The sequence below is a fragment of the Dendropsophus ebraccatus genome, chromosome 1 (assembly GCF_027789765.1).
Source record: "Dendropsophus ebraccatus isolate aDenEbr1 chromosome 1, aDenEbr1.pat, whole genome shotgun sequence".
In the NCBI taxonomy this organism is placed as follows: Eukaryota; Metazoa; Chordata; class Amphibia; order Anura; family Hylidae; genus Dendropsophus; species Dendropsophus ebraccatus.
Genome location: NC_091454.1, coordinates 42758491 through 42826567, shown reverse-complemented (window position 1 = coordinate 42826567; position 68077 = coordinate 42758491). Strand labels below are relative to the sequence as shown.

At 46.6% G+C, this 68077-nt stretch overlaps 2 protein-coding genes across 2 annotated transcripts; one reads left to right on the top strand and one right to left on the bottom strand.

The window, feature by feature from the left end:
- The first annotated feature begins 7896 nt into the window (after window positions 1-7896).
- Window positions 7897-9565, top strand: LOC138773779 (uncharacterized). Its single transcript, XM_069954159.1, has 3 exons — window positions 7897-7995; window positions 8226-8372; window positions 8514-9565. Exons 2-3 carry the CDS (start codon window positions 8263-8265, stop codon window positions 9400-9402), a joined length of 999 nt encoding a protein of 332 aa, XP_069810260.1. The 5' UTR covers window positions 7897-7995; window positions 8226-8262; the 3' UTR covers window positions 9403-9565.
- A 6644-nt stretch (window positions 9566-16209) lies between these two features.
- Window positions 16210-20888, bottom strand: LOC138782252 (uncharacterized). Its single transcript, XM_069956809.1, has 5 exons — window positions 20792-20888; window positions 18893-19034; window positions 18624-18762; window positions 17193-17502; window positions 16210-16236 (listed from the first exon to the last, which is right to left on the bottom strand). Exons 1-5 carry the CDS (start codon window positions 20879-20881, stop codon window positions 16210-16212), a joined length of 708 nt encoding a protein of 235 aa, XP_069812910.1. The 5' UTR covers window positions 20882-20888.
- Between the last annotated feature and the right edge of the window lie 47189 nt (window positions 20889-68077).

Genomic DNA, 68077 nt, shown 5'->3' with positions numbered 1-68077 from the left:
CAGGCTGTCATCCTCTCCTCCATCGTCCCGACAGCTCCACACCAGAGGAGGAAGTCACGTGCAGTAAGAGGAGCTGGAGGGAGGGGGAGGGGGAGCTACACACACACGGAGCAGACACCGAGCAGCGTCCGGCAGCCTCTGCGTGACCCCTGATAGCAGCAGCCAGGGATCACTGCCAGACGCTGCAGGACGCTCTCCTACTGGAACTGCGGGAGGGGGCCCCTGGGCATTTGCCCTGCTTGCCCCCCCCTAACGCCGGCCCTGGCGGCAGGGCAGGCCAGCACCTGGCGTAAAGCGCCAGTTCGGGACACATATCCTGCTTTGAAACCCAGTAGTTGTAGGTAGCGGAGTGATCGGGAAGGACATTGGTATGGTCAGCAAGGTACTCCTTTACCATCTTCCTGAAGGCTTCCCCCCTACTCGGGGGACGGTTGACATAGTCTTTCTGGGCTGCCATGAAACTGTCCAAGGCCTTGGAGAGTGTTCCCCTGCCCCTTGACAAGCTGCCTGCTCCACCGCTCCTCTCCCCCGCTCTTTGGCCTACCTCTGGTGCTAGTGGTGTCAGATGGGAAGTACATTTTCAGCTTCTGCACCAGGGCCTGTTGATTCACTCTCATACTGTGTTCCTTGGCAGGAATGAAAGTGGAAAAGTTCTGTTTGTACCGAGGGCCCAGTAATCTGTTTTGTGAAAAAAAAAATTAACCAGAGGGTCACGGGAAAGACAGCCTAACATAAAGTCAGCCATGTGCGCCAGGGTCCCAACACGCAAGAACTCCCTCTCACTAGCTTCAATTTCCTCCTCCTCTTCAGGCCATACATGCTCAACAACTTAGGATTGAGCATGGGTACCTCTTCAGTGGCGGCAGCAGTCTGCTCCTCTTCCTCCTCTTCTTTATCCTTCTCATCCTCTACTCCGTGGTGAGAAACTGTCATCAGGGACAGGGCAGGGCTATCTAGCAGCGGCTGTTCTTTACCCGCCTCCTGAGACGAAGGCAAAGTGTCAGACTTCAGGCTGAGCAGGGAGGATTTAAGCAAACACAGCAGCGGGATGGTGAGGCTAATGATGGCGGCATCGCCGCTGACCATCTGTGTTGACTCCTCAAAGGGTCCCAGTACCAGACAGATAGAAGACATCCACGTCCACTCCTCATTGTAGATTTGAGGTAGCTGACTGACCTGACTACCGCTTCGCACAGAGGTTGACATCTGGCATTCTACAATGGCTCTGCGTTGCTGGTAAACCCTGGCTACCATCTGGAAGGTGGAATTCCACCTCGTAGGCACGTCGCACAGCAGTCTGTGAGCCGGCAGTTGCAATCGCCTTTGCACTGCCCTAAGGGTGGCAGCATCCGTGGTTGACTTGCGGAAATGCACACAGATGTGCCGCACCTTGGTAAGCAAGTCAGCCAAATTGGGGTAGGTCTTAAGGGACTGCTGCACCACTAGGTTGAACGCATGGGCCAGGCATGGTACATGTGTGAGGCTGCCGAGTTGCAGAGCCGCCACCAGGTTTCACCCGTTGTCACACACAACCATGCCTGGTTTGAGGCTCCGTGGCGCGACTGACTGCGCCGTGATGCCCTGCAACAGCTCCTGGGCCGTGTGCCTCTTGTCGCCTAAGCTCAGCAGTTTCAACACCGCCTGTTGGCACTTACCCACAGCACTGCTGATGCTACGAAATGGAGGCAACGTCCTTGTGGAGGGAAATAGAGAGGAGGAGGAGGAAGAGGAGGAGAAAGAGGTGTACAACTCATGAGAGACCGCGACCGAGGTAGGCCCCGCAATTTTCGGTGTGGGCAGCACATGAGCGAAACCAGGGTCAGACTCTGTCCCAGCCTCCACCAAGTTGACCCAATGTCCCGTCAGGGAGATATAGTGTCCCTGCCCGCCAGCACTTGTCCACATGTCCGTAGTTAGGTGGACCTTGTCGCTGACCGCGTTGGTCATGGCACGGATGATGTTATCCGACACGTGCTGGTGTAGGGCTGGGACGGCACACAGTGAAAAGTAGTAGCGGCTGGGGACAGAGTACCGAGGGACAGCCACCACCATGAGGTTCCTAAAAGCCTCTGTCTCTGCCAGCTGATAGGGCAGCATCTCCAAGCTCAGCAGTTAGCCTATGTGCACATTTAGGGCTTGTGCATGGGGGTGAGTGGCAGTGTATTTGCGCTTCCGTTCAAAGGTCTGCTGCAGGGACAGTTGAACGCTGCGCTTGGACACCTTGCTGGAGGGTGTGGAGCGTAAGGAGATAAAGGGGTGCGTGTAAGGCGGGAGGCCCTCGTGCCTGGGGCCTGGGCGGGGGGACTGACAGAGCCAGCATCTGACACAGGGGAAGGAGCAGGTGTGCGACTTGCAGTCACTGAATGGCCTTGGTTCCACTGAGTGGGGTGTTTAGCACTCATATGCCTGCGCATGCTGGTAGTGGTTAGGATGGTAGTGGTGGCTCCCCTGCTGTTCCTGGCATGGCACACGTTGCACACTACAGTCCGTCGGTCATCCGCACTTTCTTTAAAAAACCTCCAGACTTGGGAACATCTAGCCCTGGCCAGGGGAGTTTGACTCCGTGAAACAGTTGCTGATCTACTTGCTCTGCCCCTGCTTCTCCCTCTGCCCACCCCTCTTCCTCTTCCAACTGGTCCTGCGGGTGAACTTGCCTCCCCCTGAGAAGCATGGTCTTCACTAGGCTTATCCACCCAGCTAGGGTCTGTCACCTCGTCCTCATCCACCAGCTCTTCCTCCATTTCCTCACTCTCCTCCTCACTTTGAGTTACATCCATGACAACAACCTCACTGTCTGACAACCGTGTCTCATCGTCATCATCAGACACCTCTTTCAACTCCGCTTGCGAGTCCCCACTCTCATCACCCACTGACTGCGTGACCTGCATAGTTTGGGCATCGGGACAGATCGACTGCTCTATTGCTCTGACTCCAGAAAAGAGTTCCTGGGAGCATGGAGGTAGATTTGAATCCCTTCTTTCCCTGGAGGGGCCAGGCTGTGGGGAAGGAGGCTGAGCTAATGGAGCAAGGGTTCCACTCCCTAGGGTAGCGTGACTGGACTGTGTGGAAGACTGGGTGGTGGATAAGTTACTGGACACATTATCCGCTATCCACGTGATCATCTGTTCACACTGCTGCGGTTTCAATATCGGTCTACCTTGAGACCCCGTAAGTTGGGCAAAGATGCTAGGGATTGGACGTCTGCGGTGTGCCACTGCTACTTCCTCAACAGGTGTTGCTGTGTCACCCTGCCCTGAACCACGGCCTCCGGCAACGGCATCACTTGGAACCCCACGCCCTCGACCCCTACCCCTGGGGTTCAACATTTTATGGACCGTGCACAGTATGGAACTTAGATAGGCCTTGCGTATGAAATACATAAATCAGGAAAAATACTTGTAGTACCCACTGGTTTTGTGGGGCTGTTCGGTACAATCTGGTAGTTGCTGGACCTAGACACACTCTCTGACACACCCTTTACTCTGTTAGGGCGGGTTCACACTACAGAATTCTCGCGAACAATGTCCGCAGAATTCCGTCAGCTGTCCGCCCGCACATCTGGACGTCTTTCTGCCGGCCCCATAGACACCATTCTATGGCCCGGCGTGTTCTGCTATACGCTGAAAGAAGTGTCATGTCACTTCTTTCAGCAGATCGCGGAATATGCCGGCCCATAGAATGGTATCTATGGGGCCGGCGGAAAAGCGCGTGCCCATGCGGGCGGACAGCTGACGGAATTCCGCTGACATTGTCCGCGAGAATTCCGTAGTGTGAACCCGCACTTAAAGCTGTTGTGATGTGATTGAAATTGGATAGGCCATGCATATGAAATACAGAAATCAGGGAAAATACTTGTGCTCCCACAAGTTTTGTGGGGGCTGTCTGGTACAAAATGGTAGTGGCTAGACCTAGACACACGCAGGGATACCCCCTTACAATGAGCAGTGACGTTTTATGCAGGTGTACTACAAATCCCAGCAATACAGTGTAGTACACACTAGTTTAGGGAGGACTGTACGGTACAATCTGGTAGTGGCTGGACCTAGACACACGCTGGGATACCCCCTTACAATGAGCAGTGAAGTTTTATGCAGGTGTACTACAAATCCCAGCAATACAGTGTAGTACCCACTAGTTTAGGGGGGCTGTACGGTACAATCTGGTAGTGGCTTTACCTAGATACACACTCTGTGATACCCCCTTACAATGAGCAGTGAAGTTTTATGCAGGTGTACAACAAATCCCATTAATACAGTGTAGTACACATTAGTTTAGGGGGGGCTGTACGGTACAATGTTGTAGTGGCTGGACCTAGATACACACTCTGTGATACCCCCTTACAATGAGCAGTGAAGTGTTATGCAGGTGTACTACAAATCCCAGCAGTACTGTGTAGTACCCACTAGTTTAGGGGGGGCTCTACGGTACAATCTGGTAGTGGCTGGACCTAGACACACTCTCTGACCTCCCCCCCCCCCCCCCCCCCCCCCCCCCCGTCCAATCAGCAGTGAAGTTCTATACAGGTGTACTACAAATCCCAGTAATCCAATGTAGTACAGCAGCACCACCAGCCCCAAAATTAAAAAAGACAGTACACTGAGCACTTCTTAGGGGTCTGTATGCAACACCTAATGTCCCCTTTATGCCAGCAGACGATCACCACAGTGTGCTGGTTAAATTGTGGTAGCAGTACTGCAAGTCCCAGCCAGCAGTCTGTAGTAATACTATTAAAAAACGATTTGAAGCCCTGAAAAGGGGCTGTTTGTATTGCAAGTATTCCCTGCCTACTGGAACGCTAAATCCTACACTGACACTCTCCCTGAGAAGCAGCAGCTCTGTCCCTAATCTCTCACAGCATGCGTCTAAAGTGAGCACTGCCAGCTGCGCGTTTTATATGGCAGGGTCATCTGATCTGGCCAACCAATCGCTGCTATCGACATATATGGGTCCCACGTGATCGCAAGATGTACCAAACAGTCTCCTGCATGTTTATTGGCTGATAAATAGCGCCCAAACTTATAGGAAACGGATGATGAGATTTTCTTGGAGTATCGCGAGATGCTCATCCGAGTAATGAGTACCATCGAGTACCCTAAATACTCGATCGAGTACCAAGCTCGGACGAGCATGCTCACTCATCACTAGTAAAAACCTTTCTGTTTTGGAGGCTATATTTTCACATGGGTTAAACTAAAGTTACCATTGATGTTTGAAATTCTATTCCCCTTTCAATCATTTTTTAACCTATTCTCCTATCCTCAAAATCAGGGACATCCTGCCCCCTACTGATCCCCCACAGAAAAATACTTAGGTCTCATTCAGACGTCCGCAATACAGTCCATGATCACGGACTAATGACAGCAGTTTGTGCCTCCGTAGTGGTCTGCAATTCATGGACCACTACATTCTAGACAGTGGCCCATTCCGCAATTGCTGATCCGCACTATAGCATGTCCTATTTTTTGCGGCTTATTCATAGATCTGCAAAAATTGTGCATGTGAAAAATAGGTACATTGAAATCAATCAGTTTTAAATTCGTCCATAATTGCAGATCCGTGCAAGCTGTACTTCTGAAAGGTCTCATAGTACACTTCAGCTGCTGCAGAACCATATAATACACATCTCAGCTGCCGCAGAAGCTCACAATGCACACTTTGGCCACTGCAGGACACCATAACACATAGTAACATAGCTAAAGGAATAGTCTGGCCAAGTATTTTTATTTGGGGTGGACACATAAAAACTCTCTCCCTCTGCCTCTTCAGTGCCGGATCGCTGCTCGGAGATCTCAACCAGAGCAGATGCCACAACCCAGTTGACTGGCTTCTCAGCTTGACGCTGCTGAAGTCACTGATTGGCTCTGAGCGGCCAGTCTATCAGCCAGGACACCACAGGAATGCCTTCTGGCGGGAGTCCCGGTGCTGCTTACACAGCGGATGGCAGGGATGGGGAGTGGTAAGTAAGGACTGGTTATTAAAAAGACAAGAGTCCATGAAGTTCAACCTACAGAAATCCTACTGCATTAATCCAAAGGTAGGCAAAAACCCTTATAAACGTGCCCTCACACATCGTTTTTGTTTGGCATTTTTCTTGCCCCCCCCCCCCCCCCAAAAAAAAAAAATAGCCAAAAAAGCCGCCAATGTGGCGCAAGGCGTTATTTTCATGCGGTTGCATTTTTTCCTGGTGTCTTAGACTTTAAAGTGAATGCACCAGTAGTACATTCCACAAGATTTTCACATGGATAGAACAGCGCTGACACAGGAAAGCTGGTGCCGCGGTTCTTTTTTTGAACCGTGGCCCAGTTTCCGCTGTTCTATTCCTGGGCATAGAACAGACGGGCCGGCCCACCCCCAGTGCGAGGAAACCTTTGCCTCTCTATGACGGAGCTCCATTAGAATCAGTGTTAGAATCAACACTTCTAACAGCAGCTGCCTAGTAGTACCAGGGTGGGGAGGGTCATTTTATAGGCCCTCCCCAGCCTAACAATACCAGTCTTTCACCACCCAGTCCAGGAACGCTAATTTTGATGCCCTCGGACAACTGGTACCCGGCTCTTCCCAGTACCCCTGGTGCGGTGGGTACTGGGGTAATAATGGGAGGGTTAGTGTTAGCCATTTTATACCAGCTAACACTAGGCCCCGACTTAGTAATGGGTGCCATCTATCAGACAGCTTCCACTACTAAGCCTGTAAAAAAAGAAACACAACACAATTGAGAAAGGTGTTTTATTAAAAAAAAAAAAAAAAACACCCTTCGTTGATCATTTTATAAAAAAAAAAAAATGTTCAAAAACCTTTTAGCTCAATATTGGTGTTCTCCTTCCTTTTCTCTCCCCATTTTTCTTCTCCTCTTTCTCTGCTCTTCTCCTTCATTTCTTTTCCTTTTTCCTTTTCCACGTGGGCCTCAGCTTTCTCTTGTTTACTGCACCTTTTGACATTACCTATTGCACCCGTACAGTGAGAAAAAATCCTTCCCGACTACAATAGCAATCCCTGGATCAATGTCCCATTACATGTTATCTAGTGCCCATAACTTGTAATATATTTTTCAAGAAAAGCATCTTGGCCTTCCTTGAACATATTTAAGGCACCGCATCCTCTGCCCCTTCATCTAAGTCCTTTGCGACGCTGCTCCTTCGCTGCCTGGCTACAACCATTCTGCGGTCTAGGGAGGAGGGAGATTTGCAGCTAGTGCTATTTACACTGAGGCCGGTTTCACACGTAGTAACAGTGCGGGCGTTAAAATTTCTGTCCCGTACATCTCCGGGTGGTCTGGCGGCTGTATTTGAAAACCACTTACGGTCTTATCGTAAGAGTCCGGCCGTAGTGTCATGATGTGTCTTGGCTTGTTTGGCCCCGCTCAAAAGCATGTATTTGATTCATGAATCTGCCCCCGGGCCAAATAAGCACACCCACATCCTTATAAAATCTCCGCCCACTCGCGAAGTACGCCCATATGCTTGTAGTGTTTTGAATGGCAAAAAAATAAAAAAAAAGATGTCTGATGGCGCTAATAATGCGCCCTATGGGCCAGCCCGGCGTATGAGGCTGCGCCGCAAGCACCAGCTCGTGGTGCTTTCGATCCTGTGGAAGATGCGTAATTATTACCAGCGTTTGTGTGTAAGTCTCTATATATTTTTTTTTTTTTTTTTTTTTTTTTTTTTTTTTTAAAGCTTTATGTAACTTATTTCAAACTAGCCTTACAAACTGTTTAGGCTTATAATCCGTAAAACATTGATTTAAATGTATTGTTTATGCAAGCTCCCTTAAGTACTGTTGACCAAAGGTCCTTAAATGCAACTGTGTAATAATTTTGTGACTAATTGAGATGTCTTAAAAATAATAAATTTAATTTTTCAAAAATTCTTCTCAGAGGCAAAAAGACGCAGAGCAGCGCCGTCTGCAGGAGGTGGGACGGCGATATTGGGTCCACCCCATCAATGTTCGGAGGGAGACCCGGGGCCACATTGGTTGCCTGTATGATGATTTGCGACGGTATGTCGATTTGAATACATCAAAGTCGGCAAATCTTTGAATGTAATATTGCAAATGTAAAGGTTACTGTCCCCAAATGTTTACCCCAAAGTCCATAATTTTATTATGTTTTTTGTTTATCCTTACAACGTTTGATGTTAATTTCAACATTTGTAAACCGTATGACATCTTCCTATGATGTGTGTTTGTGTGTAATATTAGTGATCAATATTTTTCTTAATTTGTTGCAGACATCCTGACAAGTTCCAGGACTTCGTGCGCCTGCCTATGGAGGCCTTTGATAATTTACTTTCCATTTTGACCCCACATCTCCAGAGACAGGACACCTACATGCGGAAATCCATCCCTCCTGTGGGACGTCTGCTCATAACGTTAAGGTGAAGATGCTTTATTTTAATGCGAACTATTTGTTCATGTAATTGTAGTGAAATCTAATATAGTGTTAAAATATGTAATAATTTAATATGTAGCTGAATGTGAAATAGAATCATAAAATACTATTTTTCATTTTTTCACAGATTCTTGGCGACAGGGGAGAGTTATGTATCGTTGCACCTCCAATTCAGGGTTGGTACGTCCACCATCTCTGGAATTGTGAGTTGCACGTGCGCCGTGATCTGGGAGCATTTGCAGCCCATCGTGATGCCCAGTCCGACCCGGGAGATTTGGTTGCAGTCAGCAGCAGGCTTTCAGTCTGTGGCCAATTTCCCCAACTGTATAGGGGCGGTTGATGGTAAGCACATACGTGTGAAGCAACCACCGCGATCAGGATCACAGTATTTCAATTATAAGAAATTTTTTTCTGTGGTCCTGATCGCGGTTGTTGATTCCACGTATCGTTTCCTTGCCATCGACGTCGGCTCCTATGGCAGTACTGGGGACTCCCGGGCGCTACTGAGATCAGAGTTTGGGCGGCGCATACTCTTAGATCACGTGACTCTACCTCCTCCCACTCCTCTTCCGGGTACCACGCATCCCGCTCCATTCGTCATGGTAGGGGATCAAGCCTTCCCTTTACTCAACAACCTGCTGCGCCCTTACCCACGGAGAGGGCTGGATGAACGGGGGAGACTATTTAACCGGAGGCTGAGCCGGGCACGTAACTTCGTGGAGTGCGCCTTCGGGATCATGACTAGTCAGTGGAGAGTGTTTACCACTGCCCTGCAGTTGAAATTGGCCACAGTTGACCTGGTCATTAAAGCTGCCTGTGTTCTCCACAACTACCTTCGGGACTATGCTCCCACCCCGGAGGTGAACGTGGAGACACTGCCAGCTTTTAGTGCCCCTATCAACTATGGCCAAGGGAGACAACTCAACCGCGGGATAGTGGTCAGGAACCTCTTTGCTGACTACTTCATGACTCCTGAAGGCGCCGTGCCCGTGCCCCTTTCACAGCCTCCCTTATGAGCCACGGCCACAGGACTGATGTTTTCCCGCATGTATGTCACCTGTCTCTGGGATGTGTTTTTTTATTTTCTTTTGTTGTTTGAACCCGATGTATTGGTTGATATTTAATTTTCATTCTCTTTTTACTAAAACAAAAAATATATTTTCTTATTCGACTAAACAATGTGTCTGCCTTTTCAATGTATGTAAAACATGTTGTGTGTTCCCACATAGTAGTGTTCGAAAATACACATTACCTCACTCGATATACTACTGGCCAGTAATTATCGAGCATGGTCACATCATGCTAATGTTAATTGTATAGTCCTTTGAACCTAGTGTGCTGAAAGATTGATGTGATCAAAACATGTGCATTTCCTATGGAGTGACCAGCAGGGTGCGCACTATATGTCTAACTTTCTAGTGTGGGATATGTAACAGGATCTGATATCTTCTAGTGCCACAGTCCATCTCACTTCTTAACAATCACTATTAACACACCACATATATCCCTCCACACATCACCCAGGTGCGCCAGCTGGATGTGGTCTACTTAGGTTGCGGTTCAAAAATATTATTTTATCATCCATTTTTTTTCTGTAAAACACAGAAGAGTGTATTCAAAGATTAGAAATCTCGCTCTTTACTTGATCACCTGTTCCTTGTCTACAGTCATCTCCTGGATTTCTTATCCAAAATCCATCACATCAATCTGCCAGTGTAAACGCTACATTATGTAGTTTATTGTGTGTACGTTTATATATCCTCCACTTTGTACATAATGACCACATGCTGGATGTCCTGCAGGAGGAGATTTCTACTACCATCGGACATAGAGCTCTATGTGGAAATGATAGTGTCATGATAATAACATTAATGTCCCAAAATATGTTAGTGCTCATCACAAGCCTCTCCTGCTCTGGCCACTTCCTGCCTTGGCTACAGATGTCAGCATAGAGCAGGCTCAGACCTCAAAAAGAAGGAATCGCAGCATTCACTACATCTTCGCTAGTGGCTTCACAATACGTGTATTTCACTCAGTATAGCTAACAAAAACAGCAGTGGATTCTAAACACCCAAAGGATCTCGACACAATGTTGTAATGTTGTGGATGTGCGCCATTAAAACACTAAATAAGGACATTTCCAAATAACATCCATTCTTTTAGAAAAAAACTTAGCAATATTTCACTTTAAATGGCGCACAGCCACTCTATTTCTACATTGTGTGAACACAGCCTTTGTGTTTTTAAGCCACTACTGGTTTTGTTAACAATACTGACCAAAATATACTGACTCAAATACACGTATTGTGAACCTACTACGAACATGTAGTGAATGTTGCGATTCCTTGTTTGTCATGTATGATAGTGCTCTCTGCTGCCATCTGTGGCCAAGGCAGGAAGTGGCCACAGCAGGAGAGTGTTGGCCTGATAAATGAAATACTTAACTACATTATAATATTTCCTATCATGACACATTCATTTTAACACATACAGCAATGTCTCACATATGATTAGAAATATTCTCCTGAAGGACATCCAGCATGTGTTCATTTTCTACTAACGTAAAGCATACAACAAAATTTTATAAGACACAATAGCAACATTCAATACAGCTTTCTATGCAAACAAAGTCCACTAAGTATTTTGAAGCGTATTTCGTAGTTCCTTAGTGGCAGTCAATAATCATTTTTTTTTTTAACCCTTAAACACTAAAACATAAACAAGTAAAAAATAAGATTTCGGGAAACAACAAGATATGTCGCAATGGATTTATTACATGTCAAAAAATAAAACATTCACATGATAGTGTGTGTGGGTGGATGTGGGCGAGGGTGTGTGGAGACTACTTTGGACCATGTTGACAGAAGTTAGAATAGTGTGCAGAGGCAATAGTGTGGGCAATATGTGAAGGACACAGCCAGCCTGACTGTATTCTGGCACCACAAAAATAAAAGGGACATCCCAATCCCCCCAAGCTGTTATTGTCATCCCTAGCTAATGTGATGCCAGAGCTTCTAAACAGTGTGTTATTGATGTGGTCCTGGTGCACACAAATGTTAGGAAATTATTAATGCTAGTAAGGCGCGGTTGGCACTAAGGCCCTACAGTGTAGCAGACAAGGGGTGGTGTTGGTGTAGCTGAGGAGAGGGAGTGCGGAACAAACACAAATGTTGTTGGACGGTCAAGGCACATGTCACTCTCTCTCGCCAGGCTCCACAGGACCCTCTTGACATCTTGGTGGTGGAGTCCTGGCCAACCCCTCTGCCAGATTAGGTGCTTCATTCTCTTCATCCGATGAGGCCTCTGCTGGTTGCTGAACTACTTGTGGTCTGAGGAGAAAACAACACTGGTCACTATCTAAGATGGCACTTTTGTTTAAGGACATATTTAGCCAGATAACTAAAATGGAGGCATCCAATGCAGGATTACACTCTGCCTGCTTTCACACTATTTTCTATGTACGAGGTGCCACACTAGAACTTTTTACAATATATTCACACACTGTTGACCCAAAATGTGGGTCTTCACAAGGCCACCCGAGTGGAACATTAGTTTACTCTATGGACACATTGCGTACATTGTTTAAACATTATGAAGACAGTCCACGCTATTGGCATAACTGCCATTTCATGTTCTGGATTAGATCCTGGAGGGATCAAAAGCTGTTCCCAAAGCGGTTAGGCCAGGCTGCATTTGTTAGTTATCTGGTGTCCAGCAGGGGGCGCCTCATCTTCCCGAAATCGAGATTACTCTAAAGTGTTCACTAAATATACTGCTCCCCCTGCTGGAGCCTCGATGTATACAATCTATATAAATCTAACACATGTCTATGTCTGCACACATAAGACACTGAGCTACTTCCATCATCATCTGCTACTACCATGGACACATGCAATTAACACACACACTTACCTGCGGCGTCTGGGGGAATTCAAAATGAAACGCAGCATTGGGGCAAAAGGCAAAGCGGCCAGTTCTTCTTGGGAGGCCCCACGCCTGATCAGCTGCCGTCGCTGCCTGATGAATCGGTCCCTCACACTGGACCACCTGGTCTCCACATAGTTAGCTTCAAGCAAAAGCATCCACACATTAGGAATATATCAGCGTCAGGTGACCATAACACTCGAGTTAATGGTTTGCCACAGTGGCTAAACAACTTACCAATTATCCATTGCTGTAATCTAGTATGCTGGTCCCAATCTGGGTATACAATCCGGGCAACCTCCCTCCATGCGGCACTCCGTGTTAGCCGGCTTCTGTACCCAGGCGCAGGGCCGTCCCATAGCACTGGCCGAGCATGGACCTGAAAATCCAAAATAATTACAGTAACGTCTTAGAAATTATTAGTCAATAAGGTCAGAGCTACTACACCCATGTCACATGCTACACGCCATGTTTGATTGTAAATAGTACGTCACTTATGTGGGTGGGGTCTCCAGCTTCACCTGCAGCCAACTCCCTCCCTCCATGATGTTTGCTGGCGCCACATATCATATACACAGTACACTACTACTCACATCATGTACTCATAGTATTTGCCCTAAATATATGTGCTTACTACTAGGGAATGGAAGGCCACAATCCGGCGCGGGGGTCTGGGATCGGATAGCGACACGGGGGGACACGCCTCCTCTCTGTAGTCTCGCCACCTCAGCACTGGGCGTAGCGGGGGTGGGGGGGGGTTAACTATTGCGTGTCGTGTGCTCGGCTAATTGCTATGTGACACCATGTAACGCTGCTCAGCTTACCCATTTCTGTCCGGCATTGTCACGTCCTAAGCCGCTGCACTACAAGTGCCATAATGGTCGGCCACGCCTCTTTGAACGTGGCTGCTGCGGATTGTGTGTGCTTCCGACGTTACAACGCCTGACAAAGTACAAAGCAGAGCAGCGCTAAAAGCCAAAATACTCATTAGCCGAGCAGTGAACAGAATTAGCACAGCACACCAAACACTCCGGCTAAACAACAACCCCGCTACGCACACTGATGACGTGCATGTACTACAGAGAGGGGGCGTGTCCACGCTGTGTCGCTAGCCTATAGCATCATCAGCCTGCGCCGGATCTTGTGCGTGATTTGCGTACTATTTAAGCGACCTCCTTATGATGACACTATCAGCACATTATATGGGAGGATTTCTACTATGTATGTGCCGCCAACAACCATCATGGAGGGAGGAGGGAGGAGGGAGGAGGGAGGAGGGAGGAGGGAGGAGGGAGGAGGGAGGAGGGAGGAGGGAGGAGGGAGGAGGGAGAAGGGAGAGAGTTCGCTGCACGGCCATCTCGCTAAGAGCAATCCTAAGTCACGCCCTGTTTGCCCAACAACATGTGCTATTACAAGGACAATTCCTCGACCAGCCATTACTTACAAATCTCGCCTAAAATACGATGTGCGTTACATGGTCCGAAAGAGCTAACACATTCACAGATTTGGAGGAGACACACACATCTGAAAAGACTCATGCAGTCATTGCTGGATTTCAAGCGCCCCCTGATGGCAAACACATAGGAATTACACACAATCGTACTTACATAAACTACTCGGAGCGATGTATCGTGCCACTAAATGACTATAGACAATCGTACACATAAAATAAATATTATCTAGCATCTATTGATCATTACATAATCGATTTGTTTTCACTAAATGATTTACCACTTAAACAGGATGCAATTACAGATGTGACTTTTGGACATCACAAAAAGCGATATAAAAGACAAGACTTGTAAATTACATGTATGTAAATGTGACTCACACAACAAATGACAGTCATACATTAAGTCACGGCCACACAACTATCTTCTCCGAGTCCAAAGGACGATCGAAATCTTTCTATCGATGATCTTATCTATGTATAAAGCACTCCCAACAGCTCCAGAAAATACTTACTTCACTGATCAGCTGGCCGACGGCTATAACAGACCGATCAGGATACATCTCGGGCTCCATGAATCACTCCGGCTTTGTTGTCCAAATCACTTCTTCTTCCAGCGACGGTTTTCAAAGTGCAGATTCTTACAATGCAGACACATCCTAAATAACCTTGGCTTCTACCCATAGGAACTCAAAATGATACATTTGTTATCTCCATCCAGTCACGGACACGGCCTAGGTGAAGCCTGGACACAAACAGTTGTTACATTCATCCCTGTATTTTGAGTTATATTTAAAAATATACAAGGACAATTACAAAATAAGACCGTGAGAAATGTGTGGCAAACAATATTTCTCTCATGGCTAAGCTTCAAATAAATAATTCCTTTCTTCTATCATCCTATGTCAAGGCCAAATGGCAATCCTGCTCTCATCACACAGGTGCAACTAGCCACAGTGCAGGGTGGCACTCAGATACATGCACTAACAATGCTATATAACATTTGGCCACTTCTCCAAGAAATGGACCACAAACACAACATTCCTTTCCCTTCCGGCCCAAAAGGCACCTGCAAAGGTCCAGGACACATGTCCACTCTCTGACAAGGCCGAGAGCACACCTGTACCAACGATACCTCATACCCAGCCCTCAGGCCAGGCACTCACTGGTCGTCAGTTAACTGCAAACTAAGGTGTAATCTCCAGAAGGAGAAAACTGGTGCTCAGCCATGAAATGACCACAGAACAACACGTTTGTTATTCCTAGATTCATTCCTTACACCCCTTTGTTTGCACCATGTCGTACCTGCTTGCCGCTTGGGCCCCACGATTTCTGTGATCCATTCTATATTGGAGCTACCGAACCGGTGGATCAGCCCAGCCACTATCTCCATATGTGAGCGAACACACTCATTTACATATGCAAATAACCAGCCCTTGGCGGCAAAGGCCACTGTTGACTAGAAATCAACGTTAGTTTTCACTTTGGTTACTGACAGGGTTACGAAATTTGGAATTACCATATGAAATAGAGGCTTTGTATTCAGACTGATAAAGTGTTGCCATCTGTATACATGGCTAAAATAGGCATGTCGCATTAATGCAAATCATTACGCGAAACAAAGTGCACAACCAGCTAAGCTTTTTCTGGGAGAGGTGAAAAAATGAGAGATTATATAAATACACAAGGAATTTTTTTCAAAAACATTCTCAGACTTGCCAAGCAATATGATGTCACAATAGTAAAGTCAAAGTTAGATTAGGACAGAGGGGGAAGGGCGCATGAAGCTGCAGCTTACTGCAGACAGATCATTGCATTCTGCTGCAGGCTCCCAAAGGCCGATCTCGTGGGCCAGTCTAGGAGCAGACTATCAGATATTCATCCAGCACACACTGAGTCAATGATTAGCGTAGTGACACAACATGTTAATAAAAGCCTGAGACTTGTGGGAAATGTTACATATATATCGTCAACACATCCATTAACTGCACTATGTGCAAAGGCCAAACCAATACAAACATAATAATGGTTAATTTTTAGCTTTTTAAACTGAAAACATGTGAATAGATCCTTGATGTATCCTTGGCAAGGCTTTAGGCCTCTCCATGTGTGAAAATGTGGATTTTATTCTAGGATACAGTACATTGTGTAAGCGCGCGGTACTTTAGTAACCTTGAGCCAAATCACTACATTACACCTCCCAATCGAGAGAGAACAACGCAGATGTGTGTGGAAGAATGTCAACTATTCGACTTACACACACACACAATGTAGCATTGTTTTCTCCAGGCCAAATGTAGTTTGGATTTTATTGTTGATCATTAAAATACTTATAATGTTGAATTAAATATTATATCTAAAATAATTTTACACCAAACTCTGCATGTTCTGTATGAAATATCACATTAAACCCATTATTGTGTATAAAGGTTAACAAAAAGGATACATTTCACAAATCAACCTTCTGTGCAAGATGCTGAGTCAAACATAGGCAACAAAAGTCAGTAATGGATGTAAAAACCGGACACATCAGACACTTGCATTTAGGAACTCATCTATTTGTATGACAGTCCTTTTTTTTCCTTATTGACGTTTAAATGTAGTGACATATTGGTTCTGCTAACAAGGGCCCCTACACACAAGAACCATTCGCCCTGGAGATAGCTAAAGGAAAGACATTATGATTTTACCTTTTTCTATAGATTCTTTTAAATGAGGATCTTAGCAAACTGTTTTTTCAAACAGAGTGTACCATGTCACCCCGGTAAGGTGTCCTCAGGGACATGGACCCTACTCTACCCTAACACAAAATGACCTCTCTGGGCCTGAAAAAGGAGACCACTTGCCATAAACCAAAAAAAAAAAAAAAAAAAAAAAAAAAAAAAAAAAAAAATAGAAAAATTAAACCAAAAAAATATAATAATATTATGATGTATTGCCTCATACATCACATAGTAGAAATCATAAACGTCGTGGGTAACGAGATGTCCGAGAGCGCCGTCCACGCCGTGGCTGGCGCCTAGGAACGGCCCTAGTACCCTCAGATGGAGGGGGCATGGCACCAGGTGGCTCTGGGGACAATGCTGGGGGGACAAGGGGGGAGAGAGGTGGGGGCACAGGTGGGGGCGCAGTGGTCTCGGGGAAAAGAAAGCCCTCCGGCGGGATATGTGGCCTCCGTGAGTGTAACCCATACACAGATTGTAGGAGGACGCCCACATAGCAAGGGTCGGGGAAAGTATCGGGGTCAATCTGCTCGTGACACGACAGCAGCACTTCTGTAACCATCCGCGCACTACGTGCCAGATTAGTAGGGAGATTCCGTAAACGGACTCCCAGATAGTAGCAGAAGAAATCATTCTGATCATCTCCTCCATCAAACCGCCTGACAAAGTTGACGACAGATTGATCCAACTCACTCAGTGCTGAATGAGCTTCTTCTTGCTCCCGACGCCTCCTGGTGGTGGTAGTAGTGGGCCTCGTGAGTGGCTGACGTGGCCGAGCTGCCAGGGGCACACCACTAGGACCTGCACCAGATGTTGATGGTGCTGCAGCCTCCTCCTCTTCGTGCATGGAAGTCGAGCCAGAAGGTCCTGGCATCGGCTCCGTGCCCTCAGAAAGAGTAGGACTGCCAGGCTCCTGTGATGGCGGTGGCGTGGCACTATCCCCCTCCTGCTGTGATGCTGCAACATCAGAACCAGCAGCATCCTGTCCTCCCGGTGGGTCTGCGAAATTGCCACTGGTTCTGTGGAGAGACAGAAAGGTTAGCTAATATGGACACATTCATAAAGGTACTTCATATATCGAATGTTTAAGTTTTGATAACATACAGTATGTCGAAATGTGTGTTTTGGTAACACGAAGACATTATGTAGTACTATGCGCATCCTATGTTAGGACATACAACTATTTATATTAACTCATTCACATTAGTGTTTTCTAATAAACTTAAACAAAAAAACATTAGCCAAAAATGTTCCCCGTTCTGAGTGTGGAAACAATGCTCTCATCTTCAGGGCATGTTGTGGGCATGGAACCATTCTGGTGACAACACAACAACAAGTGTTTTTTAATGTGGCCCAGCAGGGAGAGGAGCCTGAGTTAGTCATGTGACCAGATACACAAGCGGCCAGTAAGAGGCCTGTGTACCTGTCATAGATCCCCGCAGGCCACACTGAGACAGTGACAGAGCAGCAGGCCGCCCAGCATTGAGTATAAAGGAAGTGAATAGTGTGGGCCGGAGAACAGCTCTCGGACTGCTTAGTACTGTAGGACACTAAATATAAAACATTATCCGCTGCATAGAAACAGCCATTTCATTCACCATGCTTACTGGCTCTGCCACCTACAGCACACGCTAAACAACTGAGGGAGTGACCGTGATCTGCAAAAATCACGAGATGTTGTTCTAGCGCCATGACAGAAACTAACATATTTTAGAGAAATGACAGGATGTTGAAGCACGAGTCAGAGTGGTGTGTAAGCATTTGTTTGAGTGTGAGCAAAGGGGACTATTGTGATTGGTCAGGATACATTAACCCTCTCTGGACAGTCACATACACCAGCATGAAGGCTAACAAACATGACACAACTAGGGCCTTATAAAGAATGGCAATAGTGTATGTAGTCAAATTATCGGGATACATTAAAGATAATTGTCTGCACATTCCTATAAAACATATACATAAAGAGGCAGATTGGTGAAATCGGATGAGATTATCTGCTAGTGAGTATGGACCAGGTTCTGCTGAACAACCAAAGGCAGAATTAAAATTCCTTACTCCCATATAACATTTTATCTCATGTATTACATATTGTACACTATATGATACTATATACATTATGGAATAAGAAAAATATACTTACTGCCGTTGACTGCGGCTCGGGATAAAATCCAACAAAGGCGCATAGCGCATGGAGATCGGCTCCCCACCCCTCTCCTCCGTGCGTATCGCCCGTTGGTACTGGTCCCTGACACTAGACCAGCGTGTCTCCACTGCTCGGACTGACAAAAGCAAAGATTTATTAGAAATAGATAGATTTTAATAATTGATAGATATTTCGAGGTCTTGGTAGAAATATCGGACATTGTTCTCACAATTTTATGTCATACATTATTTGACAACACGACATACCCATCCGCAGCTGCTCGCTGTCCGTCACATCGCCCCACTGTGGGACTACCACAGCCGCTATCGTCTCCCACGTCTCGCGACGCAGGACGCGGTCGTGGTAGCCACGCACAGTCAAGTCCCACAAATGGGGACGGGACCGCACCTGAAAAATTATATAGAAAGACAGAAATCACTAGACATCTCCATCTGACTTCACCTCTCTGTGTGTCTACATCGATTAGAATAAGAACATGTTTTCCATTATGACATTACATAGAGTGGTGTTGGGATTCCAACAGACCACCTGTGTAATCTAAGGAACACAGCCTAATAACCACTGAGCCAAGACTCACTAAACCAAGGAATGCCAGAACTCTTTGAACACACTTCTGAAAACATACCAAGATTGGTGTCTAATGATTGAATTTAGGAAAGGCTTTGTATCTTAACTAGCACTAATTAGTAGGCCACAAGACCAGATCAATGCCAGCTTTGCATTCACACCTGATGAAAGAGAAAATCAACATTGTTTCGAAAATACATGAACACATGTGCAAACGAGTGAAGCTAACTATTTCACTGCTGCGGTGTTTGTTCTGGTGTGTGTGTGGTGTTTTGTTATCTTAGTGTGTGGATAAAACATGTCACAACGACTATGGTTAGAGATGTCGACATTTTGTAATAACTATGGTCAACATTTATGTATTAAACAGTCGCTGATATAGAGTGACAAATATATTTTAATAATTAAATACATGTAAGGTTAGGTATAGCATTAGGTCGAACATTCGAGGAGGAGCACACAATAACATGAAACTACGTGCAAAAACGAGCTACATGAAAAACGCATCCAAAACGCAACCTTGCTCGACTCGATTTGCAAAAGATTCCACAAACATTACTTGACTATACTGTGTACGGTGTAGTGCGCACGCTTACTCAGATTCACATGCACTATATCACACAAAAAACGCATCAAAAACGCAACCTTGCTCGACTCGATTTGCAAAAGATTCCACAAACATTACTTGACTATACTGTGTACGGTGTAGTGCGCACGCTTACTCAGATTCACATGCACTATATCACACAAAAAACGCATCAAAAACGCAACCTTGCTCGACTCGATTTGCAAAAGATTCCACAAACATTACTTGACTATACTGTGTACGGTGTAGTGCGCACGCTTACTCAGATTCACATGCACTATATCACACAAAAAACGCATCAAAAACGCAACCTTGCTCGACTCGATTTGCAAAAGATTCCACAAACATTACTTGACTATACTGTGTACGGTGTAGTGCGCACGCTTACTCAGATTCACATGCACTATATCACACAAAAAACGCATCAAAAACGCACTATACTGATTTGTGCAGAAAAATTGTCTACATTTGTACACATGTCACTGTTATTAAATACAATTGATACATGTAAGAAATCAAACAACCCTACACTCAATAGGGATACTAAATTCGACATATGTAAGTAGTGGTTTTATATGGGAACTGCACTAGAAATTAATACTATAGCAGATAAGGAAACACATGACGATACTTTGTGGTTTTTTGCAGGCCACATTCCCACGCCCGTGTCGCATGACTAAAACGATTATATTTAACACCACTAACAGTGTTGACATTCATATGTGTGTTACATGTGGCTTAGGTGCGTGTTTGTTGGCCGAGACGACCATGTGCATTTCTAAGTCCAAGTAAAACATTTTAACACATCACATAAATATATTAACAGAGATATGTATTTGGGTTCGCATACATTACATATTATTAGACATATATTTACATAGATATATAGATAGAGAGAGGGATAAATAGATACACAGAAAGAGACTACACATCCTATTTTCCAAGTAAAACCATTCTAGAAAGATGAGTGTAATTCTTCGATCAAACTTACCTCTGCGATCAGGCGTGGAACATCAATGTCCCGCTGCCAGGAACCACGTCGCCCACGACCAGCACCACCATGCTCCGCTCGCCGTGCCATCGCTCCAGATCGGGACACCTAAAAGGATGGTCACCTATTGAAGCCCATTCACTTGGGCCTTTTAAACTGAAGGGGCGTTACGCATTGATGAATTATTCTAATGAGAATCCAGATTGATCCGGCAGTAATCAGAGGTTCCGCCAGGCCCGAATGTTACTTCCTACGGTCGACTTGGACCATTTCGGCCCGGAAATAATGGTCTTGCTCATTTTTTACGGACCCGGATACAATCAGGCCAGAAACTCATACGGAGTGTGCACTGTGCAGCCGCATATCCTATACTTCCCAGCATACACACGAAACATCAAATATACGGCCGCACTATTACATCCGTACATACGGACGCACTATTACTACGTGTGAATCGAGCCTAATGGTGCATACCGTGCCTTTACACAAACAGATTTATCTGACAGATTTCTGGAGCCAAAGCCAGGAACAGACTGTAATCAGAGAACAGGTCATAAAGTGCAGTGTCCCAGAACATGCAGACTACTACTCCTATTATGCTCATTTCTATTGCTATGTCAATGCCTGTTCTGGTAATTGTTTGCACTGCAACTGCTGCTAGTATTCCCCTGGTATTCTCTGGTTATGTGTATTCTCATGCATATTCTTATATATTTCTGTGTATTATTACATTGTACCGTGGTATGCAAGGCTGCTGATCACGTGACCGTGCCAGTGCCCTGTAACCATGGTTCCTCCAATGGCCGACTAGCTCTGGCCAGGGGCAACCATGTGACCTCCCACTTCCTCCGAACGAGTGAGTCTTCCTCCTGCTTTCAAGCAAAGAGGGTGTGTGTCGTCTCTCTCCTACCTCAGAGGAGTTGGACGTGTCGCAGGTCCCACTTCACCACTAGAAGTGTGGATCAGGTGCTCTGCTGTATTCAAGTCTTCGGCTGTATCTGCCTGCTCAAGTGTCCGGAGTCCCTTCTCTCATCTGGGTGTCATTCCGTTATTTCTCATCCTCGTCTCAAGTATTCACAGCAAGTATTATTCTCAAGCTAATCCACCCAGCAACGCTACTTTCTCTCATACTCCCACTCCCATCATCCGGCACGTGTTCTCCCAGCCTATGCAGCATCACTCCTGCCTTGTTTGTCAAAGCCTGCTATATACCCGGTTGCAACCGGACAGAATTTTTGCTACTAGTTACCTCATCTATAATAAAACCGCTGTTACTGAACCCCAGTATTGGTGTCCACTAACTGGTGCCCTGACTAGGTGCAGCGAGGAATCGCATGCCCATCATCACCCGCAGATTCCACAGACCGGCCCTACAGCTGTGCCGCCCTCAGGCCTATACCGTGACAAGTATACACCCTGCAGCTGCCCTGGTTATTGCCCGCTCATAACAACAGCACTGCGGAAGTGGCCCCCAGGGGCCAGGGCATCGCATTTGGCGTCACGAACAGGATTCTTACATCACGCGGTGTGCCACCACTATTCTTTATTATCCCCCCCCAAGAGACTCTGCCATTGCCGCGCTGCTGCCTACTAAGGGGTTAAGCCGGCTGGAGACGCACTGCCCTCGCGCGCGCGCGCGCGCTCCGTTCAAGCCCCGCCCCCGCGCTCCGTTCAAGCCCCACCCCCGGCCCTGCATCTTCCGAGCCTCTGTTGCAGGGGGGGAAGAAAATTGTGGCCGGACAGCCCGAAGCACCGGATCTGACTTCCGGCCTGTCCACCTCCGGTCCCGGACACCCTGTCTGCCGGTGTCTGCTGATCCTGCAGCCTCTCATCATCTCATCTCCCTTCCCGGCGCAGTACCCCGGAAGCCCTCAGCCTGTTCACCGGCCACCACAGCGACTCCGACGGGTCCGGCAGTCCGCCCATGGCCCGGGCTGCACCCGCGGCTCCCGTTGGTATGGCTACCGCAGCGGTTCCATTCTTCATTGGGCCTGCCAATCTCCCCAGCTATAAAGGGGAACCTCACACGTTGGCTGCTTTCAAAGAAAAAATCTCCCGCAACCTCGAACTTGTTTCACTCTCTCCCCCTCAGCAGGTGCAGTTGCTGCTAGGACAACTTGAAGGACCCGCTGCAGAGGAGGTGCGGTCATGGCCCGCTACGGAGACGGCTGATGTACAACAGATCCTGGCCTGGCTGAGCAAGGAGCTCAGTGTCACCAGTGTCTCCTGACCTCCTTACTCAAGTGGTTGACTCCCTCTGCCAAGCCCTAAGGGGGCTACAAGGGGCCTATCCCACACCTCCACCACAGGACTCTGGCTCAGAGTATTCGGGCCCCGATCGGCCCCCTCCACCAAGACCTAGATCCCCTGAGCGCCCTTATTGCAAACAATGTAGGCGACATGGACACTACCGCTCCCAGTGCTATCAGTTAAACGGGCTACCCTTGGGTCCGAGGGCCAACACCCAGGAGGTCGAGATCCAGGCCCGCAGGAGGCACAGTGGTTCTCAAGGTTCCTCTCGCAATGCCCGCATGTGACTCTCTGGGTGGACGGAGTCCCCCTGGAGGCTCTAATAGATACAGGTTCCCAGGTTACCACAATCCCCAGGCATGTGTTTGAAGAACATTGGGACCTGAGGGCCTTAGGACCAGTTGAGAAATACCGTCTGCAACTTATTGCTAGTAATGGTCGTCCTATTATGCAACTAGGTTACTGGGAACCCACTGTCTGTATAGGGAATCGTGAGCTAGCACGTCAGGGCATTATTGTTACTGAGGCTCAGGGAGAAAGTGGGACCGTGGTATTAGGCATGAATATTATCAGTCATGTATGCACTGAAGGGTTGGATGCCTTGAATGCTTCTATGTCTCGTGCTTCTCCTCAGTACAGGCAAGCCGCCCAGAAGACCATTAAAATGCTCACCGCTCAGCGGAAGTTTGCCAACCTTTGAGGGGAAATCTGCCATGTCCGCACTAGAGATGCTCGTCCGATCGCCATCCCAGCTAACAGTGAGTTCCTTCTGGATGCTATTGAAATTGAGGGGCAACCTCTCGTCAGGTCCGCTAGAAGCCTGGTGACCATCTCTAATGGTCAGGTCCCTGTCCGTCTGATGAACCTTGGAGACTCCCCTGCTGACCTACCCAAGTTCACCACCGTGGCCATGCTATACCAACTCGATCCTAAGGACATCGTCTGTGAGGAAACCATCGCCTATCAGAGGTCCATCCGTGGCACTCAGAGGGACTCAAACAGGACTACCGCCCCTTGGTGGGACGAACTCCATATTTGCAATGCCAATACCCAACTTGAATACCTCTACGGCATCCTCAAGGTGGCCAAAAGGTATCACGAGGCCTTCAGCAAACACTCCCTCGTTTTCGGAAAGACCAATCTGGTCCAGCATCGGATCAAAACTAGGGACCACCTGCCTATTAAAGAGAAACATCGGCCTATTCCTCCCACCAGCTATCAGCAGGTCAAACAACTGCTCTGGGAGATGAAAGATTCCAACATCATACAAGAAAGCCAGAGTCCGTGGACCGCCCCTATTGTCCTCGTGAAAAAAAAAAAGATGGCAACATCCGGTTCTGCGTGGATTATAGAAAACTGAACACAATCACACACAAGGATGCCTATCCTTTGCCCTGGATAGAGGAGTCTATTGCCGCTTTGAGGTCAGCTGCCTACTTCTCCACCTTGGATCTCACTAGTGGGTACTGGCAAGTTCCCATGGCGCCTGAAGATCAGGAGAAAACGGCCTTTACTACCCCCATGGGACTTTTTGAATTCACCAGCATGCCCTTCGGCCTATGTAACGCCCCTGCTACCTTCCAGCGACTGATGGAAAGATGTCTCGGCCATCTCAACTTCCAGAGTGTCCTGCTGTATCTAGACGATGTGATTGTCTACTCTCGCACCTATGAGGATCATGTCCGACACCTGGCTGAAGTGTTTCAGGTCCTCATTGATCACGGCCTAAAGATCAAACCTTTCAAGTGCCATCTGCTCAAACCCCAAGTGAACTATCTGGGGCATGTTGTTAGCGTTGAGGGGATACGGCCGGATCCAGAAAAGATTGCGGCTGTGGAACAGTGGGATACCCCTAGAACTGTGAAGGAGGTGAGGAGTTTTCTTGGATTTGCCGGCTATTACCGCTGCTTTATCCCCCACTTTGCACAAGTGGCTGAGCCCCTCACTGAACTGCTTCGGGGATGCCCTCGGGAAAATTACAATAGGCGACTCCCCGTTGAGTGGACCAATCGATAAGAGACTGCTTTTCAAACCTTAAAACGCCTGTTGACCACGCCTCCCATCCTCGCCTACCCAGACTATAACCTGCCTTTCCGGCTCTACACCGATGCCAGCTTCCAAGGCCTAGGCGCTGTGTTGTCTCAAGTTCAGGATGGTCAAGAGAGAGTTGAAGCCTATGCCAGCCGGAGTCTGCGAGGGGCTGAGAAGAATGACAATAATTACAGCTCCTTCAAGTTAGAATTACTCGCCCTAGTGTGGGCCGTCACTGAGAAGTTCAAGGACTACCTTGCTGCCACTCCTGTTACCATCTACACGGATAACAACCCGCTAGCGCATCTCAATACTGCTCGGCTAGGTGCCCTGGAACAACGGTGGGCCTCGCGACTGTCCAACTTAAGGTTCGAGATTAAATACCGCAGTGGCAAGGCTAATGTCAATGCAGATCTCCTGTCCCGGTTACCTAGAGGTGAAGAGCCCCCGGAGGACAGCGATTGGGAAGACGTCGAAATGCCTCCCTTCTATCAAAGATTCGCCACTCAAGGTGCCATAGAAGCAGCTAAGCCTGCAACGTCCTCCTCTCCACCTAAGGCCCCTCAGAACTTAGCCAGGTGGCAGAGTCCAGAGTCCTGGGAGAAATCTATGATTACCTCTCTACCGGTCGGGTTCCCATGCGGATCAAGAGACCCTACCCGGATGTCGAACTGAGGCGACTCTGGAGGCAGAGGAAGAGACTCTTCCTACAAAAAGGACTCATCCTGCGGAACTCCCTCGACCCTTTTTCTGGGGAGAGGTGCCACCAGATCATAATTCCCCGGCGGGATGCTAAGATGGTGTTAGATGCCTACCATGACCAGTCCGGTCATTTCGGGGTACACAAAACAGAGGCCACCATTCGACAGCGATTCTATTGGATTGGAATGAGAGCCGATAATGAAAACTGGTGTGCTGAGTGCCCTGCTTGCAATATCTCCAAGGCCGGGGGAAGAGAGACAAGAGCCCCCTTACATCCCATCAGCGTTCACAGGCCGAATCAGCTTGTCGCCCTAGACCACGTGAAGTTGGCTCCCACCAGATGTGGATATACTTATGCCCTAATGATGGTCGACCATTATTCCAAGTGGGTAGTCGTGGTGCCCGTCAGAGACTTAACCGCTAAAACCACAGCCGTCACCTTCTACCGGGAGTACGTGAAACATTACGGCTGTCCAGAGTCTCTGCTGACAGACCGAGGCCCGGCCTTCGAGTCACAACTGTTCCAGGAGCTGTGTGCCTTCCATGAGTGTAAGAAGCTCTGCACTACGGCCTATCACCCTCAAGGAAATGGCCTGTGCGAAAAGATCAATCAAGTGTTCATCAATATGCTAAGGACGGCTTCAGTGACCAAACGAGTGGAATAGCCTCATCTGTTGGATGAGCTGGTGGAAATCTACAATAATACCACCCATTGCTCCACGGGCTATTTTCCATTTTACTTGATGTTCGGGCGTCAAGGCCAACTCCCTCAGGACCATGCTCTCGGGGTCCAAGCTCCTGATAATCTACACCCCCTGCCTGAGACTGACTGGGTCCAAGAGCATCAGAGAAGAATCCAGGATGCTCGGGAGATTGTGAACCAAAGGATGGGAGAAGTTCAACAGCGCCAAGAAGAGGCCTATAACCGGAAAGCCACTGCTGCACCACTACAGGTGGGAGACCGAGTCTGGCTAAAGAGGTATCACCGCTCTCATAAACTTGAGCCCTATGTTATCTCTTCGATTCCCTATCCAGAGACCGATGTCTATGAGATCAAAAAACCGGGACTAGCTCCCCAGACTGTGCACCGGAACCGGATAAAGCGTTGTGCCAAGGAAGATCCCCAGAGCCTTGCTGTACCATGCCTGGCACCTACACCAGCACCTCTCGCCATTCCGGCAGCTCCTTCTAAACCTCTCTCTCTAGAGGAAATGTTCCAGACTGAACCATTTCTCATGGCCGTAGGCTATGCAGGTGTCCCTGCCCACGTCTCAGCTGTTCCTCCTCCTCCAAGGTTACCTCCAATGACTCCACCTCTGCCGCCACCTGTCGGAAAAGACTGTCCACCTGCACCAGAGACACTCACTGTCTAAGATGTCCTTCCGCTGAGGCGGTCGGAGCGTTCAACCCGAGGAGTTCGACCTGTACGATACAGAGAGCTAAGCTGGGGTTAACTGTTTGTTGTTTCCTGTTTGTTTTTTATTGTGTGATAACATTTTACATGTAACGTTTAAGGTTCGTGCCTGGTCCTCCTGACTAAGTTTCCTGTACTAACCAGCCATGAGCTGATGGACACTCACCATAACCAAACTGTTCTCTAGTGCCTGTCCCAGAGCCTTTTGCATGGACGATAGTTTTTATTGCCTAAAAGAGACTCTCCCTAACAGAGACACTTAATCCATTCCTTCCTAATGCACTTTCCTGTGATTAAGTGTTCCACACAGGGTATTATTGCACTTGTTCATTGTTGCACTTATTTCTAGTGTTGTCAAAGTCATTTGTATTTCCTCCTCTGAGTAAGCAAAGGGATTATTTAGCCTCAGAGTAGAGTGGCTCTTTTGTAAAACAGTATAATTTTCTAGTGTCAGATAGCTCCTCTCTGAGTAAGGGAAGTTAGTCTATATATACCTCAGAGAAAGTCTAGTTTATACAGGAGTGTATTTTCTTATCCAGTCTCATATTTGCCTTATTGTCTATATTGTATCTGTAGCTGGAAAGATTTAGTTGAGCCAGTTTGTATTCGGGTTTCTCTCAGGTTTCCTTCAGATTCACTTGGGCCAGTTCTCATCAAAGACCTCGTTGTATATGTCGTCCTTTGTACTTCCCTTCCTTGTGTCTCTAGTGTTGGTCGCCCTGTTTTGTCTCCACACGGTAGTTACCACACATAGTCATTTCTAACATTTACACTCGTCCATGCACCTTGCACCTTGGATATCTTTTCATATGTCTGGCCTACGGAATGATTGTGTCGTGTGATTGAGGGGTATGTATGGAGGCCTCAACTGCATGTTTGCTTTTATTGTTTTTCCTCTTTCTCTTCCAGGTATCCAAGACACCACACAAACACGCCAAGGAAGTACACAGGCCTTCACGTTCTTTTTCCAGTAGGGTAACACATTTAACAGAAAACCTGTCTAACTGGCTGGAACATGGAGGGTCACCCGCCAGCAGTTAAGTTGTCCTGGCTTACACGTCAGATGGTTCACGCACTAGCTACCTGGTCGCCAGAGTACGTTAGGCACCCCCTAGGTGAAGTCCTGCCACTAGGGTTTCTCGCTCTCTCTCTTCTCACCTGTGCCTTGGGCGTGGGAAACACACACCTCATCACATTCATCATCCAAATTCATTCCTGTTGTTTAACCGTCCCATTGTTTTATGTTCATTCATCGAGATGCTACCTTCTAGATTCGCCGAGGTCGGCTCAAATTTGCTAGGGAGGTATGCAGTGTCCCAGAACATGCAGACGACTGCTCCTATTATGCTCATTTCTATTGCTATGTCAATGCCTGTTCTGGTAATTGTTTGCACTGCAACTTCTGCTAGTATTTCCCTGGTATTCTCTGGTTATGTGTATTCTCATGCATATTCTTATATATTCCTGTGTATTATTACATTGTACAGTGGTATGCAAGGCTGCTGATCACGTGACCGTGCCAGTGCCCTGTAACCATGGTTCCTCCAATGGCCGACTAGCTCTGGCCGGGGCAACCATGTGACCTCCCACTTCCTCCGCACGAGTGAGTCTTCCCCCTGCTTCCAAGCAAGGAGGGTGTTTGTCGTCTCTCTCCTACCTCAGAGGAGTTGGACGTGTCGCAGGTCCCACTTCACCACTAGAAGTGTGGAACAGGTGCTCTGCTGTATTCAAGTCTTCGGCTGTATCTGCCTGCTCAAGTGTCCGGAGTCCCTTCTCTCATCTGGGTGTCATTCCGTTATTTCTCATCCTCGTCTCAAGTATTCACAGCAAGTATTATTCTCAAGCTAATCCACCCAGCAACGCTACTTTATCTCATACTCCCACTCCCATCATCCGGCACGTGTTCTCCCAGCCTATGCAGCATCACTCCTGCCTTGTTTGTCAAAGCCTGCTATATACCCGGTTGCAACCGGACAGAATTTTTGCTACTAGTTACCTCATCTATAATAAAACCGCTGTTACTGAACCCTGGCATTGGTGTCCACTAACTGGTGCCCTGACTAGGTGCAGCGAGGAATCGCATGCCCATCATCACCCGCAGATTCCACAGACCGGCCATACAGCTGTGTCGCCCTTTAGGCCTATACCGTGACAAGTATACACCCTGCAGCTGCCCCGGTTATTGCCCGCTCATAACAACAGCACTGCAGAAGTGGCCCCCAGGGGCCAGGGAATCGCAAAAGGAAAGAGTGAGATTTCTCCTTTTTTCAAATCCACTCCTGGCTTTGGCTTTCAAAATCTGTCAGATAAATCTGCCTGTGTAAACGCACCGATAGGCTGGGTTCACACTACGTATATTTCAGTCAGTATTGTGGTCCTCATATTGCAACCAAAACCAGGAGTGGATTAAAAACACAGAAAGGATCTGTTCACACAATGTTGAAATTGAGTGGATGGCCGCCATATAACAGTAAATAACTGCCATTATTTTAATACAACAGCCGTTGTTTTAAAATAACAGCAAATATTTGCCATTAAATGGTGGCCATCCACTCAATTTCAACATTGTGTGAACAGATCCTTTCTGTGTTTTTAATCCACTCCTGGTTTTGGTTGCAATATGAGGACCACAATACTGACTGAAATATACGTAGTGTGAACCCAGCCTTAGTTTGAATCCCAGATAAAGTTTAATTAAAGGTACCTATCATTTGGAGCAGGCAGCAGGATACGCTGCAAAAATCCTGCCGGTGGGCTGTCCATTTGGGCTAGTTCTTCCAGCTCGGCCTATGACTGCACTGTGCGTGTATGCAGTCAAAAGGCCAAGTCGGAAAGGTCTTTGGCATGTGCCCAAACGGACAGCTGTACCTGGCTGGGCAGGACCTCCAGGAGCCTCAGATACAGCTGCTGCAAGGAGCAGGTAAAGTATGCTCTAGGCAGCGTTGGTTAAGGCAGCGTGCATGTACATACTCACAGCAAGATGACAATGCTGCTGCGAGTATGTCGTCTTATTGAAAAAGACAGGGAATGTACCAGCAGCAGATTTTGCTGCGAACTCGCAGCGTGAAATCTGCTGCGGATGTGGTATATGTGAACCCACCCTAAAGTTTACTGTCCACCAATAACTCCAGGTCCTTTTCAGAAGCAGTTTTACTCAGTGTTTTATTACTTAGCACATAATTGTACTTATTGGGGGAGATTTATCAAACATGGTGTAAAGTGAAACTGTCTCAGTTGCCCCTAGAAAGCAATCAGATTCTACCTTTAATTTTCCAAAGAGTCTGTGAGGAATGAAAAGTGGAATCTGATTGGTCGCTAGGGGCAACAGAACCAGTTTCCCTTTACACCATGTTTGATAAATCTCCCCCATTATTTCTACTGCCCAAGTGCATTGCCTTACATTTATTCACATTAAACCTCATTTGCCATTTCTTTGCCCAAGCTTCTAACTTCTTCAAATCCATTTGTAATATTATATTAACCTCCTCTGTGGTGATTACTTTAACCAGTTTAGATTCATCTGAAAAGAAGGAGATTGGAGATCTGGAGTATTTATGGACTCATTTTATTTTCACGCCACATTGTTCCACATTTGTGCCCGTAACCAGTGGGGTACATATGCTCACATATACCCATTGTTACATTGCCTGAGGGGTGTAGTTTCCATAATGGGGTCACTTGTGGGGGGTTTCAACTGTCTTGGCAACACATAGGGCTTTTAAATGCATCAAGGCCCTCAAAATCCATTCCAGCCAAATCCAGCCTCCAAAAACCAAATGGTGCTGCTTCCCTCAGGGGAAATTGCTCTACATATTTTGTGTTGTTTTTTTTTTTTGTTTTTTTCTTTATCTTTTAACCCCTTGTGAAAATGAAAAAATCAAGACAAGATCAATGATTTAGTGTAAAAATAAAACATTTTTTACACTAAATGTTGGTCTAGCCTTGACTTTTTCTATTTCCACAAGGGGTTAAAAAGAAAATGGACGCAAAATGTGTAAGGTAATTTCCCCTGAGTCCGAAAATACCCCACATGTGGACATAATGTGCCATATGGGCACAGGGCAAGCCACCAAAGGGACAGAGCGCCATTTAGAGGCTGGAATGGAGGACGGAGGCCATGCAGCAATTAAAAAGGTCCTGTGCTGCCAGGACAGTAGAAACCCCCCACAAGTGACCCCATTCTTGAAACGACACCCCATAAGGAATCTAACAAGGGGTGCAGTGAGCATATGGACCCCACTGGTGATGGGCATATATGTAGAACATGTGCGGTGAAAATAAAAAATACCATTATTTTCATTTTCACAGCACAAATGTGCGCGTCACCAGGGGGCCATATCCCCGCTGCACCCCTTGTTAGATTCCTTATGGGGTGTAGTTTCCAGAATGGGGTCACTTGTGGGGGGTTTCTACTGTCCTAGCAGAACAGAGGCTTTGTAATTGCATCATGGCAAGCCTCTAATGGGAATGGCGGCCATACCTATTTAGCTGGGAAAAAGGAACAATTTTAATTTATTTGGGGGTATTATGTCAATTATTAGTTTATAAGGTTGAAAAGGACAGGTGTCCATCAAATTCAACCTGCGTTGATCTAGAGGAAGGCAAAAAACCCGCGTGAGGCAGACAACAGTAGCCTCATCACTGGGAAAAAATTCCTTCCCGACTCCAAAATGGCAATGAGAATAATCCCTGGATCAATGTGACCCCTGAAATAGGAATAAGGGACAGAATTTAGATAATGTAGAACCCCAATGACACGTGGTGTGCCTTGAAGTCATCCAGTATGCAGAGGCCGGGGTGATCAGGACAGGTGTCACACTGGAAAATGGTGTCCTTCCTGATCCCCCTATTACGGCACACTGTGCACTTCTTCTGGGGTCTCCAGCTTTCCAGTGTGCGGGACGTCACCTGGAAAATGTTGCCCTGGTGTGATACAAGGTCCTTCATATCCAAAAGCACTGGGTCCGCTCCATGGCTGCTAAATATTAGGGCTCTAATTACTGCTTCTGATATTTTCGGATCGTGCCGCAAGCTACAGTAGCTCGGGCAGCGAGGGACTGGAAGAGGGGGTGCTGGTATAAAAGGTATCCCCGTACAGGTGGTAACTTTTATCCAGCAGTGGGAAGATCAGTTCCCAAACGATCTTCCCACTAACTCAGAGGATGGGGAGGGGGGTTGCATCTGGGGGCTGGATTCGGCAGTCCTTTCCTTCATACACTCTGAGGCTATGTTCACGCTACGTAAAACTACGGCCATAGTTCTCGCCGCAGAACTACGGCCGTAGTTTTGAGGGGTGGATCATAGCCTTATTTTCAATGGGATCCCGGCCGGAGCGTACACACATCGTATGCGCTCCGGCCGGGATCCCATGTGGCGCCGGAAAAAACTGACATGTCAGTTTTCTGCGGCCGGAATTCAGTGAATGTGGTCCTCATATTGCAACCAAAACCAGGAGTGGATTAAAAACACAGAAAGGATCTGTTCACACAATGTTGAAATTGAGTGGATGGCTGCCATTTAATAGCAAATATTTGCTGTTATTTTAAAACAACGGCTGTTGTATTGAAATAATGGCAGTTATTTACTGTTATATGGCGGCCATGCACTCAATTTCTACATTGTGTGAACAGATCCTTTCTGTGTTTTTAATCCACTCCTGGTTTTGGTTGCAATATGAGGACAATAATACTGACTGAAATATACGTAGTGTGAACCCAGCCTAATGGTGATGATGGTGATTTTTGAAGCCAAAGTCAGGAACAGTCTATAAACAGGCCATAAAGGAAAGACTAAGATTTCTCTTCTTTTCAAATCCATTTTCAAAAATCTGTCAGATAAATCGCTCTATGTAAAAGGACCCTAAGAGCTATAACTCTTATTTTTCCATTAACAGGGCTATGTGAGGGCTTATTTTTTTTTCAGGAACAGGTATACTTTGTAATGGCAATCTAACATAACATATATGACGGAACCCCCTAAATATTATTTATGTGATGACATTGGGGAAAAATACAATTCAGCAAATTTTTGGGCAGTTCCGTGTTTATGTAATACACTTTACGCTAAAACTGACATGATATATTCTATAGGTCCATCTGAATACTGCGATATGCCTGTTTACAGCTTTCCTAATGTTTTACTTTTTTTCAATTACAGCTAAACTTTTTTTTTTTTGCAAATAGGTGTGATTGCAATGGTCCTATTGTGACTCTTATAGCATTTTTATTTTTTCACGTGCAGGGCTGTATGGGGTGTAATTTTTTTGCGCCATGATCTCTAGTTTTTATTGATACCATATTTGTGTACAACAGGGGTGTCAAACTCAAATACATAGTGGGCCAAAATTCAAAAATTGGACAAAGTCGCGGGCCAACCATGATATTTAAGGAAGATTGTATGCAGCGTTTCTGACACTATAAGAGCAGCCTGCAGCGTTCCTGGCACTGCCTATCCCAAAGTAATTTTCCCAAAATAAAAGTTACCCATTATATCCCTCAAGCAGTAGGTAATCCCATAATTGTGTCCCATGTAGTAGCCACCCCAAATAGTTCCCCACATACTAGCCAGGCCTACTATTAGAAACCTACATAGTAGCCAGCCCTCCCGATAGTGTCCCATATAGCAGGGCAATTTCTAGACCATTTTGGCAACAGGGCGAATCTGAAAAAAGGGCCCCCCTCCACCTATTGTGGGGGAAGCTATCAATCACTGCTGAGTGAGGTCCGGGTGGGACACAGACTGCAGCGCCCCCCTGTATGGAACATGTGTCTGTGATTCATGGTAGGGCTGACACTGGCGGACACAGAAGGAACCAGTGAGAGGAGAGGATACAGGTCACTGGCTCCCATCCTGGACTGATTTGTATATGTTACCACAGCTTCCTTGAATAACAACAACTCTCAGAATTTATGAAGCTCTCAGGGTATGCTAGAAGTTTCTGTCTTTTTGGCTTGTGTATGCTAGAAGTTATGGTGCATTTACATGGACAGATTTATCTGACAGATTTTTTAAGCCAAAACCTATAAACAGGGAACGGGTCATAAAGAAAACACTGAGATTTCTCCTCTTTTCTAATCCATTCCTGGCTTTGGCTTCAAAAATCTGTCAGATAAATCTGTCTGATAAATCTGTCTGTGTAAACACACCTTTGGTTTGTGAGATGACACCACCTTGAGGTGTCTCTTCATTTGTGCTTCAACTTCCAGCATATTCTGAGGGCCGTGGACTGTCAGTACATGCTGGGAGTTTTAGTGTTTGCAGTTGTTGGGGTTTAAGGGTCCCAGGTGCATTGGTTTATCGTGATTTATGCCTGCAAACAGGTGTAAATCATGGCAGTAATCTACACCTCCTTTGCTAAGGCTGGGTTCACACTACGTTTTAGTGATGTTTTTCTAAAAACAAGTCTGAAAAAATGGATGGAAACATTTGTGTGCATCCTTTTTAAACCGTTTTTCCATTGACTTCCTTTATAAAAAAAAAATAATAATAATCAAAAAACATTAGTTTTTTTTAAGGTACAAAAAATGTGGTAGACCGAATTTTTGTGTACGTTAAAAAACGGATGCGTTCTGATCCTTTTTTCTAATGAAAGTCAAGGAAAAACGGTTTAAAAAGGATGCACACAAATGTTTGTTTTTCCATCCGTTTTTTTGTAAAAATGGATTGCAAAAGGTGGGAACCCAGCCAAGAGGCGTGTGATTATTATTAAAAAGTATTTCTTTTTTTTTTTTATAACTGTGTATTTATATCATTTTTATATATTTTTTTAACATTGTTTCCAAACATACAACAATGTAGTACAACGTTCTGAACCCACACATAAAAATATAGAGTCACATTGTCTATACCAGTTGCCCACCCACCTTCAATTACCGGTAAGAGATTTAGTATAAGACACAAAGTGGCACAATCCTGTATCATACTTTTAGGATATCCTTCTGCCCAGCCAGCATGAGGGAAAGACTGGAAAAAAAACGGACACATAACAGGGGCACGTAAGATCAGCAGGTGGGTAACCTGTGCTCTCATAGATAAAAGAAACCCATCGTAGGGCAGAAGTGTGGGCCCAAACACGAACCCTGTCAGAAGTCTGACTCAATAATACCAAACCGGACAATACAACAGAAAACAACACAGAGACGAACATATAGACAAAGAGGAGAACATTATGGTATGGTGGGGGACCCAAACTGAGCAGCCCAGGGGTCCCATGGCTGTGTCTGCTTCCATCTAGCTGATATTGAGCACTTTGCAGCCATAAGCATATGGAGGAGAAGCCTTGCTGCAGGTTTACTCAGCTGTTTGGGCGGGACATTAAGCAGGTAGGTCATGATGTCGAGCGGGATCTCAATTCGGAGCACCTCCAAAATGAGAGTACGAACCTCTTGCCAGTATTGAGCCAAAGCTGCACAATCCCAAAATACGAATGTCCCTCTATCACGTTCACATCTCCAACATGTGGGATTAGTCTGCGGAAGGTTTCGGCTAAGTAAATCAGGCGTATGATACCAATGCATGAGAATCTTGTACTGATTTTCTCTATAACTGACATAGATCGAAGACCTTGCGGCCCGGGACCAGATAATTTGCCATAGATTAAAAGGAATTGGCCTCCCTACATACGCCTCCCACTTGGACATGTAAGCATGAGCTGTTGTTGGGTCATCCGGTGTCGGGAATAGGTAGGAGTAAATCTCAGAAATTAGTCCCTAGTAGTATTTCAAGGCTGAGGGCTTGGGAAAGGGGGCAGTTCCACATAGGGCAGTGATCGCTTTCTTGATTATCTCATAAAAGGGTAAGACCTGAGCAGGGAGGGAGAACTTATCCCTAAGCTTTTGAAAGGGCAGGAGGGTGCGTTTAAGCGGATCCACTATGTCCGCATATTGGTATAGGCCTGGAGCTAACCAGGGGGCGATAGTCTCAGCCTCCAAGCTGCCCGATATCCGTGTGCTGTACAGGAAAGACTCAAGCAAAGAAGGGGCAGAGTGCAGAGAGGCCTTCTGCTTCACTTCAGTCCATACTGCGCGTGTAAGCCTCATTGGGCCTAGTAAGGCCTTATCCGGGGTGGTGTCCTGGGACTGCCAGATAAGCGCACCTGGGGTGAAGGGGCGCAAGCCAAAGTTTTTCAATAGCTGTCCACTTCGTGTACGCCCATAGGGTCGTCCAAGAAGGGATCCTATGCAGGTGGGCTGCCAGGTAGTATCCATACAGGTCAGGTACCCTGAGACCTCCACTGGAGGTTCCGGCCATCATGACTCTGATAGGAATGCGATGACGCCTTCCCCCCCAGATGAACCGCATCATGGCAGATTGGAAGGACCTGATGTATGATTTAGATACGGGGATTTGTAGGGTTTCAAACGGGTATAGGAGCTTGTGGAGAACCGTCATTTTAGCTGAAGCTATCCTTCCCAACAGTGACAGAGGTAGAGAGGACCATTTTGTAAAAAGGCCAGAGACTTCTCTAAAGGGGGGGGGGGGAAATTAGCCTGAAATAGGGACGAGAACCTGGGCATGATGTTTGTGCCCAGGTAACGGAGAGTCGAGGCAGATCATTTATATGGAAAAGTCAGTTTCAGGCTATTCACCAGCGTTTGAGGTAAGTTAATTGGGAGTGCCTCCATTTTTATGGTGTTAATTGTGTATCCCGACAGTTTGCCATAGTCCTCTAATGTTTCAATATATGTTTATTGAAAAGTTTTTTCAGGTTTACATAGCAGGTAAGAAAAGAGCAGGTGACTTCCGGTTCCGGCGCTGACATGGCAGGACGCGAGTGAAGGAGCTCCCGCGCCTGCTAGCCACTGACCATACTACCCGGTACCGCGGTCACCCGACTCGCACTGCTGACCGGCTCACAGAGGTGCCTTACCCCATCGGGAGCCCCCACATGGAGCGTTACATATTGAGGAGCAGCCAGAAGAGCCAGGACGGCATTGTGGACTCGCGGCCGCCCTCTCCCCTGCTCCAGGCGCCATTTTGCCCACGGCCCTCTGCTGCGCCATCACTTATGCCGGAGCCGGCTTCCCAGGTACAGCTCACCATGCCGCAACTGACCTTTGGCTCAGGTGAGTCCCCGGCACCTTTGTCCCTGGACTACTCCCGCTTGGCGGATGAGGTGACTAGGAGGATCACCTCCAACATCCAGCAGACAGTGGCTGCAGCCATACAGGCCACCTTCTCACAGCTGCAAGCAGATATGGCAGCTACTGTGGCGCGGCTGGACTCTGCAGAACATCGTCTGACCACTGTTGAGCACAATAATGCTAATACTGAGGGCGGGCTGGGAGCTCTGAGGCAGGAAAATGAGCGGTTATGGCGGAAAATCGATGATATAGAGAACCGCACGAGGAGGAACAACCTCCGGCTGGTGGGGCTCTCTGAAAACGTTAAGACACTTGACTTGCATGCTATCTGTGAGAAAGAACTGCCGGGTGCTTTGGGGCTCACCCACTACTGCCGAGTGGAGAGGGCTCACAGAGTGGGACCAGACCCTTTTTTCAATAACCGGAACTTAACGCCCCAAGCAGAGATCAGACCGCGGCAGGTCATTATGAAAATGCTAGACTATAATGACAAGCAAGAACTGATGAGAGCTTTTAGGAGGCGCAATACTCCGCTTCTGATCAGGGGGAGTACTGTCTTACTGTTTGAAGATTATTCCGCAGAGGTTGCGCGTCGCAGGCGAGCCTTCAGCAAACTCTGCTCAGAGCTGTACCGACGTAAGGTCCGCTTTCAACTACTGTACCCGGCCGTGTTGAGGATCCACCATGATGACGGTTCCTTCTCTACCCATCACTCTCCCGAGGAGGCGGCTGGAGTCCTATCGGCCCTTCCGGCTGATCGTGGTGTACGATCTCCAGGGTCCCCCATCAGAGATGACTGCGACCGGATGGACGGCAATAGGGGAGTTGGGGGGGAGCGGGAGTTGAGTCGTCTCCCAAGTGATTCTCAGGAGTGCTGATGGGCCTGCTGCGTCCGCTGTTGGGGAGCCTCATTTGTTCTAGCGAGCTTGATGGCCAAGGGAAATGGTTGTCACCATGGCTGTTTTCTCCCACTACACCCTGCTGGGAACTTACCTGGCAACGGGAACTGATGGGACTTGCCTCGATGTGGAGTGATTCCTGTGAAACTGTACTGTGGACCATGCAGCTCCCCTCAAGTTGTTGTTTCTTTTTGCATGATCGCTGCTTCAGATATTTTGACGTTTACAATTGGTTTTCTAAGTGCTGGGGGCCTCTGTTCAGGGGAGGGGGCGGGTTTTAGATGGGAGGGGCCATAGTTTCTGCCACGTGTTAGTGGGTACTGTAAGTTTGAGGTTCCTGGTATTTTTGGGCTAGCAGGGCTGCCATGTTAGAAAAAAGGAAGTCCTAGACCACAGTGCTGAGGGGCTTTCCACCTCCCTCTTTGTCGGCACTCTAGTGGCTTTTTTTTTTTTTTTTATTTGGTTTTGTTTTGTTTTTCGGATACATTCCGCAGTATTTTCCTGGGCTCTTTAGGGGTCACAGGGTAATTCACTACTAGTAACTTGTGTACTGTGTTTTTGTTTGTTTCCCCCCCCCCCTTTTCTTCTTCTTCTCCCCCCTTCCCCATCTGGGGTCTCCTTTTCGTTCCTCTCTCTTATTTTGTCTCCCTCAGCCTATCAGGAGGTGATCCTTTCCCATGAAGGTGGTCTCTTGGAACGTTAAGGGGCTCCGTTCCCCCAACAAGAGGGTACAGGTATTAAGACACCTTAAACGCCTACATACAGACGTTGCCTTGCTACAAGAATCTCATCTGACTGCAGACGATATGGAGCGCATGAGAAAGCTCTGGGTGGGAAAGGTCTACGGCTCACCGGCAATCGCTGGCAAAGCGGGAGTCCTTATACTGCTAAGCAAATACTTCAACCACGCAATCCTTTCTCATGAGCACGATCAGGAGGGTAGATGGGCTAATGTGACACTTACAGTTGAGGGCATTGATTTTAGTATACACAATGTGTATGGCCCCAATGGGGACAATAAGCGTTTTTTTGCTGAGATAGGGGACAGACTGTTGGCGGACTCTGTGACCAATAAGATACTGGGTGGCGACCTGAACACTGTACTTAATGTTCAGGAAGACAGGAAAGGCCCAACAATTCACCACAGGGTGACCCGCCCCACTGATACAGTACTCCCTCCGCTTTTGGAAGTGGCTGGTCTCCAGGACGTGTGGCGTCTACAGCACCCTGTAGACCGTGACTATACTCATTATTCCCATCCCCATAAGGCATGGTCGCGGATTGATTATGTCTGTGTAAATGATCGACTGGTGGACAAGGTGGAGGGGTCGAAGATCCATGATATGGTGATATCTGACCATTCTCCCGTCTCTGTGGTGATCTCCAGTACTTACAGGAGGGTACAGGAGTTTGTTTGGCGTTTCCCGGGATACATGGTGAGAGACCAGAAATTCACTACATTGTTGAAGGGATGGTGGGCGGAGTATATCGCGGATAACTCTTCCCACTCCTCCGACGCCCCTCTGTTCTGGGAAACGGCCAAAGCGGTCCTTCGGGGAAGGGTAATGGCTTACATGTCCTCCTTGAAAAAACGAACACTGGCCGAATATAAGTCGGCGAGTGAACAACTGAGACTGGCTTACTCGAGCTATATTGCTTCACCCTCCTCCACCAAATGTGATGAGTGGAAAGTGGCCAAGTCAAATTTTGATTTGTGGGCGGAACGGAAGGTCAAGGCCGCAACGGACAGGATTAGAGCCGAGTACTTCCGTTTCGGTAACAAATCGGGAAGGTTGCTGGCCAGGCTGGCAAAGGGACAATATTCGCCACAATTTATTTCGAGACTTACGGACAAGACAGGTGTAAAGCATAGTGACCCAACTGAGATTCTGGGGGTATTGGAAGAGTACTACACGGACCTCTATTGCCCTCCCCCACCTACTGGAGGAGATTGTAAATCTTACCTTGACTCTGCTTGTTTACCCTCCATTTCCTCAGAACAACTGGAAGTCCTCAGTGCAGACTTCTCGGAGGAGGAGGTACGGCACGCTGTTAAAAGCTTGGCCAACAATAAGGCTCCTGGCCCGGACGGGTATAGTGGTGAGTTCTATAAATGCCTCCAGGAAGAAGTTGTCTCCCCTCTGACGGCATACTTCAACCAGCTGCTTCATACAGGTACCGTGCCCTTCCATGCCAACACCGCGCATATTAAATTACTTTTGAAGCCCAACAAAGATCCTGAACTTCCCTCCTCCTATAGACCGATCTCCCTCATTAATGTGGACCTTAAACTCCCCTCCAAGATCTTGGCAGATAGACTCAGCACCATACTGCCGGACCTGATTAACTCATCGCAAGTGGGTTTTGTTAAGGGTCGGTCAGCCGTCTACAATATCAGAAAGGTTCTAACAGTTTTGGATAGGGTGAAGCACCATCCCCAGCCAGGCGAATCCCCCATACTACTGGCGCTTGACGCCGAAAAGGCATTTGATAACGTGCGGTGGGACTGGCTGGGGATGGTGCTTGATAAGGTGGGTATTACGGGGGCCTTTAGAACATTCCTTAATGGGCTCTACCATAACCCCAAGGCTAGGATAGCGCTACCCTCCCGACTGTCTCCTAGTTTTCCTCTTCATCGGGGAACGCGGCAGGGGTGCCCCCTATCCCCTCTGCTCTTTAACCTGGCACTAGAACCCCTGATTAGACATCTGAGACAGTCCCCCTTGTATGATGGTGTGAGGGTAGGGAGGGTCACTGCAAAAGTAGCTTTTTTTGCAGACGATGCCCTGTTATTTTTATCGGACCCCAAGACCCAACTGGAGGGTGTTCTTCGGACCATATCCTGGTTTGGCACACTCTCTGGGTACAGAATAAATCCCACTAAGAGCGAGATCTTGGAGCTTGGAAGGAAACTTCCGGCTACCTTCTGGAACTCTATTGGTTTATTGGGAGCGGTGAAGCCTCATGTCACTTATTTGGGTATCAAGATAGGGGCAGACCCCCACTCTTTATACCAACTGAATTACCCCCCCCTTATTGACAAGATTTGTGCCGAACTGAAGAGATGGTTTCACTTACCCATCTCCTTCCTGGGGAGGTGTCATCTAGTTAAGATGATGAGCTTCTCCAAGATGCTGTACCCTCTACAAACTATCCCTATTCTGCTTAAACATAGTGACATTAAGAGGCTGAATTCGGCTTTCCTCCATTACATTTGGTCCGGCAAAAGGCCACGCATTTCCCTTCAAAAACTCATGCTGTCCAAATTTGATGGAGGAACGAATTTCCCCAATATACGGGGGTATAACCTGGCCTGTCTCTTGCGTCACGTAATGGACTGGATCCATAATACGAGTAATTTTTCTAACCTGACTTTGGAATCGGAGCTCGCAGCCCCGTGGTCCCTTGCCTCCTGCCTCCATACTAGAATCCCTGCCCTACCCCCTTTACTGAAACGATCTATTATCATCAGAGATACGGTGTTGGCATGGAAGGCGATACGTAAAACATTTGGACTACCCTTCCTTATGTCTAAAAAACTGCAGCTGTGGACACATCCTGAATTCCCTCAGGGTCGAGACAATCCTATCTTCCGGGAATGGAAGGACATGGGTATCATGACGGCTCAACAACTTATGCACAATGCTGATGGGCGTTGGCTTACAGAACGGGAAATCGGGGAGATGTATTCTCTTGGCAGTCGCCATTTTTTAGCCATAAAACAGGTGACCTCCTTCTGTAAGTCAAGGCTTGTTAACCTTACCACAGAACTTTCTCCCAATACCTTTGATGACTTCATAGGGACGAGCCCTCGCAGAGTGACTTTATCGGACACTTATAGGACTCTGAACGACCATCTTCTCTCCATTGACAAAAAAACTATCTTTGTCAAATGGGCCGCGAAATTGGGTTCCGATGAGGTGCGAGATGAGATTCTGGAGGGCTGGGACAGGGTGCGGAAACATGTTATCAGTGAGGTCTGGCGGGAAACTTTTTTTAGAGTCATGCATCATGCGTATTGGGGTTTCAACTTGCCAGCAAACCCGCGCTTTCCTGATAGAATTCTGCACTGTCCTAAATGCCGGACTCCGACAACAGATTTTTGGCATGGCTTGTGGTCCTGCTCCCTGTCCCAGTCCTTTTGGCAAGAGGTGACTAACTATGTTGCTCGGTACTGGAAACTCACCCTGCCGATGGAACCTTTACCACTGGTTTTTCAATGCATAGATGAGCAGACGGTAGAGGCCTCTGGCCTTAAATCGGTTCCGCCTCTGATCCATGCTGTTTTGTTGATAGCCAAACGGGTTCTAATGCGAGAATGGATCAACTCTACAATGCCAACGATCGTGGCGGTGATAGAGGATCTGAAATTCTTCCTGGCCGCAGATAGATTAGAGGCGGAACGGAACACTGAGAAGCATGCTCAGAAATTTTTCCAGAAATGGCGAATCTTTCTCTTGTCGCATTTTACCGCACTACAGGTCCATACCTTCGTCTACCCATACCGATTGTCCACCTGGTACCTGAAAGAAGATATCTGTGGCACACTGGGTGGGCTCCGCTTACCTACCTGATCACGACACCCCCTAACTAGCTGGGTGGATAACGGAGCCGATTAGCTGGCTGCTGCCTAAGCCCGCTTCCTGATAGGCTTTCCTCTCCTCCCCCCCCCCGTTCTCTTATGCTTCTATCCTCCTCTTCACTTTCCTCCCCCTTTTTTGTCTCCTGTTGTGTCTCCCCTTGTTTGGTGTTCTTAATGGACGTTTTATTTTAGTTCACTTTTGGGCCCTTTGGGGTCGCATATCTTTATGACCATAAGATGCGATTGTTGCGTTTCTATGGTTGCTTGGGGACGAATTCCCCAACTAGACTTGTTATCGGCCAGAGACTGGCCAGGCTTTCTTTGACTGCTATATTTTATTGTACTGCATACTATCCATGTTTCCTTCATGTTTTCCTTACGATAAAATTGTAAAAAATGGGCGCTGCGACGCCAGAACGGTTTCACCTGTTTTGTCTCAGTGCCAATAAAAATACATTTAAAAAAAAAAGAAAAGAGCAGGTGAATAAGAATTGCAGGTTACAAGACTAATTGACGCAATACAAATATAACGTCTAATGCAGGCAAAAGAACAAGAAAACTTGCAAACATTAAGACATAACAACGCAGGTGCAACTACAAACATGAAAAGCTACTCTGTTATATGGGCAATAAAAACCGGCTGGGTAACAGCAGTATATGTAGGGATAAACCAGCTTGATACTGCATACATAGCATATAAAGTTACATAGAGTCCAACACACAACGAAGATAAAGTTCCGGAATGTAGCAGGGGAAAGCATAGTGACAGCGTGACATGTTACTCCGTGAACAGACACGCCAGGGATAGAGATGAGGGGGTACAAAGTTCGGCCTATCAGAGATCCATACAGTGTCCAAGCTAGTTGGAATTCATGCGTGACACCAGGAATTAAGCAGTCGTTCTCCCTCTTCTAAGTTGGTAATGTAATGCTTGGTGTTGCCGTAGGTAACTAACAGATGAGCGGTGTTAAGCTATTTGTATGGAATGTTCCTTTCCCTTAGTGTTCTGGTGATGTGGGCAAAAGATTTTCGGGTCTGAAGGGTTTCCGGGGAGAGGTCTGCAAACACCTCGATGTCGTGGAGTTCCTCTAAAAGTTTCTCACCTCTCCTCGCTGCTTACAGAAAAGCTGTTTTCACATGCAGGAAGTGGACCCGAGCGATAGTGTCTCTGGGTGTGGAAGAAGGAAGATGTTGGGGTCTGGGGATTCTCTTAGCCCAATCAATTATTATTTCTCTATTTGGACAATTTGGCAAGGTGCGCTTGATAGTTTTTTTGTGTAAACAGTTATCAGTTTACAGCTCAATTACGATTCAGGGTCCCTATATAGCAGGGCCGTTTCCATACTATTGGCCCCATTGTAGCCGCTACATTCTAGCAGTTATGAGAAGAAAAAAAAAATACACTCACCTCTCCTGGATCCTGCGGCAGCGTCTCCCTCTGTCTGGCAGCTGATCTTGTAAGTACAGTAAGCTTCCGGCACAGGCAGCCTGTCACACACCTGCCCGGAAGCTCACTGCTGTAGCCCTCGGCGGCGGTCATGTGATCACGTCACATGTCCACTGCCAAACAGAAGAGAGAAGTCCAGGCGCTGCGGGGCTACAGCAGTGAGCTTCCGGGCAGGTGTGTGACAGGCTGCCTGTGCCGGAAGCTCACTGTACTAGATCCAGCTGCCTGGAGGGACCGGCTCAGGGGGCACACGCCGGGCGGGGTGGCGGCGATCTGGGCAGCTGATGGGGCGGGCGGCCAGCGCCTCCTAGCTGTCGGCGCCCCGTGCGGTCGCCCGGCCCGTCCGCCACTAGAAACAGCCCTGCTATATAGTGTCACACTGATTGAGATCGGCAGTCATTGTACTGCTGTCTGGGTGAGATTCCTCTCTATATACATATATGGTAATTGCCATACTCTTGTAGTCTGGTTACTTTTACCTTCAGTGACAATGTCTTCCAAAGTTATGCGTGACTGCTCTAAAATGGGCCGGCTTCTCTATACATGTGTAGTGATTGCCATATTCTTGTAGTCTGGTTACTTTTACCTCTAGTCATGGTGTCCTTCAATGCTACCAAACATGGGTGACTGCTCCAAGATGGCGCCGACTTGTCTCTATATGTATGGTGACTGCTATATTCATGTCTGGTTACTTTTACCTTTAGTGACAATGTCTTCCAATGCTATTGCACATGCGTGACTACTCCAAAATGGCGTTGGCTTCTCTATACATATGTAGGGGTTGCCATATTCTTGTAGTCTGGTTACTTTTACCTTTAGTGACAATGTCTTTCAATGCTACTTAACATGTGTGACTACTCCAAGATGGCGCCGACTTCTCTATATATGTATAGTGACTGCCATATTCATGTCTGGTTACCTTTACCTCTAGTGACAATGTCTTCCAATGCTGCTGCACATGCGTGACTACTCCAAAATGGTGCCGGCTTCCAGGGCCGGGACAAGGAGTTTTGGTGCCCTAGGCAGAGAAGGCAAATGGCGCCCCACCCCCACCCCCAGTGTAGACTGTACACTATGCGGGGACAGCCAGGAGGCTATACTGTATGTGGGGGCTGATACTTGGTCATCACAGGCTCTGCAGAGTATTACCACACTGCAGACTATATGGGAGAGTCCAGTATGTATACTGTACCCTCTAAATATAACAGCACCATGTATACTGTACCCCCTGACTGTAACAGGACCATGTATACTGTACCCCCTGACTGTAACAGGACCATGTATACTGTAACCCCTGAATGTAACAGGACCGTGTATACTGTACCCCCTGACTGTAACAGGACCATGTATACTGTACCCCCTGACTGTAACAGGACCATGTATACTGTACCCCCTGAATGTAAAAGGACCATGTATACTGTACCCCCTGACTGTAACAGGACCATGTATACTGTACCCCCTGACTGTAACAGGACCATGTATACTGTACCCCCTGAATATAACAGGACCATGTATACTGTACCCCCTGACTGTAACAGGACCGTGTATACTGTACCCCCTGACTGTAACAGGGCCGTGTATACTGTACCCCCTGACTGTAACAGGACCATGTATACTGTACCCCCTGACTGTAAATCACTGGTATCAGGAGAATTAGCCTGTACACAATAAACAGAATATAAGTGTTCACCAACCTGTGGCTCCCAAGCTGTGGCAGGACTACAACTCCTATCATGCTGTGACTGTTGTAGTTTTGGAGCAGCTGGTGACCCACAGGTTGGGGAACAATATGGGAAGTGCTGTGTATGGAGGAGCAGTGCAGGGATATGGGGCAGTGTTATATGGGGCAGCCCTGTGACATAGGTGACCTCCCTCTCCCAGCATTCCCAGCTCTCCCAGCCTTCCTACACCTAAAGAATAATGAGAGTCAGTCAGTGAACTCACCAGACAGCAGACCAGCAGTCGGTACAGCCTCCAGCAGTCAGACAGAGAAGAGGTCACATGGTGAGGAGTGGGCGGAGCCTCTGTAGGTCCTGGCAGGTCCTGCAGGTCAATGATTTTTTTCTTTTAAAGAAATTGAAATTGCGCCCCCTGTAACTTACCACTAGATGGCGCCCTAGGCCATCGCCTACCCTGGCCTACCCTTTGTCCCGCCCCTGTTCAGCATCTCTCCAATTCTGGACTGCAGTCACGCTATCAGCACTTCACTGAAATGGAGTCACACTATCAGCACTAGGAATTGCAGTGCTCCTATATACCATGTTTTACGGTAATAGCCAGGACTAGTTAGTTCCAGGCTCCAGAATGTGCCAGGAAGATCATAGGGTGACACCTACATGTGAGACTAACTAAAGAATGTCAACTGTTAACCCCTTCAGGTCCATTCACCCACTGTTAACCCCTTCACATCCACAACTGTTCAATTACCCCACTGTTAACCTCTTCACATCCACTACAATCTAATTCATCCACTGCTAACCCCTTTAGATCCACAACACTTCAATTCATCCACTTTTAACCCCTACACATCCACCACAGTTTAATTCATATACTGTTAACCCCTTCAGCTCCAGGAATATTTTATTTTTTTCTAACTATATGTAATTTTTAACACCTGAAAACCAGGCTCATTTTAATTTATTTCTCTTATTTGTCTTAGACATAGAGGAACCATTATTACTGTAGGGATTTGGATTAATGTGACGGTAAAGTGTCTATTTGGGGCTATATGTCGCACATTTTGAAGTCCAATAAAATCACGAAATCAAATTGTTATCCAATTTCGCTACCATATGCTAGAAGAGCGCTTACTTTCGTACAGATTCTGTGATTTTCAGACATTTTTACTGTACGAATTTAGAGTAATGTGATGGTAAAGTGTCTATTTGGGGCTATATGTCCCACTATTTGAAGTCCAATAAAATCACGAAATCAAATTGTTATCCAATCTCGCTACCATATTCTAGAAGAGCGCTTACTCTGTTACAGGTTCTGTGATTTTCAGACATTTTTACTGTACGGATTCGGAGTAATGTGATGGTAAAGTGTCTATTTGGGGTTATATGTCGCACATTTTAAAGTAAAAAAAAATCACGAAATCAAATTGTTATCCAATCTCGCTACCATATTCTAGAAGAGCGCTTACTCTCGTACAGGTTCTGTGATTTTCAGACATTTTTACTGTACGGATTCGGAGTAATGTGATGGTAAAGTGTCTATTTGGGGCTATATGTCCCACTATTTGAAGTCTAATAAAATCACGAAATCAAGTTGTTATCCAATCACACTACCATATCCTAGAAGAGCGCTTACTCTTGTACAGATTCTGTGATTTTTCTGACATTTTTACTGTATGGATTCGGAGTAATGTGATGGTAAAGTTTCTATTTGGGGCTATATGTCGCACATTTTGAAGTCCAATAAAATTACGAAATAAAAATTTTTGTCCAATCTTGTTACCATATCCTAGAAGAGCGCTTACTCACGTACAGGTTCTGTGATTTTCAGACCTATTTACTGTAGGGATTTGGAGTAATGTGATGGTAAAGTGTCTATTTGGGGCTATACACCTGATAATTTGAAGTCCAATAAAATTACGAAATCAATTAGTTCTCCATATTGTTCTTGTTGTTGGACGCTTTTGGTAGACTACTTCCAATCCCAGGAGGGACCAGTTTCATGGCTGATGGAAGATAACCATTAAGAGACTTTTTTCAGGACTGTTCTTCTATTCTAGTTTAATAAGTCTATGTTCCTTTTAAGTTTAGGTTAGGGACTCGCAAGAGAATGAGGACCCTTGATGTGGCTTGCGAGCTTACGATATTTCTTGCCTATTTTTTTCTTCTAGTTTTCAACGGTAAAAGATATCTACTAATACCTAATTGAAGATTGGACATCGAGCCATCAAGGAGCCCCACTAGACTAAAGCTGCTTTCACATGCAGCAGATTTTAGGCAGATTTTCTACAGCAGATTGTCTGTTGCCAAACCAAAGTCAACCTGAAGTTTCAAATCTTCTGTAGAAAATCTGCATCAAATCCGCAGTGTGTGAAAGCACCCTTACTATTCTGCAAGTCTTCCCAAGTGCATTATAGGGCCATGCAGCTGCCACTGACTGACAGCTACTTACCGCCCTAGCGGTCTTGTTTCTGCTACCTAATAAAGAGCGCTGAGGGGCCTGTGTGAGCTGCTGGCGCCTGCTGATGCCCCTCCCCTGTGCCAACTTCTATGCTTTTATAGAAGAAGTCTGGCTAAAACATTTTTGTACTGTTATTGTATTGTCATCCAAAAGTTATACAAATCCCCAATATACACCTATTACGGGAAATGCTTAGGAAGCGCTTTTTTCTCTGCACTTACTACTGCATCAATGCTTCACTTCCTGAATAACATGATGATGTCACTTCCGTGATAACATGGTGATGTCACTTCCTGGATAACATGGTGATGTCACTTCCTGGATAACATGGTTATGTCACGACCCGACTCCCAGAGCTGTGTGGGCTGTGGCTGCCGGAGAGGATTATGGCAGGGGGACACTGAGGGATACAGGGCACTGGAGGAACACTGAGCATCCCCCTGCCATCATCCTCTCCGGCAGCCACAGCCCCCACAGCTCTGGGAGTCGGGTCGTGACATCACCATGTTATCCAGGAAGTGACATAACCATGTTATCCAGGAAGTGACATCACCATATTATCCAGGAAGTGACATCACCATGTTACCCAGGAAGGGACATCACCATGTTATCCAGGAAGTGAAGCATTGATGCAGTAGTAAGTGCAGAGAAAAAAGCGCTTCCTAAGCATTTCCCGTAATAGGTGTATATTGGGGATTTGTATAACTTTTGGGTGACAATACAATAACAATACAAAAATGTTTTAGCCAGACTTCTTCTATAAAAGCATAGAAGTTGGCACAGGGGAGGGGCATCAGCAGGCGCCAGCAGCTCACACAGGCCCCTCAGCACTCTTTATTAGGTGGCAGAAACAAGACCGCTAGGGCGGTAAGTAGCTGTCAGTCAGTGGCAGCTGCATGGCCCTATAATGCACTTGGCAAGACTTGCAGAATAGTAAGGGTGCTTTCACACACTGCGGATTTGATGCAGATTTTCTACAACAGATTTGAAACTTCAGGTTGACTTTGGTTTGGCAACAGACAATCTGCTGTAGAAAATCTGCCTAAAATCTGCTGCATGTGAAAGCAGCTTTAGTCTAGTGGGGCTCCTTGATGGCTCGATGTCCAATCTTCAATGAGGTATTAGTAGATATCTTTTACCGTTGAAAACTAGAAGAAAAAAATAGGCAAGAAATATCGTAAGCTCGCAAGCCACATCAAGGGTCCTCATTCTCTTGCGAGTCCCTAAACTTAAAAGGAACATAGACTTATTAAACTAGAATAGAAGAACAGTCCTGAAAAAAGTCTCTTAATGGTTATCTTCCACCAGCCATGAAGCTGGTCCCTCCTGGGATTGGAAGTAGTCTACCAAGAGTGTCCAACAACAAGAACAAGATGGAGAACTATTGGATTTCGTAATTTTATTGGACTTCAAATTATCAGGTGTATAGCCCCAAATAGACACTTTACCATCACATTACTCCAAATCCCTACAGTAAAAATGTCTGAAAATCACAGAAACTGTACAAGAGTAAGCGCTCTTCTAGGATATGGTAAAGTGATTGGATAACAATTTGATTTCGTGATTTTATTGGACTTCAAAGTGTGCGACATATAGCCCTAAATAGACATTTTACCATCACATTACTCCAAATCCCTACAGTAAAAATGTCTGAAAATCACAGTACCTGTATGAGAGTAAGCGCTCTTCTAGGATATGGTAGCGAGATTGGATAATAATTTGATTTCGTGATTTTATTAGACTTCAAATAGTGGGGCATATAGCCCCAAATAGACACTTTACCATCACATTACTCTGAATCCGTACAGTAAAAATGTCTGAAAATCACAGAACCTGTACGAGAGTAAGCGCTCTTCTAGCATATGGTAGCGAAATTGGATAACAATTTGATTTTGTGATTTTATTGGACTTCAAAATGTGCGACATATAGCCCCAAATAGACACTTTACCATCACATTACTCCGAATCCGTACAGTAAAAATGTCTGAAAATCACAGAACCTGTATGAGAGTAAGCGCTCTTCTAGGATATGGTAACGAGTTTGGAAAACAATTTGATTTTGTGATTTTATTGGGACTTCAAATAGTTGGACATATAGCCCCAAATAGACACTTTACCATCTTATTACTCCGAATCCCTACAGTAAAAATGTCTGAAAATCACAGAAACTGTACGAGAGTAAGCGCTCTTCTAGGATATGGTAACGAGTTTGGAAAACAATTTGATTTTGTGATTTTATTGGACTTCAAATAGTGGGACATATAGCCCCAAATAGACACTTTACCATCTTATTACTCCGAATCCGTACAGTAAAAATGTCTGAAAATCACAGAACCTGTACGAGAGTAAGCGCTCTTCTAGAATATGGTAGCGAGATTGGATAACAATTTGATTTCGTGATTTTTTTTTACTTTAAAATGTGCGACATATAACCCCAAATAGACACTTTACCATCACATTACTCCGAATCCGTACAGTAAAAATGTCTGAAAATCACAGAACCTGTACGAGAGTAAGCGCTCTTCTAGAATATGGTAGCGAGATTGGATAACAATTTGATTTCGTGATTTTTTTTTACTTTAAAATGTGCGACATATAACCCCAAATAGACACTTTACCATCACATTACTCCGAATCCGTACAGTAAAAATGTCTGAAAATCACAGAACCTGTAACAGAGTAAGCGCTCTTCTAGGATATGGTAGTGAGATTGGATAACAATTTGATTTTGTGATTTTATTGGACTTCAAAATGTGCGACATATAGCCCCAAATAGACACTTTACCATCACATTACTCCGAATCCGTACAGTAAAAATGTCTGAAAATCACAGAACCTGTACGAGAGTAAGCGCTCTTCTAGCATATGGTAGCGAAATTGGATAACAATTTGATTTTGTGATTTTATTGGACTTCAAAATGTGCGACATATAGCCCCAAATAGACACTTTACCATCACATTACTCCGAATCCGTACAGTAAAAATGTCTGAAAATCACAGAACCTGTATGAGAGTAAGCGCTCTTCTAGGATATGGTAACGAGTTTGGAAAACAATTTGATTTTGTGATTTTATTGGGACTTCAAATAGTTGGACATATAGCCCCAAATAGACACTTTACCATCTTATTACTCCGAATCCCTACAGTAAAAATGTCTGAAAATCACAGAAACTGTACGAGAGTAAGCGCTCTTCTAGGATATGGTAACGAGTTTGGAAAACAATTTGATTTTGTGATTTTATTGGACTTCAAATAGTGGGACATATAGCCCCAAATAGACACTTTACCATCTTATTACTCCGAATCCGTACAGTAAAAATGTCTGAAAATCACAGAACCTGTACGAGAGTAAGCGCTCTTCTAGAATATGGTAGCGAGATTGGATAACAATTTGATTTCGTGATTTTTTTTTACTTTAAAATGTGCAACATATAACCCCAAATAGACACTTTACCATCACATTACTCCGAATCCGTACAGTAAAAATGTCTGAAAATCACAGAACCTGTACGAGAGTAAGCGCTCTTCTAGAATATGGTAGCGAGATTGGATAACAATTTGATTTCGTGATTTTTTTTTACTTTAAAATGTGCGACATATAACCCCAAATAGACACTTTACCATCACATTACTCCGAATCCGTACAGTAAAAATGTCTGAAAATCACAGAACCTGTAACAGAGTAAGCGCTCTTCTAGGATATGGTAGTGAGATTGGATAACAATTTGATTTCGTGATTTTATTGGACTTCAAATAGTGGGACATATAGCCCCAAATAGAAACTTTACCATCACATTACTCTGAATTCGTACAGTAAAAATGTCTGAAAATCACAGAATCTGTACGAGAGTAAGCGCTCTTCTAGCATATGGTAGCGAAATTGGATAACAATTTGATTTCGTGATTTTATTGGACTTCAAATAGTGGGACATATAGCCCCAAATAGACACTTTAACCATCTTATTACTCCAATCCGTACAGTAAAAATGTCTGAAAATCACAGAAACTGTACGAGAGTAAGCGCTCTTCTAGGATATGGGAGCGAAATTGGATAACAATTTGATTTCGTGATTTTATTGGACTTCAAATAGTGGGGCATATAGCCCCAAATAGACACTTTACCATCACATTACTCCGAATCCGTACAGTAAAAATGTCTGAAAATCACAGAACCTGTACGAGAGTAAGCGCTCTTCTAGAATATGGTAGTGTGATTGGATAACAATTTGATTTCGTGATTTTTTTTTACTTTAAAATGTGCGACATATAACCCCAAATAGACACTTTACCATCACATTACTCCGAATCCGTACAGTAAAAATGTCTGAAAATCACAGAACCTGTACGAAAGTAAGCGCTCTTCTAGGATATGGTAGTGAGATTGGATAACAATTTGATTTCGTGATTTTATTGGACTTCAAATAGTGGGACATATAGCCCCAAATAGACATTTTACCATCACATTAATCCAAATCCGTACAGTAATAATGGTTCCTCTATGTCTAAGACAAATAAGAGAAATAAATTAAAATGAGCCTGGTTTTCAGGTGTTAAAAATTACATATAGTTAGAAAAAAATAAAATATTCCTGGAGCTGAAGGGGTTAACAGTATATGAATTAAACTGTGGTGGATGTGTAGGGGTTAAAAGTGGATGAATTGAAGTGTTGTGGATCTAAAGGGGTTAGCAGTGGATGAATTAGATTGTAGTGGATGTGAAGAGGTTAACAGTGGGGTAATTGAACAGTTGTGGATCTGAGGGGTTAACAGTGGGTGAATGGACCTGAAGGGGTTAACAGTTGACATTCTTTAGTTAGTCTCACATGTAGGTGTCACCCTATGATCTTCCTGGCACATTCTGGAGCCTGGAACTAACTAGTCCTGGCTATTACTGTAAAACATGGTATATAGGAGCACTGCAATTCCTAGTGCTGATAGTGTGACTCCATCTCAGTGAAGTGCTGATAGCGTGACTGCAGTAATTCTGGAAGCCCTAAAAACACCAGCATCCGCTGCGCTTCCATAGGCCCCTATATCCACAACCACAAACCGATAGTCACTGTCAGCTAATGCCAACAGGACCACCGAGAAAAAATGTTTGTAATTGAAATACAGGGACCCTGAATTAGATGGCTTCTTCACACGAATGTGCTTTCCATCCAGGGCACCGTTGCAGTTTGGAAACTGCGCTGTTGCTTCAAAGCCCCCAGCGATGCGGATCCAATCTTCAGGCTGGGGGCAGGGCCGCCGATAGGGCAGTACAAGTGGTACTGCCGTATGGGGCCCGGACCCTAAGAGATATGGGGGGGGGGGGGGGGGGCGCTTGCCGGCCGCCACTCCCCGTCCTCTACGCTAGGGGGGCCCGCATGGCCCCCCTTGCCACTTGTCTCTGAGCATCCCGAGAAGCTGCGGCCGCGCAGCTTCTCGGGATGCACTGATCGCTTTTATGTTCCGCCCGCACAGTGAGCGGGCGGAACATTAAAGCGATCAGAATACAGGAGCAGGACCTGTCAGCGTCCTCCTCCTGTATTCCCTCCCATAGGCTGCCGGCACTTCATACCAGCAGCCTATGGGAGGCCGGGCCGTGACCTCTCCGGCAGGCGTGATGATGTGACGTCATCACGGCTGCCGGAAGTCCCGTCCCTGCGGCTCGCAAGATGGAGCCCGAAGAGGAGGAAGAGCTGCTGCCTGCACAGCGTGGATTAGCTGAGTAAGATGTTTGTTTTTTTAGGGGCACCTCTGGGGGCATTATTAGTATATGGGGGCACCTCTGGGGGCATTATTAGTATAAGGGGGCACCTCTGGGGGCATTATTAGTATATGGGAGCACCTCTGGGGGCATTATTAGTATATGGGGGCACCTCTGGGGGCATTATTAGTATATGGGGGCACTATTAGTATATGAAGGGCACCTCTGGGGGCATTATTAGTGTATGGGGTCACCTCTGGGGGCATTATTAGTGTATGGGGGCACCTCTGGGGGCATTATTAGCTCATGGGGGGCACCTCTGGGGGCATTATTAGTATATGGGGGCACCTCTGGGGGCATTATTAGCTCATGGGGGCACCTCTGGGGGCATTATTAGTATGTGGGGGCACCTCTGGGGGCATTATTAGTTCATGGGGGCACCTCTGGGGGCATTATTAACTCATGGGGGCATCTCTGGGGGCATTATTAGTGTATAGGGGTACCTCTGGGGGCATTATTAGTTCATGGGGGCCACCTCTGGGGGCATTATTAGTTCATGGGGGCACCTCTGGGGGCATTATTAGCTCATTGGGGTACCTCTGGGGGCATTATTAGTTCATAGGGGCCACCTCTAGGGGCATTATTAGCTCATGGGGGCACAGCAGGGAATCCTACTTACAGGGGGCACAGCAGGGGATCCTACATACAGGGGGCATCCCACATTCCTACTCGCTTTACTACACATAACACCAAACAGTGCAGTTACTATGGGAGCCTACAGGGGGGAGAAAGGAAAGGAAGCTGCTAGAAATGTGCGGAGCCTAAATTGTTTGTCTCGCAGGTTCTGAAAAGATGAAACATATCTAGAAGGAATCATGGAGGACTGGGCTGGATGGAGAGAAAAAAGGGAAAGTGACGCCTCAGATCAAAGAAGACGTCACCTTTGAGTCACTGTATGACACTTTTCTTATTTTGTAGAACATCATTTAGTAGGGGTGCCCCGAGGTGACAGCTACTACATTATCTGTACTCAGAGATATCACTGTGTTATCTGTGGTGTTACATAGGACTGCAGGTGACTACTACATTATCTGTACTCAGAGATATCACTGTGTTATCTGTTGTGTTACATAGGACTGCAGATGACTACTACATTATCTGTACTCAGAGATATCGCTGTTATCTGTGGGGTTACATAGGACTGCAGGTGACAGCTACTACATTATCTGTACTCAGAGGGATATCACTGTGTTATCTGTGCTGTTACATAGGACTGCAGGTGACATCTACTACATGATCTATACTCAGAGATATCACTGTGTTATCTGTGCTGTTACATAGGACTGCAGGTGAAATCTACTACATTATCTGTACTCAGAGATAACACTGTATTATGTGGTGTTACATAGGACTGCAGGTGATATCAGGTGATTTCTCCAGATTGCAGAAGTTCAAACTTCATCGTGCCCTGCTGACAGTTTATTATGGGAGTTGTAGTTTTGCAGCATGTGGCTCTTCAGGTTGCAGCACTACAACCCCCATCATTTCCAACTGGCAGTTTATGATGAGAGTTGTAGTTTTTCAGCTGGAGAGTCAAAGATTGGACCAGCTTCCCTGGTCAGAGTAAGTGTGTGTCTGTGTGTTTATATATACATGTGTGCTGGTGTCTGTGTGTTTATATATACATGTGTACTGGTGTCTGTATACATGTGTGCTGGTGTCTGTATGTGTGTATACATGTGTGCTGGTGTCTGTATGTGTGTATACATGTGTGCTGGTGTCTGTATATGTGTATACATGTGTGCTGGTGTCTGTATTCATGTGTGCTAGTGTCTGTATTCATGTGTGCTGGTGTCTGTATACATGTGTGCTGGTGTCTGTATCCATGTGTGCTGGTGTCTGTATACATGTGTGCTGGTGTCTGTATGTCTGTATACATGTGTGCTGGTGTCTGTATACATGTGTGCTGGTGTCTGTGTGTGAGATCAATTCTAGAGAACTGGCTCATATACCACATTTTCCCCAGTGGCTTAAAATGTAACCTCTGTTATACAGTTATAAAATTGTAGAACCTAAATGTGAACAAGGTGCAATTCAAATAGACACTTACTTGTATAGCTGTCTCTTGTGCTCTGTATGCAGTGCATCATATTCACCCTTGCAACGTACAATTTATAGCGTGTCTACAAGCCCAGCGGGGCTCATTATGATGGAGACTACAACTTATACAAGAGTGGGGTAGGGGTTCCCCTGTATTCAGAATGCTGTTGAGTGCTAGGCAATGGCCCGTCTGGGATTATTGAATTTCGAGGGTCTATGCAGAGCAGGATAAAGACACCTCTGCTGCACAAACAGGATCTCCTAGAAAGTGTTCTCACCGCCATGTATTCGCTACCACTGTCTTGGGTGAGCTAAACTAGTCTGCCTGGGGGAAGGGGTGTGATTTGTATATGCTCACTAACATGGAACAGCCTCATTATATTAGCCTTATCAACATATTCTATGTTAGTGAGCATACCGGGGGGGGGGGGGATATTGGTGAACATATACAAATCAAACAGCCCCCCAGACCCTCGAAATTCAATAACCCCAAATGGGCATTGCCTAGTGCTCAACAGCATTCTGAATATAGGGGAACCCCTACCCCACTCATGGGGGCCACCTCTAGGGGCATTATTAGCTCATGGGGGCACAGCAGGGAATCCTACTTACAGGGGGCACAGCAGGGGATCCTACATACAGGGGGCATCCCACATTCCTACTCGCTTTACTACACATAACACCAAACAGTGCAGTTACTATGGGAGCCTACAGGGGGGAGAAAGGAAAGGAAGCTGCTAGAAATGTGCGGAGCCTAAATTGTTTGTCTCGCAGGTTCTGAAAAGATGAAACATATCTGGAAGGAATCATCAAGGAGGACTGGGCCGGATGGAGAGGAAAAGGGAAAGTGACGCCTCAGATCAAAGAAGACGTCACCTGCGAGTCACTGTTTGACACTTTTCTTATTTTGTAGAACATCATTTAGTAGGGGTGCCCCGAGGTGACAGCTACTACATTATCTGTACTCAGAGATATCACTGTGTTATCTGTGGTGTTACATAGGACTGCAGGTGACATCTACATTATCTGTACTCAGAGATATCACTGTGTTATCTGTGCTGTTACATAGAACTGCAGGTGACTACTACATAATCTGTACTCAGAGGGATATCACTGTGTTATCTGTGCTGTTACATAGGACTGCAAGTGACATCTACTACATGATCTATACTCAGAGATATCTGTCATGTATTTACCTGGTTGCTCTGCAGTGCTGCAGAGGCAGAGGCAGGCTGACATTCCCATACACGCCCAGCCGGCTGATGCCGCAGATAAGCAGCCTATCAGAGGTAGGGGGCAGGAGCGAAGCTGTGCAGGAGCACAGAGCCAATCGCGAGCTGCCAGGCGCTTCATGCAAATCAGGGGCGGTGTATTTAAACAAGCAGCTGAGGCTCAATAGCTGCCAGTGATAGTTTTGCCTTGCTTACTACACCAGCATTACTCTGTGTTCTGACTCCCTGTATTCCTGACCTCTGCATTTGTTACCTGACTTTGGCTTGTTATCTGATTTTGTACCTCGCTCCTGACAGTGTTTCTGACCTTGGCCTGTTTATACGGTATTCCCTTTGTATTGTGATTTTGTACTGTTTTGCGATCTTGGATTTGACCTCTGGCTTGTTCTCTGACCGTGCTTTTTGGTTCTGATTTGTGGTTTATACGTACCTGGCTGGTTTGACTCGGACTGCTGACTTTTCTCCTTGTCTGGCCCTGCACTTAGTAGCGTAGGGACTGCCGTCCAGTTGGGGTCTGCTACCTAGGGCAGTACGTCCAAGTAGGTAGAGACAGTGGGCTGGGTTCAGTTAGGGCTCACTGTTCCCCTACGGACGTGACATTATCACTGGCCAACATTTACTGAGTTGCTCACTACCTTCCCAATGGATGCAATGACTGCAGTAGCTGAGCAAATGCAACGTCTCACTTATACAGTGCAGGATCTTGCACAAAGAGTGCAGCAGCAAGAGGTTTCCCAGACACATTATGTTGCTGTAACTCACGCTATCCCCGAAGAACCCCCAGTTCAGCTGCCTGGTAGGTTTAGTGGGGATAGAAAAAGTTTTTTGACCTTTCAGGAGGGCTGTAGATTGTATTTCCGTCTCCATCCCCAGTCATCTGGTGATGAGGTCCAGAGAGTCGGTATTGTTGTTTCACTCCTGCACGGGCCACCTCAAGAGTGGGCCTTTTCGTTGTCTCCAGGTGCTCCTGAGTTGGTCTCGGTTGATGCCTTTTTTTCAGCTTTGGGCCTTTTGTATGATGACCCTGACAGGGCAGCTGTAGCGGAGACACACTTGACTACTCTGAGACAGGGTAAAAGGCCGGTTGAGGAGTATTGTTCTGAGATTCGCCGGTGGTGTGTTCCGTCTGGGTGGAATGACCCGGCACTTAGATGCCAGTTTAGGTTGGGTTTAGCTGATCACCTGAAAGACTTGCTGGTTGCTTACCCTACCCCTGACACCCTTGATGAAGCTATGACTTTGGCTGTTAGATTGGACCGACGTTTTAGGGAGAGACATTGTGAGAGGTCTCAGACTCCACTCCCATGCACCACTGCTACTCCAGTTCCTGTTACTCCTGGTTTTACAGCTGAGCAGGTCGTGCAACTGGGGGCTTCTGCTACAGATCCTTCACGTGAACGCAGAACCTCCCGTCGTATCCAAGGTCGCTGTTACTACTGCGGAGGGGCTGACCATCTCATTGCTGAATGCACAAAGAAAAAGGTCAAGCCAGAGGGACTCCAGGGTCTAGGTGACTTGCAGGAAGGTCACCTAGGCCGTCAGGTATTTTCTGTTGTGTCAAAAAAGTTTTTGCTCCCTGTAAAGATTTCTTATTTATCTAAGTCTGTATCAGGGACAGCATTTGTTGATTCAGGGTCAGCATGCAATTTTGTGGATGCATCCTTTGCCAGGCGTGTGGGTCTTCCTTGTTTGTTTCTCCCTGATCCATTACGTGTAGTTGCTGTAGACTCCACGCCATTGGTTAAAGGAGCAATCCAGTACTGCACCCCTGAGATTGAGATGTTGGTGGGCTGTGTGCATTCAGAAAGATGTACCCTGTTGGTTATGAAGGGCTTATCTTCTGATGTGTTGTTGGGGTTACCATGGCTACAATGTCATAATCCTATGCTTGATTGGGACTCAGGGGAATTAACAAAATGGAGTCAGAAATGTTTTGGTAAATGTATTCCAGTAACTCTAGGTTGTCAGGAGGTGGAACAAATCCCTGCCTTCATTCGTGACTTCTCTGATGTTTTTTCTAAATCTCAGTCAGAGGTCTTGCCCCCCCATAGGTCATATGACTGTGCCATTGACCTGTTGCCTGGGGTCAGATACCCTAAGGGGAGGATTTATAATTTGTCTGGTCCTGAGAGGACAGCTATGAAAGAGTATATAGCAGAAAGTCTTCAGAAAGGACATATCCAACCCTCTGTTTCTCCTATGGGAGCAGGCTTTTTCTTTGTAGGGAAAAAAGATGGTGGTCTCCGACCCTGTATTGACTACAGAGAGTTAAACAAAATTACTATAAAAAACCAATATCCATTGCCTTTGATACCAGATCTGTTTAATCAAATTCAGGGAGCAAAATGGTTTTCTAAACTGGATCTCAGGGGGGCATATAATCTCATTCGGATTCGTAAAGGTGATGAGTGGAAAACTGCATTTAACACCCCGGAAGGACATTTCGAATATCTAGTTATGCCTTTCGGGTTGTGTAATGCTCCTGCGGTTTTCCAGAACATGGTAAATGATATTTTCCGTAACTATATAGGTAGATTCATGGTAGTTTATCTTGACGATATCTTGATTTATTCTGAAAATTGGTCCGTTCATGTCCAGCATGTCCGTCAAATTTTACAAGTGTTACGGGAAAATCATCTGTTTGTAAAATTGGAGAAGTGTGTTTTTGGGGGGCAAGAGGTGTCATTCTTGGGGTACATTTTGACGCCACAGTCATTTCATATGGATCCAGCTAAAGTCCAGGCCATTGTTGATTGGGTCCGCCCCACCTCCTTGAAAGCCTTGCAACGCTTTCTAGGATTTGCGAACTACTATCGCAAATTTATCAGGAACTTCTCAGTCATTGTTCGGCCATTAACTGACATGACTAAGAAAGGAGCGGACCTCAACAATTGGCAGCCGGAGGCACTTGAGGCCTTTGAAAAACTAAAGAAGTGTTTTGTTAGCGCACCTGTGCTGGTGCAACCCGACCATTCTAAGCCTTTTGTAGTGGAGGTTGATGCTTCCGAATACGGGGCAGGAGCTGTACTATCACAAGGTTCTGCCACTTTGACCAATCTTCGCCCTTGTGCCTATTTTTCTAGAAAATTCTCCTCTGCTGAAAGGAACTATGACGTGGGGAACCGTGAACTATTGGCAATCAAGTGGGCTTTCGAGGAATGGCGCCACTTTCTCGAGGGTGCACGGGATTGTGTCACGGTCCTTACGGATCATAAAAACCTTACCTTCCTTGAAAATGCTAAAAGGTTAAACCCACGGCAGGCACGTTGGGCATTGTTCTTTACACGGTTTAACTTCATTGTCACATATAGACCAGGATCAAAAAATGTTAAAGCTGATGCCTTGTCCAGGAGTTTTTGTGCCAGTCACCCCCAACAGGATAATCCAGAGCCCATCTTACCCAAGGAGACGGTTGTCTCAGTAATTACTCCTGATCTTGCTACCCAAATTAAAGCACATCAAGATCTGGCCCCAGTAAAGACCCCTGTATCCAAGCTGTTTGTGCCTCCCCAGTTACGGTTACTTTTATTGAAAGAACTGCATGATTCAGTATTGTCTGGGCATCCTGGAGTCACTGGCACAAAGAGATTGGTGGCTCGAAACTATTGGTGGCCAGCCCTGTCCAGAGATGTGGGTTCCTATGTTGCAGCCTGTGCGACTTGTGCACGTGCCAAAGCTCCCAGAACTCGTCCTGTAGGAGAACTTTGTCCGTTACCAATACCTAAACATCCTTGGACCCACATTTCAATGGACTTCATGACTGATCTTCCTGTCTCGCATGGCAACACAGTCCTTTGGGTGGTGGTGGATCGTTTTAGTAAAATGTGCCATTTAATACCTCTGAAAAAGCTGCCTTCGTCAAAGTTGCTAGCTGAGTTGTTTATCAAACATATTGTCAGACTGCATGGTATCCCAGAGAATATAGTGTCCGATAGAGGGGTACAGTTTGTGTCACGTTTCTGGAGGGCTCTCTGTAAGGCCTTGGACATCACTCTGTCATTTTCTTCTGCCTTCCATCCAGAGACTAATGGACAGACTGAGAGAATGAACCAGGCCGTAATTCAAAGGTTACGATGTTATGTTTCTGATCAACAAACCAACTGGGTGAACTATCTGTCCCTCATAGAATTTGCACTCAACAACCATGATAGTAGCTCTTCAGGTACTTCGCCTTTTTTTGCAATTATGGTTTTCACCCGCGTCATGCGTCGTTTTCTGGTATGCAGTCTGGGCTGCCTGATGTGGATGCTGTCATAAAAGACCTGTGCACAGTCTGGGCCCAAGTTCAGAAGAACTTGGTTAAAGCCCAGAGCATTCAAAAAGGTAAAAGTGACAAGAAACGTCTTTGTGTTGGTGGATTTGCTATTGGTGATAGGGTGTGGCTATCCACCAGAAACCTTCGTCTAAAAGTTCCCTCTGGGAAGTTGGCACCACGGTTCATTGGTCCTTATGCTGTGTCTGAAATAATAAATCCTGTGGCTTACCGGTTAAAACTTCCCAGATGTCTCCGGGTCCACAATGTATTTCATAGGTCCTTGCTGAAAAAGTACATACCAGCCCTCACATCTTCTGTAAAACCCCCTCCTCCTGTAGTTGTCAAGGGTGAAGTGGAATACGAAGTGGCCCGGATTGTTGATAGTCGCAGAGTCCAAAGATCTGTTCAGTATTTGGTCCATTGGAAAGGTTATGGTCCGGAGGAGAGATCATGGGTTCCTGCTCGTTTCATCCATGCTGACTTGTTAGTCAAGGAATTCCATGATTCCCATCCGGACAAGCCGAGACCAGGTAAGGGTCCAGTGGCCCCTCATAAAAGGGGGGGTAGTGTCATGTATTTACCTGGTTGCTCTGCAGTGCTGCAGAGGCAGAGGCAGGCTGACATTCCCATACACGCCCAGCCGGCTGATGCCGCAGATAAGCAGCCTATCAGAGGTAGGGGGCAGGAGCGAAGCTGTGCAAGAGCACAGAGCCAATCGCGAGCTGCCAGGCGCTTCATGCAAATCAGGGGCGGTGTATTTAAACAAGCAGCTGAGGCTCAATAGCTGCCAGTGATAGTTTTGCCTTGCTTACTACACCAGCATTACTCTGTGTTCTGACTCCCTGTATTCCTGACCTCTGCATTTGTTACCTGACTTTGGCTTGTTATCTGATTTTGTACCTCGCTCCTGACAGTGTTTCTGACCTTGGCCTGTTTATACGGTATTCCCTTTGTATTGTGATTTTGTACTGTTTTGCTATCTTGGATTTGACCTCTGGCTTGTTCTCTGACCGTGCTTTTTGGTTCTGATTTGTGGTTTATACGTACCTGGCTGGTTTGACTCGGACTGCTGACTTTTCTCCTTGTCTGGCCCTGCACTTAGTAGCGTAGGGACTGCCGTCCAGTTGGGGTCTGCTACCTAGGGCAGTACGTCCAAGTAGGTAGAGACAGTGGGCTGGGTTCAGTTAGGGCTCACTGTTCCCCTACGGACGTGACAATATCACTGTGTTATCTGTGCTGTTACATAGGACTGCAGGTGAAATCTACTACATTATCTGTACTCAGAGATACCACTGTGTTATGTGGTGTTACATAGGACTGCAGGTGATATCAGGTGATTTTTTTCCAGGTTGCAGAAGTTTAAACTTCATTGTGCCCTGCTGACAGTTTATTATGGGAGTTGTAGTTTTGCAGCATGTGGCTCTTCAGGTTGCAGAACTACAACCCCCATCGTTTCCAACTGGCAGTTTATGATGAGAGTTGTAGTTTTTCAGCTGGAGAGTCAAAGATTGGACCAGCTTCCCTGGTCAGAGTAAGTGTGTGTCTGTGTGTTTATATATACATGTGTGCTGGTGTCTGTGTGTTTATATATACATGTGTACTGGTGTCTGTATACATGTGTGCTGGTGTCTGTATGTGTGTATACATGTGTGCTGGTGTCTGTATGTGTGTATACATGTGTGCTGGTGTCTGTATATGTGTATACATGTGTGCTGGTGTCTGTATACATGTATGCTGGTGTCTGTATACATGTGTGCTGGTGTCTGTATTCATTTGTGCTGGTGTCTGTATTCATGTGTGCTGGTGTCTGTATACATGTGTGCTGGTGTCTGTATGTGTGTATTCATGTGTGCTGGTGTCTGTATACATGTGTGCTGGTGTCTGTATGTCCGTATACATGTGTGCTGGTGTCTGTATACATGTGTGCTGGTGTCTGTATGTCTGTATACATGTGTGCTGGTGTCTGTATACATGTGTGCTGGTGTCTGTATGTCTGTATACATGTGTGCTGGTGTCTGTGTGTGAGATCAATTCTAGAGAACTGGCTCATATACCCCATTTTCCCCAGTGGCTTAAAATGTAACCTCTGTTATACAGTTATAAAATTGTAGAACCTAAATGTGAACAAGATGCAATTCAAATAGACACTTACTTGTATAGCTCTAGTCTCTTGTGCTCTGTATGCAGTGCATCATATTCACCCTTGCAACGTACAATTTATAGCGTGTCTAGAAGCCCAGCGGGGCTCATTATGATGGAGACTACAACTTATACAAGAGTGGGGTAGGGGTTCCCCTGTATTCAGAATGCTGTTGAGTACTAGGCAATGCCCCGTCTGGGATTATTGAATTTCGAGGGTCTATGCAGAGCAGGAGAAAGACACCTCTGCTGCACAAACAGGATCTCCTAGAAAGTGTTCTCACCGCCATGCATTCGCTATCACTGTCTTGGGTGAGCTAAACTAGTCTGCCTGGGGGGGGGGGGTGATTTGTATATGCTCACTAACATGGAACAGCCTCATTATATTAGCCTTATCAACATATTCTATGTTAGTGAGCATACCGGGGGGGGGGGGGGGGGGATATTGGTGAACATATACAAATCAAACAGCCCCCCAGACCCTCGAAATTCAATAACCCCAAACGGGACATTGCCTAGTGCTCAACAGCATTCTGAATACAGGGGAACCTCTACCCCACTCTTGTATAAGTTTTAGTCTCCATCATAATGAGCCCCGCTGGGCTTCTAGACACGCTATAAATTGTACGTTGCAAGCGTGAATATAATGCACTGCATACAGAGCACAAGAGACAGCTATACAAGTAAGTGTCTGTATGGTGACATTTAAATTGCACCTTGTTCACATTTAGTTTCTACAATTTTATAACTGTATAACAGAGGTTACATTTTAAGCCACTGGGGAAAATGGGGTATATGAGCCAGTTCTCTAGAATTGATCTGAACCAAATTATACCTCCCAGCAAGGCGTGGGTCAAACACACAATTTTTTTTTTTATTAATGTGGGGGGCCCAGACACTTTGGTTGTATGGGGCCCCGAAATTCCTGATGGCGGCCCTGGCTGGGTGGGTGGCCTTACTTGAGCCCTCAGACGCTCCCAGATGGCTAAGCAGGTCAATCCAACAATAGAGGATATTGTGGAAATCCCTAACGCAAACTCATAATGCAGGCTTGCAAATGAGTTACCAGTGGCAAGAAATCTGCAATAAAAGACAGTAAAGATTATTAGTAATTTAACATTTTCAAGAAACTATAGAGGGATTTTAATACACAAAATTAAAATAACGCACCTGAGGGTCACAAGGAGCCCTTCTTCTGGTGAAATTGCCTCTTGCATTACTGTATCCCGGTATAGCAGTCCTGGACGCAGGTCAGCAAGGAGGCGATCAAAGGTCTCAATGGTCATCCGGCAATAGTTCTGGAACTTGTCAGGATACCTTCGCAGGTCGGTATACAGCTGATAAAACTGTCCCCTTTCCGGGCGCGCAGAGAAAATGGGGTGTACCCAGTATCTCCGACGCTTGCTCCTCGGCTCTTCTTCAAGCGTGTCCTGCTCTCCAAAGAGCCGGGAAACAAGCCAGGTCAGGAGTGCTTCATCAGCTACTTGATCGGTCATCTTCACGGTGATAAGTAAAGTCAAAAACCAAAGCTAGACAAGCAGAGGTAAATAACAGAACTGTCTCACAGTAAAGCAAACCAGAAATGGCAAAGTAAAATGGCTAACAAGCGATCATGTGACTTATTTTAGGGGTTTGGCAAACTTTTTTTTTTTTTTTTTAACCTACTCAACTTTAATCACTTGTATAAAGCAGTCAGCAGCAAAAACGGATTTACGGAAATACGGATGGAATACGGATGCATTACGGACGTCCAACTCGTGAATTTTAGCGGGTTGTTTCAAGACCAGAAAAAAATACTGAACGTGTGCATAAGGCCTTACTCTTGGTATTGCCCATCACAGTTGCTTCTGGAGAAAGCTTTTCCTCTTTAAAATTGATCAAAAATTATCTGCGCTCCACCATGTCTCAAGAAAGGCTGAATGGCTTAGCTATGATCTCCATTGAGCAGAAAGTCCGTAGATCATTAGATATGGAAGACATCATCTCAAATTTTGCTGAAGCCAAAGTCAGGGGGGTTCAGTTTTGATTATGGAAGGAGAGCTGTCACAGCATTTTAGCAGTACAGAAAACACTAACTACAAAATGTGGACCAGCGAACAACAACTTACAGTATTTTAGTGTTAGAGTGTCACTGTCGTTTTTTTTTTTTTGCAGTAATCAATAGTCCAGACGATTTTAAGAAACTTTTTAATTGGGTTTCTAAGGCAAATATGCCATTATCTGCATTCAAAAAGCCTTTTCCCTAGTCCCCCCTCCCTCTTCTTTCTCATTCACTGCTCATTATCAGGAAATCTTGACTCTTTTACATCAGTCGAGTCCTGTCTGCAGTGGCGGATTATAATGTAGGTGGTTTGGGCGGCCACCCGGGGCCCGAGGCGGTCCGGGGGGGCCCATGCCTTGCCGCCCATATTATAATGCCGCCTGGGAGGCCCCCTCGCCACTGCACTCTTGTGACCGCAAGCATTGTTTCGCTTCCGGTCACAAGAGTCTCCGGCTGCCTCCGTCTGATGCGCGGCTGCCGAGGGTGTCCCGTCCTCTCCCCGCAGCGCGCGCATCACACAGCTCCTAGTGCCGCCTGGGGCCCTGACTTCCGGTACTGGGAGCGCACGTACCGGAAGTCAGGGCCCAGGCGGCACTAGGAGCTGTGTGATGCGCGCGCTGCCGGGGAGAGGACGGGACACCCCCGGCAGCCGCGCATCAGACGGAGAGAGGATCGACGGGGGAACGCAGGGTAGGTGAGTTATATTTAGTTATTTTTGTGTTATTTACTCACTGGGGGGCATCTATAAAGGGGGGGGGAGGGGTGGGGGGAGAGGGGGACCAGCTATAAGGGGGGGGGAGAGGGGGACCAGCTATAAGGGGGGGGAGAGGGAAGAGGGGGACCAGCTATAAGGGGGGGGGAGAGGGAAGAGGGGGACCATCTATAAGGGGGGAAAGGAGGACCAGCTATAAGGGGGGGAAAGAGGGGGACCATCTATAAATGAGGGGGGAGAGGGGGACCATCTATAAGGGGGGAAAGGAGGACCAGCTAAAAGGGGGGAGAGGGAAGAGGGGGACCAGCTATGAGGGGGGGAAGAGGGGGACCATCTATAAGGGAGGGGGGAGAGGGGGACCATCTATAAGGGGGGAAAGGAGGACCAGCTATAAGGGGGGAGAGGGAAGAGGGGGACCAGCTATAAGGGGGGAAAGAGGGGGACCATCTATAAAGGGGGGGAAAGAGGGGGACCATCTATAAAGGGGAAAAGAGGGGGAACATCTATAAAGGGGAAAGAGGGGGACCATCTATAGAGGGGGAAAGAGGGGGACCATCTATAGAGGGGGAAAGAGGGGGACCATCTATAGAGGGGGAAAGAGGGGGACCATCTATAAAGGGGAAAGAGGGGGACCATCTATAAAGGGGAAAGAGGGGGACCATCTATAGAGGGGGAAAGAGGGGGACCATCTATAGAGGGGGAAAGAGGGGGACCATCTATAGAGGGGGAAAGAGGGGGACCATCTATAAAGAGGGAAAGAGGGGGACCATCTATAGAGGGGGAAAGAGGGGGACCATCTATAAGGGGGGAAAGAGGGGGACCATCTATAAGGGGGGAAAGAGGGGGACCATCTATAAAGAGGGAAAGAGGGGGACCATCTATAAAGGGGGAAAGAGGGGGACCATCTATAGAGAAGGAAAGAGGGGGACCATCTATAAGGGGGGAAAGAGGGGAACCATCTATAAGGGGGGAAAGAGGGGAACCATCTATAAAGAGGGAAAGAGGGGGACCATCTATAAAGGGGGAAAGAGGGGGACCATCTATAGAGGGGGAAAGAGGGGGACCATCTATAAGGGGGGAAGAGGGGGACCATCTATAAGGGGGGAAGAGGGGGACCATCTATAAGGGGGGAAGAGGGGGACCATCTATAAAGGGGGGAAGAGGGGGACCATCTATAAAGGGGGGAAGAGGGGGACCATCTATAAAGGGGGAAAGAGGGGGACCATCTATAAAGGGGGAAAGAGGGGGACCATCTATAAAGGGGGAAAGAGGGGGACCATCTATAAGGGGGGAAAGAGGGGGACCATCTATAGAGGGGGAAAGAGGGGGACCATCTATAAGGGGGGAGAGGGGGACCATCTATAAGAAGGGAAGAGGGGGACCATCTATAAGGGGGGAAAGAGGGGGACCAGCTATAAGGGGGGAAAGAGGGGGACCATCTATAGAGGGGGAAAGAGGGGGACCATCTATAGAGGGGGAAAGAGGGGGACCATCTATAAAGGGGGAAAGAGGGGGACCATCTATAAGGGGGGAAAGAGGGGGACCATCTATAGAGGGGGAAAGAGGGGGACCATC

Excerpts from the sequence above, each read along its gene's own strand:
- LOC138773779 (XM_069954159.1), top strand. The coding sequence starts at position 8,263 with ATGGAGGCCTTTGATAATTTACTTTCCATTTTGACCCCACATCTCCAG. Across the intron at positions 8,373-8,513 it reads CGTCTGCTCATAACGTTAAG|ATTCTTGGCGACAGGGGAGA; the intron begins GTGAAGATGCTT and ends ATTTTTTCACAG.
- LOC138782252 (XM_069956809.1), bottom strand. The coding sequence starts at position 20,881 with ATGGCACGGCGAGCGGAGCATGGTGGTGCTGGTCGTGGGCGACGTGGT. Across the intron at positions 17,503-18,623 it reads CCGAGCCGCAGTCAACGGCA|AACCAGTGGCAATTTCGCAG; the intron begins GTAAGTATATTT and ends GTCTCTCCACAG. Across the intron at positions 16,237-17,192 it reads GGCGTCGGGAGCAAGAAGAA|CATCTTGCACAGAAGGTTGA; the intron begins GCTCATTCAGCA and ends TGTTTGACTCAG.